General features: G+C 42.8%; 1 protein-coding gene and 3 long non-coding RNA genes across 50 annotated transcripts; 2 read left to right on the forward strand and 2 right to left on the reverse strand.

Annotated features, from left to right (window-relative positions):
* Positions 1 to 5842: 5842 nt before the first annotated feature.
* Positions 5843 to 42865, reverse strand: LOC118378303 (E3 ubiquitin-protein ligase TRIM39). 44 transcript variants are annotated; one of them, XM_052497883.1, is made up of 17 exons: positions 42648 to 42865; positions 37255 to 37379; positions 36985 to 37138; positions 36687 to 36805; positions 33012 to 33188; positions 32617 to 32705; positions 30302 to 30397; positions 24680 to 24913; positions 23309 to 23456; positions 17372 to 17413; positions 13569 to 13595; positions 12409 to 12473; positions 12165 to 12275; positions 7240 to 7455; positions 6430 to 6479; positions 6280 to 6329; positions 6053 to 6129 (listed from the first exon to the last, which is right to left on the reverse strand). In XM_052497883.1, exons 2-16 carry the CDS (start codon positions 37310 to 37312, stop codon positions 6305 to 6307), a joined length of 1611 nt encoding a protein of 536 aa, XP_052353843.1. In that variant the 5' UTR covers positions 37313 to 37379; positions 42648 to 42865; the 3' UTR covers positions 6053 to 6129; positions 6280 to 6304. The 44 variants fall into 44 exon arrangements, with proteins under 44 accessions (XP_052353805.1, XP_052353843.1, XP_052353819.1 ...); XM_052497859.1 differs by lacking the exons at positions 6280 to 6329; positions 6430 to 6479 and adding exons at positions 6330 to 6379; positions 6530 to 6579 and having other exon boundaries at positions 6102 to 6229; XM_052497877.1 differs by lacking the exons at positions 6280 to 6329; positions 6430 to 6479 and adding exons at positions 6330 to 6379; positions 6930 to 6979 and having other exon boundaries at positions 6102 to 6229.
* LOC127916287 (uncharacterized) lies at positions 12485 to 13243 on the forward strand. Of its 2 annotated transcripts, none has more exons than XR_008094249.1 (3): positions 12485 to 12844; positions 12897 to 13004; positions 13115 to 13243. It is a non-coding gene; the product is annotated as an uncharacterized LOC127916287 (long non-coding RNA). The 2 variants fall into 2 exon arrangements; XR_008094248.1 differs by having other exon boundaries at positions 12485 to 12717; positions 12807 to 13004.
* Positions 13604 to 16979, forward strand: LOC127916285 (uncharacterized). 3 transcript variants are annotated; one of them, XR_008094245.1, is made up of 6 exons: positions 13604 to 13742; positions 14813 to 15040; positions 15345 to 15800; positions 16143 to 16218; positions 16257 to 16560; positions 16945 to 16979. It is a non-coding gene; the product is annotated as an uncharacterized LOC127916285 (long non-coding RNA). The 3 variants fall into 3 exon arrangements; XR_008094246.1 differs by lacking the exons at positions 13604 to 13742; positions 14813 to 15040 and adding exons at positions 15049 to 15116; positions 15155 to 15192 and having other exon boundaries at positions 15573 to 15800; positions 16143 to 16560; XR_008094244.1 differs by lacking the exons at positions 13604 to 13742; positions 14813 to 15040 and adding an exon at positions 15100 to 15192 and having other exon boundaries at positions 15573 to 15800; positions 16143 to 16560.
* On the reverse strand, positions 30405 to 32540 carry LOC127916288 (uncharacterized). The gene is made up of 3 exons (XR_008094250.1): positions 32384 to 32540; positions 31533 to 32297; positions 30405 to 31251 (listed from the first exon to the last, which is right to left on the reverse strand). It is a non-coding gene; the product is annotated as an uncharacterized LOC127916288 (long non-coding RNA).
* Positions 42866 to 70000: the final 27135 nt, after the last annotated feature.

Below are 70000 nucleotides of genomic sequence, written 5' to 3' on the forward strand. Positions count from 1 at the left end.
GGCCAAAAAAAAAATCTATCTGAGTTTGAATTTGTTGACAATCCTCACTATTCTTCCAGCAACATTAAGGCAGTTATATTATATTATTGTTTACGATCCTCACTATTCTTCCAGCAACATTAAGGCAGTTATATTATATTATTGTTTACGATCCTCACTATTCTTCCAGCAACATTAAGGCAGTTATATTATATTATTGTTAACGATCCTCACTATTCTTCCTGGGGTCCAGCAACATTAAGGCAGTTATATTATATTATTATTAACGATCCTCACTATTCTTCCAGCAACATTAAGGCAGTTATATTATATTATTGTTTACGATCCTCACTATTCTTCCAGCAACATTAAGGCAGTTATATTATATTATTGTTTACGATCCTCACTATTCTTCCAGCAACATTAAGGCAGTTATATTATATTATTGTTTACGATCCTCACTATTCTTCCAGCAACATTAAGGCAGTTATATTATATTATTGTTTACGATCCTCACTATTCTTCCAACAACATTAAGGCAGTTATATTATATTATTGTTTACGATCCTCACTATTCTTCCAACAACATTAAGGCAGTTATATTATATTATTGTTAACGATCCTCACTATTCTTCCAGCAACATTAAGGCAGTTATATTATATTATTGTTGACGATCCTCACTATTCTTCCAGCAACATTAAGGCAGTTATATTATATTATTGTTTACGATCCTCACTATTCTTCCTGCAACATTAAGGCAGTTATATTATATTATTGTTGACGATCCTCACTATTCTTCCTGCAACATTAAGCAGTTATATTATATTATTGTTTACGATCCTCACTATTCTTCCAACAACATTAAGGCAGTTATATTATATTATTGTTGACGATCCTCACTATTCTTCCTGCAACATTAAGGCAGTTATATTATATTATTGTTTACGATCCTCACTATTCTTCCAGCAACATTAAGGCAGTTATATTATATTATTGTTTACGATCCTCACTATTCTTCCAACAACATTAAGGCAGTTATATTATATTATTGTTTACGATCCTCACTATTCTTCCAACAACATTAAGGCAGTTATATTATATTATTATTTACGATCCTCACTATTCTTCCAGCAACATTAAGGCAGTTATATTATATTATTATTGACGATCCTCACTATTCTTCCAGCAACATTAAGGCAGTTATATTATATTATTGTTTACGATCCTCACTATTCTTCCAACAACATTAAGGCAGTTATATTATATTATTGTTTACGATCCTCACTATTCTTCCAACAACATTAAGGCAGTTATATTATATTATTGTTTACGATCCTCACTATTCTTCCAACAACATTAAGGCAGTTATATTATATTATTGTTTACGATCCTCACTATTCTTCCAACAACATTAAGGCAGTTATATTATATTATTGTTTACGATCCTCACTATTCTTCCAACAACATTAAGGCAGTTATATTATATTATTATTTACGATCCTCACTATTCTTCCAGCAACATTAAGGCAGTTATATTATATTATTGTTTACGATCCTCACTATTCTTCCAGCAACATTAAGGCAGTTATATTATATTATTGTTTACGATCCTCACTATTCTTCCAACAACATTAAGGCAGTTATATTATATTATTGTTTACGATCCTCACTATTCTTCCAACAACATTAAGGCAGTTATATTATATTATTATTGACGATCCTCACTATTCTTCCAGCAACATTAAGGCAGTTATATTATATTATTGTTAACGATCCTCACTATTCTTCCAGCAACATTAAGGCAGTTATATTATATTATTGTTTACGATCCTCACTATTCTTCCAACAACATTAAGGCAGTTATATTATATTATTGTTTACGATCCTCACTATTCTTCCAACAACATTAAGGCAGTTATATTATATTATTGTTAACGATCCTCACTATTCTTCCAGCAACATTAAGGCAGTTATATTATATTATTGTTTACGATCCTCACTATTCTTCCAGCAACATTAAGGCAGTTATATTATATTATTGTTTACGATCCTCACTATTCTTCCAACAACATTAAGGCAGTTATATTATATTATTATTAACGATCCTCACTATTCTTCCTGGGGTCCAGCAACATTAAGGCAGTTATATCAAATACAAAATATTACATGACATTACATTTCATTCAACAATTTTCACAACACATTAAGTGTGTTCCCTCAGGCCACTATTCTACTACCACATATCTACACAACAACATCCATGGGTACATGTGTGTAGAGTGGGTGTCCTGTCATGTGTACATGTGTGTAGAGTGAGTGTCTTGTCATGTGTACATGTGTGTAGAGTGAGTGTCCTGTCATGTGTACATGTGTGTAGAGTGGGTGTCTTATCACGTGTACATGTGTGTAGAGTGGGTGTCTTGTCATGTGTACATGTGTGTAGAGTGGGTGTCCTGTCATGTGTACATGTGTGTAGAGTGGGTGTCCTGTCATGTGTACATGTGTGTAGAGTGAGTGTCTTGTCATGTGTACATGTGTGTAGAGTGGGTGTCCTGTCATGTGTACATGTGTGTAGAGTGGGTGTCCTGTCATGTGTACATGTGTGTAGAGTGAGTGTCTTGTCATGTGTACATGTGTGTAGAGTGGGTGTCCTGTCATGTGTACATGTGTGTAGAGTGGGTGTCCTGTCATGTGTACATGTGTGTAGAGTGAGTGTCTTGTCATGTGTACATGTGTGTAGAGTGGGTGTCTTGTCATGTGTACATTGGTGTAAAGTGCTTTGAGAGACTAGTCAAGGACCATATCACCTCCACCCTACCTGACACCCTAGACCCACTCCAATTTGCTTACCGCCCAAATAGGTCCACAGACGATGCAATCTCAACCACACTGCACACTGCCCTAACCCACCTGGACAAGAGGAATACCTATGTGAGAATGCTGTTCATCGACTACAGCTCGGCATTCAACACCATAGTACCCTCCAAGCTCGTCATCAAGCTCGAGACCCTGGGTTCCGACCCGCCCTGTGCAACTGGGTACTGGACTTCCTGACGGGCCGCCCCCAGGTGGTGAGGGTAGGCAACAACATCTCCACCCCGCTGATCCTCAGTACTGGGACCCCACAAGGGTGCGTTCTCAGCCCTCTCCTGTACTCCCTGTTCACCCACGACTGTGTGGCCATGCACGCCTCCAACTCAATCATCAAGTTTGCAGACGACACTACAATGGTAGACTTGATTACCAACAACGACGAGACGGCCTACAGGGAGGAGGTGAGGGCCCTCGGAGTGTGGTGTCAGGAAATTAACCTCACACTCAACGTCAACAAAACTAAGGAGATGATTGTGGACTTCAGGAAACAGCAGAGGGAGCACCCCCCTATCCACATCGACGGGACAGTAGTGGAGAGGGTAGTAAGTTTTAAGTTCCTCGGCTTACACATCACAGACAAACTGAATTGGTCCACCCACACAGACAGAGTGGTGAAGAAGGTGCAGCAGCTCCTCTTCAACCTCAGGAGGCTGAAGAAATTTGGCTTGTCACCAAAAGCACTCACAAACTTTTACAGATGCACAATCGAGAGCACCCTGTCGGGCTGTATCACCGCGCTTCTATCTCAAGGCCATCAGACTGTTAAACAGCCACCACTAACATTGAGTGGCTGCTGCCAACATACTGACTCAACTCCAGCCACTTTAATGGAAAAAATTGATTTAAAAATGTATCACTAGCCACTTTAAACAATGCTACATAATATAATGTTTACATACCCTACATTACTCATCTCATATGTATATACTGTACTCGATTCCATCTACTGTATGTCGTTCTGTACCATAACTCATTCATATATAGGTGAATGCACCAATTTGTAAGTCGCTCTGGATAAGAGCGTCTGCTAAATGACTTAAATGTAAATGTAAATGTAAATATATCTTTATGTACATATTCTTCATCCTTTACACTTGTGTGTTTAATAAGGTAGTTGTTGTGAAATTGTTAGGTTAAATTACTTGTTGGTTATCACTCCATTGTCGGGAACTAGAAGCACAAGCATTTCACTACGCTCGCATTAACATCTGCTAACCATGTGTATGTGACAAATAACATTTGATTTGATTTGATTTGAAGGTAGAGCAACACAATATTATGGGCAGACTTCTCCCCATCTTTGCTACTGTTGTATCAACGTGTTTTGACCATGTCAGTTTACAATCCAGGGTTACTCCAAGCAGTTTAGTCACCTCAACTTGCTCAATTTCCACATTATTTATTACAAGATTTAGTCGAGGTTTAGTGAATGATTTGTCCCAAATAAAATGCTTTTATTTTTAGAAATATTTAGAACTAACTTATTCCTTGCCACCCATTTTTAAACTAACCGCAACTCTTTGTTAAGTGTTGCAGTGATTTTACTCGCTGTAGTAGCTGATGTGTATTGTGTTGAGTCATCCACATACATAGACAGACTAGTTTTACTCAAAGCCAGTGGCATGTCGTTAGTAAAGATTGAAAAAAGTAAGGGGCCTAAACAGCTGCCCTGGGGAATTCCTGATTATACCTGGATTACGTTTGAGAGGCTTCCATTAAAGAACACCCTCTGGGTTCTGTTAGATGAATAACTCTTTATCCACATTATAGCAGGGGGTGTAAAGCCATAACACATACGTTTTTCCAGCAGCAGGACTATGATCGATAATGTCAAAAGCTGCACTGAAGCCTAACAAAAAAATCTCCCACAATCCGAGTCATCTGATTCAATGAATGATGTAGCTGAGTTTTTCCTTTTTGCCCAAAATGTCAATCAATACGTTTTATTCAATAAGAGAAAAAGCTGCGAAATGAGAATAATGAGAATTGAAAATAAAGAGAAGGGAGGCCCAGAAAAGTAATGTTTGGTAAAGATTTATTGAAGTAGTAAAACAGAATGATAGCAGTGTTATGTGTGATGATTGTGAGGAACTATACAAATTCAACAGTCACAAAAAGGGGACTTCAAATAGGCCTGTTTGCACTTCAAGGGAAATGTAGCCTACTGTTCAGATGAGTTAAATGGAAACTGAAATCTGGACATTGACTGTAGGTCCATAACCTCTCACATAGCCTTAATAAAAACTATTGCAGAATTAAGCATTTCTTGCAGTAAGATGATACACCAAATGTAGGCTAAATGTTGACTCGGGAACAGGAGTGGAGAAATAAGATAGATTTATTTCTGCATCTTGAGAGTTTAGTTAGATACATTCTATAGAGATACTTTAGCCTAGTGGTTAGAGCGTTGGACTAGTAACCGGAAGGTTGCAAGTTCAAATCACTGAGCTGACAAGGTACAAATCTGTCGTTCTGCCCCTGAACAGGCAGTTAACCCACTGTTCCCAGGCCGTCATTGAAAATAAGAATTTGTTCTTAACTGACTTGCCTCGTTAAATAAAGGGTTAAAAAAAATATATAATAATAATTAGCGCCATAAAAAGGGGATAGTATTTCAACCGCATAAAATATGAATCCCGAGACAAACTGAAATCTTAATCCTTCATTCTATCGATTTATGACATTATTCTGGTGAGCAAACGATCTGATTTAGTTTCTACGGGGAAACATAACAACAGAAGATAAGCTGCATGTATCTAATGTCGGAAAACATCTCTAAATCAGGAAACAACAACAACAAAAAGACAGTCAAAAACAATCTGTTCCCCCAATTTGTTCCCCCAATTTGTTCCCCCAATTTGTTCCCCCAATCTGTTCCCCCAATTTGTTCCCCCAATTTGTTCCCCCAATTTGTTCCCCCAATTTGTTCCCCCAATCTGTTCCCCCAATCTGTTCCCCCAATTTGTTCCCCCAATCTGTTCCCCCAATTTGTTCCCCCAATTTGTTCCCCCAATCTGTTCCCCCAATCTGTTCCCCCAATCTGTAGCCCAGAGCACATTTTTCTACATGAGTCAGGGGCCTCAGATGTTCAATTCATCACAATCACTGGGTTGTAGTGGATGGCTGTCCATGAGCAGTACTGGAGTGATGACGAGGGCTCCGTCGTTCTTGCCTGACTTGTTGGTGCAGGGACTGAAGAACGGGAACACGGACTCACAGAAGGAGGCCAGGAAGGTGTAGATGTGGAGCTTAGCGTCCACGTTGTAGAACGATACCTGAACAGGGGAGGAGAAGGGGAAGTTAGTACCACGCTGTAGAACGATACCTGAACAGGGGAGAGGAAGGGGAAGTTAGTACCACGTTGTAGAACGATACCTGAACAGGGGAGAGGAAGGGGAAGTTAGTACCACGTTGTAGAACGATACCTGAACAGGGGAGGAGAAGGGGAAGTTAGTACCACGTTGTAGAACGATACCTGAACAGGGGAGGAGAAGGGGAAGTTAGTACCACGTTGTAGAACGATACCTGAACAGGGGAGAGGAAGGGGAAGTTAGTACCACGTTGTAGAACGATACCTGAACAGGGGAGAGGAAGGGGAAGTTAGTACCACGTTGTAGAACGATACCTGAACAGGGGAGAGGAAGGGGAAGTTAGTACCACGTTGTAGAACGATACCTGAACAGGGGAGGAGAAGGGGAAGTTAGTACCACGTTGTAGAACGATACCTGAACAGGGGAGGAGAAGGGGAAGTTAGTACCACGTTGTAGAACGATACCTGAACAGGGGAGAGGAAGGGGAAGTTAGTACCACGTTGTAGAACGATACCTGAACAGGGGAGGAGAAGGGAAAGTTAGTACCACGTTGTAGAACGATATCTGAACAGGGGAGAGGAAGGGGAAGTTAGTACCACGTTGTAGAACGATACCTGAACAGGGGAGAGGAAGGGGAAGTTAGTACCACGTTGTAGAACGATACCTGAACAGGGGAGAGGAAGGGGAAGTTAGTACCACGTTGTAGAACGATACCTGAACAGGGGAGAGGAAGGGGAAGTTAGTACCACGTTGTAGAACGATACCTGAACAGGGGAGGAGAAGGGGAAGTTAGTACCACGTTGTAGAACGATACCTGAACAGGGGAGGAGAAGGGAAAGTTAGTCATTGTAAGATAGACAGGGAGAGAAGAAAGAGGTGTGTGTGTGTGTGTGTGTCTGTGTGTGTCTGTGAGTGTCTGTGTCTGTGTCTGTGTGTGTGTGTGTATATTCTGGATTTCCTCCTCATTCCCTCTTGATTCCGGGAGTCTTCAACTGGGATTTCTGTAAAACCCTGGAATTGTTGCACACACACACACAACAAAAAACTGACGAGTACGAATGTGTGACATCCTACCTGCCCTTTCTCATAATCCACATACACCCCGATCTTCTGTGGTCTGAGGTTGAGAAGCAGCTCAGTGGAGGGATCTGTCCGGAACACATAGTTGTGTTTATCTCTGAGGCTGAGGAACCAGTAGCCGTTGCTAGGGGATACCGTTATCTTCCCCTTCCTGTTGATGGAGCGGCTGGCCACGCCCAGATCCCAGTCAGTCTTCCCGCCCACCTCCACCTGTGAAAAGGTGTGCTCACTTTTGAGGATACAAGTTCAGTTCGTAGTACAAATCTGATGAAAATATGGAATATTATATAACGATGTAGGTCCTATTCAACAAAAGTGGATGAACAGGGCTTGAAAGAATTTATATGCTTTCTAAATATAGTAACAATCAAATTATAAAATGACTAACCATAAGATTTTACCTTCCTTATAACTGTAAAACACAGACTTGTATGTTTAGTGCTAGAGAAAATGGATCTATTTTCTAAAGCTCTCTCTCTTGATTAAAACTTCTGCCCTCACCCTTCTGATCATCAGACAGGGCTCTAGCCCAGCTTCCTGAACTAGTACAGGACAGGGCTCTAGCCCAGATTCCTGAACTAGTACAGGACAGGGCTCTAGCCCAGCTTCCTGAACTAGTACAGGACAGGGCTCTAGCCCGGCTTCCTGAACTAGTACAGGACAGGGCTCTAGCCCAGCTTCCTGAACTAGTACAGGACAGGGCTCTAGCCCAGCTTCCTGAACTCGTACAGGACAGGGCTCTAGCCCGGCTTCCTGAACTCGTACAGGACAGGGCTCTAGCCCGGCTTCCTGAACTCGTACAGGACAGGGCTCTAGCCCGGCTTCCTGAACTCGTACAGGACAGGGCTCTAGCCCGGCTTCCTGAACTCGTACAGGACAGGGCTCTAGCCTGGCTTCCTGAACTCGTACAGGACAGGGCTCTAGCCTGGCTTCCTGAACTCGTACAGGACAGGGCTCTAGCCTGGCTTCCTGAACTCGTACAGGACAGGGCTCTAGCCTGGCTTCCTGAACTCGTACAGGACAGGGCTCTAGCCTGGCTTCCTGAACTCGTACAGGACAGGGCTCTAGCCTGGCTTCCTGAACTCGTACAGGACAGGGCTCTAGCCCGTCTTCCTGAACTCGTACAGGACAGGGCTCTAGCCTGGCTTCCTGAACTCGTACAGGACAGGGCTCTCGTCCGGCTTCCTGAACTCGTACAGCACAGGGCTCCAACCCGGCTTCCTGAACTCGTACAGGACAGGGCTATAGCCCGGCTTCCTGAACTCGTACAGGACAGGGCTATAGCCTGGCTTCCTGAACTCGTACAGGACAGGGCTACAGCCTGGCTTCCTGAACTCGTACAGGGCAGGGCTACAGCCTGGCTTCCTGAACTCGTACAGGACAGGGCTACAGCCTGGCTTCCTGAACTCGTACTGCTTGTGAGACCGTGACGTGTCCTTCCGTCTGACCAGAGAATGAAAGTGTAGGGCCAATGGTTGTTTCTATGTAACTCAATACTGCAGAGTCTTCCGAGAGCTGGCAAGCAGGGCTGTCAGACAAAACTGTTGTGAATTGAATTGGCTTAACAGAAGGTGATTTATAAGCAAATTACCTTGATTAAACAAATTATAATGAAACTCTCCAGAATTGGCCAATTGACATTTAAGATAATTATTTATAAAAGCTTTACAAATAGAATCCTACCCTATTATATTCTATCCTAAATAGAACAATAAATAGACATAAATGGACAAACTAAAAGGTCAAATAGAAAGATTTAAGATCCAGGATCCACAAGGCTAAATGAGGATCCAGGATCGACACAGCTAAATGAGGATCCAGGATCGACACTGCTAAATGAGGATCCAGGATCGACACTGCTAAATGAGGGTCCAGGATCGACAGCTAAATGAGGATCCAGGATGAACACAGCTAAATGAGGATCCAGGATCGACACGGCTAAATGATGATCCAGGATCGACAGCTAAATGAGGATCCAGGATCGACACTGCTAAATGAGGGTCCAGGATCGACAGCTAAATGAGGATCCAGGATCGACAGCTAAATGATGATCCAGGATCGACAGCTAAATGAGGATCCAGGATCGACACTGCTAAATGAGGGTCCAGGATCGACAGCTAAATGAGGATCCAGGATCGACAGCTAAATGATGATCCAGGATCAACAGCTAAATGATGATCCAGGATCAACAGCTAAATGAGGATCCAGGATCAACACAGCTAAATGAGGATCCAGGATCAACAGCTAAATGAGGATCCAGGATCAACAGCTAAATTAGGATCCAGGATCAACAGCTAAATGTGGATCTAGGATCAACAGCTAAATGAGGATCCAGGATCAACAGCTAAATGAGGATCCAGGATCGACAGCTAAATGAGGATCCAGGATGAACACAGCTAAATGAGGATCCAGGATCAACAGCTAAATGAGGATCCAGGATCAACAGCTAAATGAGGATCCAGGATCAACACAGCTAAATGAGGATCCAGGATCAACACAGCTAAATGAGGATCCAGGATCAACAGCTAAATGATGATCCAGGATCAACACAGCTAAATGAGGATCCAGGATCAACAGCTAAATGAGGATCCAGGATCAACAGCTAAATGAGGATCCAGGATCAACACAGCTAAATGAGGATCCAGGATCAACAGCTAAATGAGGATCCAGGATCAACACAGCTAAATGAGGATCCAGGATCAACAGCTAAATGAGGATCCAGGATCAACACAGCTAAATGATGATTCAGGATCAACACAGCTAAATGATGATCCAGGATCAACAGCTAAATGGGGATCCAGGATCAACAGCTAAATTAGGATCCAGGATCAACACAGCTAAATGATGATCCAGGATCAACACAGCTAAATGAGAATCCAGGACAGACACAGCTAAATGAGGATCCAGGATCAACAGCTAAATGAGGATCCAGGATCAACAGCTAAATGAGGATCCAGGATCAACAGCTAAATGAGGATCCAGGATCAACACAGCTAAATGAGGATCCAGGATCAACACAGCTAAATGAGGATCCAGGATCAACACAGCTAAATGAGGATCCAGGATCAACACAGCTAAATGAGGATCCAGGATCGACAGCTAAATGAGGATCCAGGATCAACAGCTAAATGAGGATCCAGGATCGACAGCTAAATGAGGATCCAGGATCGACAGCTAAATGAGGATCCAGGATCAACAGCTAAATGAGGATCCAGGATCAACAGCTAAATGAGGATCCAGGATCAACACAGCTAAATGAGGATCCAGGATCAACAGCTAAATGAGGATCCAGGATCAACAGCTAAATGAGGATCCAGGATCAACAGCTAAATGAGGATCCAGGATCAACAGCTAAATGAGGATCCAGGATCAACAGCTAAATGAGGATCCAGGATCAACAGCTAAATGAGGATCCAGGATCAACACAGCTAAATGAGGATCCAGGATCAACACAGCTAAATGAGGATCCAGGATCAACAGCTAAATGAGGATCCAGGATCAACACAGCTAAATGAGGATCCAGGATCAACAGCTAAATGAGGATCCAGGATCAACAGCTAAATGAGGATCCAGGATCGACACAGCTAAATGAGGATCCAGGATCAACACAGCTAAATGAGGATCCAGGATCAACAGCTAAATGATGATCCAGGATCAACACAGCTAAATGAGGATCCAGGATCAACAGCTAAATGAGGATCCAGGATCAACAGCTAAATGAGGATCCAGGATGAACACAGCTAAATGAGGGTCCAGGATCGACAGCTAAATGAGGATCCAGGTTCGACACAGCTAAATGAGGATCCAGGATCAACACAGCTAAATGAGGATCCAGGATCCACAAAGCTAAATGAGGATCCAGGTTCGACACAGCTAAATGAGGATCCAGGATCGACACAGCTAAATGAGGATCCAGGATCAACACAGCTAAATGAGGATCCAGGATCAACACAGCTAAATGATGATCCAGGATCAACACAGCTAAATGAGGATCCAGGATCGACACAGCTAAATGAGGATCCAGGATCAACACAGCTAAATGAGGATCCAGGATCAACAGCTAAATGATGATCCAGGATCAACACAGCTAAATGAGGATCCAGGACAGACACAGCTAAATGAGGATCCAGGATCAACAGCTAAATGAGGATCCAGGATCAACAGCTAAATGAGGATCCAGGATCAACAGCTAAATGAGGATCCAGGATCAACACAGCTAAATGAGGATCCAGGATCAACACAGCTAAATGAGGATCCAGGATCGACACAGCTAAATGAGGATCCAGGATGAACACAGCTAAATGAGGATCCAGGATCGACAGCTAAATGAGGATCCAGGATCGACAGCTAAATGAGGATCCAGGATCGACAGCTAAATGAGGATCCAGGATCAACACAGCTAAATGAGGATCCAGGATCAACACAGCTAAATGAGGATCCAGGATCAACACAGCTAAATGAGGATCCAGGATCAACACAGCTAAATGAGGATCCAGGATCAACAGCTAAATGAGGATCCAGGATCAACAGCTAAATGAGGATCCAGGATCAACACAGCTAAATGAGGATCCAGGATCAACACAGCTAAATGAGGATCCAGGATCAACAGCTAAATGAGGATCCAGGATCGACACAGCTAAATGAGGATCCAGGATCAACACAGCTAAATGAGGATCCAGGATCAACACAGCTAAATGAGGATCCAGGATCAACACAGCTAAATGAGGATCCAGGATCAACAGCTAAATGAGGATCCAGGATCAACAGCTAAATGAGGATCCAGGATCGACAGCTAAATGAGGATCCAGGATCAACAGCTAAATGAGGATCCAGGATCAACAGCTAAATGAGGATCCAGGATCGACAGCTAAATGAGGATCCAGGATCGACACAGTGTTTAAGAAAATGTTTAACCCTACCTCCCAATAGTGTTGACCTGAGGAGAACCCTTCTCGACCCAGAACACACACGACACGGTCAAACCTCTCAGAGTTATGAGGTACCGGCTGGTGACGGTCCCCACATTTTACCTATAGACAGAGAGCAGGTCAGTGCTTTTCACATTATTTGAGGGGGTCACTATAATTATCACGAGGTTAATCCTACACCTTGATCGTTAGGGCAGTTTGATCAATGTGTAGGAATACCCCCCATATAACTAACCATTTTCCCGTCTCCTGATAGGATGAGCCTGGGGTGGGCAGTGCTTGAGTCCATAGTCACATCCACTAAAGGAGGAAGGGGAAGTGGGGAATAGAAATGGAGGAAAGAGAGGAAAAGCGGTGGAGGGGTGGAGAGGGGGGTGGAGAGAGGAGAAGAGGTGGAGGTATTGAGAGAGGGGTGGAGAGAGGAGAAGAGGTGGAGGGATTGAGAGAGGGGTGGAGAGAGGAGAAGAGGTGGAGGGATTGAGAGAGGGGTGGAGAGAGGAGAAGAGGTGGAGGGATTGAGAGAGGGGTGGAGAGAGGAGAAGAGGTGGAGGGGTGGAGAGAGGGGTGGAGAGAGGGAGGACAGAGAGGAGAAGAGGTGGAGGGGTGGAGAGAGGGGTGGAGAGAGGAGAAGAGGTGGAGGGATTGAGAGAGGGGTGGAGAGAGGAGAAGAGGTGGAGGGGTGGAGAGAGGAGAAGAGGTGGAGGGGTGGAGAGAGGAGAAGAGGTGGAGGGGTGGAGAGAGGGGTGGAGAGAGGGAGGACAGAGAGGAGAAGAGGTGGGGGGGGGGAGAGAGGGGTGGAGAGAGGGAGGACAGAGAGGAGAAGAGGTGGGGGTGGAAAGAGGGGGGGAGAGAGGGAGGACAGAGAGGAGAAGAGGTGGAGGGGTGGAGAGAGGGGTGGAGAGAGGGAGGACAGAGGAGAAGAGGTGGAGGGGTGGAAAGAGGGGTGGAGAGAGGGAGGACAGAGAGGAGAAGAGGTGGGGGGGTGGAGAGAGGGGTGGAGAGAGGGAGGACAGAGAGGAGAAGAGGTGGAGGGGTGGAGAGAGGGGTGGAGAGAGGGAGGACAGAGAGGAGAATAGGTGGGGGGTGGAGAGAGGGAGGATAGAGAGGGGAAGAGATTTTTAATTAATTTTTTATTTCACCTTTATTTAACCAGGTAGGCCAGTTGAGAACAAGTTCTCATTTACAACTGATACCTGGCCAAGATAAAGCAAAGCAGTGCAACACAAACAACAACACAGAGTTACACATGGAATAAACAAACATACAGTCAATAACACAATAGGGGGGAAAAAAAGTCTATAGAGATTGAGAGAGGGGAGGAGAGATAAAAGGAAATGCATTAGTGAGTAACTTTTTAAAGTATAACACAGTGATGACCTATGTATCTCTACATACCTGCATACTCCTGTACCCGCATCACCACTTCAATAGAGGAACAGAAGAAACCAAGTTGAAAAAAACATCAATATTATAATTACATTATTCAATTGTAATGTTTGTCTCATTTACTTATAATCTATGTAATTGTTATTTACTGCTGCTCTTTGATGATTTGTTATTCACGGTAAGGTCTACTACACCTGTTGTATTCAGCATTTCACTATAAGGTCTACTACACCTGTTGTATTCAGCATTTCACTATAAGGTCTACCTACACCTGTTGTATTCAGCATTTCACTGTAAGGTCTACTACACCTGTTGTATTCAGCATTTCACTGTAAGGTCTACTACACCTGTTGTATTCAGCATTTCACTATAAGGTCTACTACACCTGTTGTATTCAGCATTTCACTGTAAGGTCTACTACACCTGTTGTATTCAGCATTTCACTGCAAGGTCTACTACACCTGTTGTATTCAGCATTTCACTGTAAGGTCTACTACACCTGTTGTATTCAGCATTTCACTGTAAGGTCTACTACACCTGTTGTATTCAGCATTTCACTGTGAGGTCTACCTACACCTGTTGTATTCAGCATTTCACTGTGAGGTCTACTACACCTGTTGTATTCAGCATTTCACTGTAAGGTCTACCTACACCTGTTGTATTCAGCATTTCACTGTAAGGTCTACTACACCTGTTGTATTCAGCATTTCACTGTGAGGTCTACTACACCTGTTGTATTCAGCATTTCACTGTGAGGTCTACTACACCTGTTGTATTCAGCATTTCACTGTAAGGTCTACTACACCTGTTGTATTCAGCATTTCACTGTAAGGTCTACCTACACCTGTTGTTTTCAGCAATTCACTGTGAGGTCTACCTACACCTGTTGTATTCAGCATTTCACTGTAAGGTCTACCTACACCTGTTGTATTCAGCATTTCACTGTAAGGTCTACTACACCTGTTGTATTCAGCATTTCACTGTGAGGTCTACTACACCTGTTGTATTCAGTATTTCACTGTATGGTCTACTACACCTGTTGTATTCAGCATTTCACTATAAGGTCTACTACACCTGTTGTATTCAGCATTTCACTATAAGGTCTACTACACCTGTTGTATTCAGCATTTCACTGTAAGGTCTACTACACCTGTTGTATTCAGCATTTCACTGTAAGGTCTACTACACCTGTTGTATTCAGCATTTCACTGTACGGTCTACTACACCTGTTGTATTCAGCATTTCACTGTGAGGTCTACTACACCTGTTGTATTCAGCATTTCACTGTGAGGTCTACTACACCTGTTGTATTCAGCATTTCACTGTGAGGTCTACTACACCTGTTGTATTCAGCATTTCACTGTGAGGTCTACTACACCTGTTGTATTCAGCATTTCACTGTAAGGTCTACTACACCTGTTGTATTCAGCATTTCACTGTAAGGTCTACTACACCTGTTGTATTCAGCATTTCACTGTAAGGTCTACTACACCTGTTGTATTCAGCATTTCACTGTGAGGTCTACTACACCTGTTGTATTCAGTATTTCACTGTGAGGTCTACTACACCTGTTGTATTCAGCATTTCACTGTGAGGTCTACTACACCTGTTGTATTCAGTATTTCACTGTGAGGTCTACTACACCTGTTGTATTCAGCATTTCACTGTAAGGTCTACTACACCTGTTGTATTCAGCATTTCACTGTAAGGTCTACTACACCTGTTGTATTCAGCATTTCACTGTATGGTCTACTACACCTGTTGTATTCAGCATTTCACTGCAAGGTCTACTACACCTGTTGTATTCAGCATTTCACTGTAAGGTCTGCTACACCTGTTGTATTCAGCATTTCACTGTGAGGTCTACTACACCTGTTGTATTCAGCATTTCACTGTGAGGTCTACTACACCTGTTGTATTCAGCATTTCCCTGTAAGGTCTACTACACCTGTTGTATTCAGCATTTCACTGTAAGGTCTATTACACCTGTTGTATTCAGCATTTCACGGTAAGGTCTACCTCACCTGTTGTATTCAGCATTTCACTGTGAGGTCTACCTCACCTGTTGTATTCAGCATTTCACTGTGAGGTCTACCTCACCTGTTGTATTCAGCATTTCACTGTGAGGTCTACTACACCTGTTGTATTCAGTATTTCACTGTGAGGTCTACCTCACCTGTTGTATTCAGCATTTCACTGTGAGGTCTACTACACCTGTTGTATTCAGCATTTCACTGTAAGGTCTACCTCACCTGTTGTATTCAGCATTTCACTGTGAGGTCTACTACACCTGTTGTATTCAGTATTTCACTGTGAGGTCTACTACACCTGTTGTATTCAGCATTTCACTGTGAGGTCTACTACACCTGTTGTATTCAGCATTTCACTGTGAGGTCTACTACACCTGTTGTATTCAGTATTTCACTGTGAGGTCTACCTCACCTGTTGTATTCAGCATTTCACTGTAAGGTCTACTACACCTGTTGTATTCAGCATTTCACTGTAAGGTCTACTACACCTGTAGTATTCAGCATATCACTGTATGGTCTACTACACCTGTTGTATTCAACATTTCACTGTAAGGTCTACTACACCTGTTGTATTCAGTATTTCACTGTGAGGTCTACCTCACCTGTTGTATTCAGCATTTCACTGTGAGGTCTACTACACCTGTTGTATTCAGTATTTCACTGTGAGGTCTACCTCACCTGTTGTATTCAGCATTTCACTGTGAGGTCTACTACACCTGTTGTATTCAGCATTTCACTGTAAGGTCTACCTCACCTGTTGTATTCAGCATTTCACTGTGAGGTCTACTACACCTGTTGTATTCAGTATTTCACTGTGAGGTCTACTACACCTGTTGTATTCAGTATTTCACTGTGAGGTCTACTACACCTGTTGTATTCAGCATTTCACTGTGAGGTCTACTACACCTGTTGTATTCAGTATTTCACTGTGAGGTCTACTACACCTGTTGTATTCAGCATTTCACTGTAAGGTCTACTACACCTGTTCTATTCAGCATTTCACTGTAAGGTCTACTACACCTGTAGTATTCAGCATATCACTGTATGGTCTACTACACCTGTTGTATTCAACATTTCACTGTAAGGTCTACTACACCTGTTGTATTCAGCATTTCACTGTAAGGTCTACTACACCTGTTGTATTCAGCATTTCACTGTAAGGTCTACTACACCTGTTGTATTCAGCATTTCACTGTGAGGTCTACCTACACCTGTTGTATTCAGCATTTCACGGTAAGGTCTACCTACACCTGTTGTATTCAGCATTTCACGGTAAGGTCTACCTACACCTGTTGTATTCAGCATTTCACGGTAAGGTCTACCTACACCTGTTGTATTCAGCATTTCACGGTAAGGTCTACCTACACCTGTTGTATTCAGCATTTCACTGTAAGGTCTACTACACCTGTTGTATTCAGCATTTCACGGTAAGGTCTACTACACCTGTTGTATTCAGCATTTCACTGTGAGGTCTACTACACCTGTTGTATTCAGCATTTCACGGTAAGGTCTACCTACACCTGTTGTATTCAGCATTTCACGGTAAGGTCTACCTACACCTGTTGTATTCAGCATTTCACGGTAAGGTCTACCTACACCTGTTGTATTCAGCATTTCACGGTAAGGTCTACCTACACCTGTTGTATTCAGCATTTCACGGTAAGGTCTACTACACCTGTTGTATTCAGCATTTCACGGTAAGGTCTACTACACTGTAAGGTCTATTCACACCTGTTGTATTCGGTGCATGTGACAAATAGGATCTGATGTGTAGATACTCACTGGGCTGTGGTATTGGAGAGGATTCTACTGGAACTTGTACGCCTGTAAAGATAACAAAGGTAAACAGCTCAAACAGGTGAGTAATATCTCTACAGGTATCAGGTCTGTGTGAATGGTTCTCTGTAGGTATCAGGTCTGTGTGAATGGTTCTCTACAGGTATCAGGTCTGTGTGAATGGTTCTCTGCAGGTATCAGGTCTGTGTGAATGGTTCTCTACAGGTATCAGGTCTGGGTGAATGGTTCTCTACAGGTATCAGGTCTTTGTGAATGGTTCTCTGCTTCTCTACAGGTATCAGGTCAGTGTGAATGGTTCTCTGCTTCTCTACAGGTATCAGGTCTGTGTGAATGGTTCTCTGTAGGTATCAGGTCTGTGTGAATGGTTCTCTGTAGGTATCAGGTCTGTGTGAATGGTTCTCTACAGGTATCAGGTCTGGGTGAATGGTTCTCTGTAGGTATCAGGTCTGTGTGAATGGTTCTCTGTAGGTATCAGGTCTGTGTGAATGGTTCTCTACAGGTATCAGGTCTGTGTGAATGGTTCTCTGCAGGTATCAGGTCTGTGTGAATGGTTCTCTACAGGTATCAGGTCAGTGTGAATGGTTCTCTGCAGGTATCAGGTCTGTGTGAATGGTTCTCTACAGGTATCAGGTCTGGGTGAATGGTTCTCTACAGGTATCAGGTCTTTGTGAATGGTTCTCTGCTTCTCTACAGGTATCAGGTCAGTGTGAATGGTTCTCTGCTTCTCTACAGGTATCAGGTCTGTGTGAATGGTTCTCTGTAGGTATCAGGTCTGTGTGAATGGTTCTCTGTAGGTATCAGGTCTGTGTGAATGGTTCTCTGCAGGTATCAGGTCTGTGTGAATGGTTCTCTGTAGGTATCAGGTCTGTGTGAATGGTTCTCTGTAGGTATCAGGTCTGTGTGAATGGTTCTCTACAGGTATCAGGTCTGTGTGAATGGTTCTCTGTAGGTATCAGGTCTGTGTGAATGGTTCTCTACAGGTATCAGGTCTGTGTGAATGGTTCTCTACAGGTATCAGGTCAGTGTGAATGGTTCTCTACAGGTATCAGGTCTGTGTGAATGGTTCTCTACAGGTATCAGGTCTGTGTGAATGGTTCTCTACAGGTATCAGGTCAGTGTGAATGGTTCTCTACAGGTATCAGGTCTGTGTGAATGGTTCTCTACAGGTATCAGGTCAGTGTGAATGGTTCTCTACAGGTATCAGGTCAGTGTGAATGGTTCTCTGCTTCTCTACAGGTATCAGGTCTGTGTGAATGGTTCTCTACAGGTATCAGGTCAGTGTGAATGGTTCTCTACAGGTATCAGGTCTGTGTGAATGGTTCTCTACAGGTATCAGGTCTGTGTGAATGGTTCTCTGCTTCTCTACAGGTATCAGGTCTGTGTGAATGGTTCTCTACAGGTATCAGGTCTGTGTGAATGGTTCTCTACAGGTATCAGGTCAGTGTGAATGGTTCTCTACAGGTATCAGGTCTGTGTGAATGGTTCTCTGCTTCTCTACAGGTATCAGGTCTGTGTGAATGGTTCTCTACAGGTATCAGGTCAGTGTGAATGGTTCTCTGCTTCTCTACAGGTATCAGGTCTGGGTGAATGGTTCTCTACAGGTATCAGGTCAGTGTGAATGGTTCTCTGCTTCTCTACAGGTATCAGGTCTGGGTGAATGGTTCTCTACAGGTATCAGGTCTGTGTGAATGGTTCTCTACAGGTATCAGGTCTGTGTGAATGGTTCTCGACAGGTATCATGTCAGTGTGAATGGTTCTCTACAGGTATCAGGTCTGGGTGAATGGTTCTCTACAGGTATCAGGTCTGTGTGAATGGTTCTCGACAGGTATCATGTCTGGGTGAATGGTTCTCTACAGGTATCAGGTCAGTGTGAATGGTTCTCTGCTTCTCTACAGGTATCAGGTCTGGGTGAATGGTTCTCTACAGGTATCAGGTCAGTGTGAATGGTTCTCTGCTTCTCTACAGGTATCAGGTCTGGGTGAATGGTTCTCTGTAGGTATCAGGTCTGTGTGAATGGTTCTCTACAGGTATCAGGTCTGTGTGAATGGTTCTCTGCTTCTCTACAGGTATCAGGTCTGGGTGAATGGTTCTCTACAGGTATCAGGTCAGTGTGAATGGTTCTCTGCAGGTATCAGGTCTGCGTGAATGGTGCTCTGCTTCTCTACAGGTATCAGGTCTGTGTGAATGGTTCTCTGCAGGTATCAGGTCTGTGTGAATGGTTATCTGCTTCTCTGCAGGTATCAGGTCAGTGTGAATGGTTCTCTACAGGTATCAGGTCAGTGTGAATGGTTCTCTACAGGTATCAGGTCTGTGTGAATGGTTTTCTGCAGGTATCAGGTCTGGGTGAATGGTTCTCTGCTTCTCTACAGGTATCAGGTCTGTGTGAATGGTTCTCTACAGGTATCAGGTCTGTGTGAATGGTTCTCTGCAGGTATCAGGTCAGTGTGAATGGTTCTCTACAGGTATCAGGTCTGTGTGAATGGTTCTCTACAGGTATCAGGTCAGTGTGAATGGTTCTCTGCTTCTCTACAGGTATCAGGTCTGGGTGAATGGTTCTCTACAGGTATCAGGTCAGTGTGAATGGTTCTCTGCTTCTCTACAGGTATCAGGTCTGGGTGAATGGTTCTCTGCAGGTATCAGGTCTGTGTGAATGGTTCTCTACAGGTATCAGGTCTGTGTGAATGGTTCTCTACAGGTATCATGTCAGTGTGAATGGTTCTCTGCAGGTATCAGGTCTGTGTGAATGGTTCTCTACAGGTATCAGGTCTGTGTGAATGGTTCTCTACAGGTATCAGGTCTGTGTGAATGGTTCTCTACAGGTATCAGGTCTGTGTGAATGGTTCTCTACAGGTATCAGGTCTGTGTGAATGGTTCTCTGCAGGTATCAGGTCTGTGTGAATGGTTCTCTACAGGTATCAGGTCTGTGTGAATGGTTCTCTGTAGGTATCAGGTCTGTGTGAATGGTTCTCTACAGGTATCAGGTCTGTGTGAATGGTTCTCTACAGGTATCAGGTCTGTGTGAATGGTTCTCTACAGGTATCAGGTCAGTGTGAATGGTTCTCTACAGGTATCAGGTCAGTGTGAATGGTTCTCTGTAGGTATCAGGTCTGTGTGAATGGTTCTCTGCTTCTCTACAGGTCTGTGTGAATGGTTCTCTACAGGTCTGTGTGAATGGTTCTCTGTAGGTATCAGGTCTGTGTGAATGGTTCTCTGCTTCTCTACATGTATCAGGTCTGTGTGAATGGTTCTCTACAGGTATCAGGTCAGTGTGAATGGTTCTCTGCAGGTATCAGGTCTGTGTGAATGGTTCTCTACAGGTATCAGGTCTGTGTGAATGGTTCTCTGCTTCTCTACAGGTATCAGGTCTGGGTGAATGGTTCTCTACAGGTATCAGGTCAGTGTGAATGGTTCTCTGCAGGTATCAGGTCTGCGTGAATGGTTCTCTACAGGTATCAGGTCAGTGTGAATGGTTCTCTGCAGGTATCAGGTCAGTGTGAATGGTTCTCTACAGGTATCAGGTCTGTGTGAATGGTTCTCTGCTTCTCTACAGGTATCAGGTCTGTGTGAATGGTTCTCTGTAGGTATCAGGTCTGTGTGAATGGTTCTCTGCAGGTATCAGGTCTGTGTGAATGGTTCTCTACAGGTATCAGGTCAGTGTGAATGGTTCTCTACAGGTATCATGTCAGTGTGAATGGTTCTCTGCAGGTATCAGGTCTGTGTGAATGGTTCTCTACAGGTATCAGGTCTGTGTGAATGGTTCTCTGTAGGTATCAGGTCAGTGTGAATGGTTCTCTGTAGGTATCAGGTCTGTGTGAATGGTTCTCTACAGGTATCAGGTCAGTGTGAATGGTTCTCTGCTTCTCTGCAGGTAAAGTATTTAAATACCTCCATTGTTTAACACCTCCCTAATTTGAAATTCAAGGAGAGAAAGAAAGAGGAGAAAGAGGAGAGAAAGAGAGGATGGAAAGAGGAGAGAAAGAGAAAGAGAGGATAGAAGGAGGAGAAAAAGAGAAAGAGAGGAGAGAAAGAGAAGGACAGGAGAGAAAGAGGAGGAGAGGAGAGAAATAGGAGGAGAGGAGAGAAAGAGAGGAGAGAAAGAGGAGAGGAAAAGAGGATAGAAAGAGGAGAGAAAGAGAAGGACAGGAGAGAAAGAGAAGGACAGGAGAGAAAGAGGAGGAGAGGAGAGAAAGAGGAGGAGAGGAGAGAAAGAGAAGGAGATGAGAGAAAGAGAAGGAGAGGAGAGAAAGAGAGAAGAAAGAGAGGAGAGAAAGAGAGAAGAGTTGAATTCCTAACCATTGGCTACACTGGTGGAAATGGTTCAACTGTGAGACTTTCGATAGCGACAGAATAAGAGCGAATCTTCGATACTAATTACTGGTCTGCAGCAGGAAACATCTATTCTATAAGAACATTTCTGAATGGGACTCTGAAGTATCCAATCTAACCACGAAAGACTCCAGGGACACAAAGAGAAGTTCAGATGAACTTTCCAACAGAAAGACGGACGATTCCAACAGAGATCATCACGACACACTGGGCATAAATATATATATTGATTGCAATTATTCCCGAATGAGTGAGCGTTCATGTGCAAAGGATTAGCATTTCAATCAATATAATTATCAACTGTGTAGTGACTCTTGTCTTTCCCGGCCTTCTCAGTCCACACCCACTTCCTTTATCATTTCCTTGTAACCATATATATTGTTGTTTTGTTTATTACATTTCTGTGATTATTTAGTTAGTTCGTAAATAAATGAGTAAGTCATCTGATGTATAGATGATTCATGGCAAAGACTCGGGTTCGTGCAGATAAGCAACACCTTTCGACGTTTGGAATGAGACTACCGCGAGGTAAAGAATTGTTCATTAATTAGAAGACTAATTGGTCAGATATTAAAATATCTGAAAAGTTATATTAGGAAAATTATAACTTTGTATTCTGAAGATTTTTCTTGGTGCCCCGACATCCTGGTTAATTACATTTACATGATTAGTTTAATCACGTAATAATAATTACAGAGAATTGATTTGATAAAATAACAGTCTTCACTTTAATGATGCCAAAGACACGAGGAGAGAAAGAGAGGAGAGAAAGAAAGAAGAGATAAGAGGAGGAGAGATATGAGAGAGGAGAGAAAGAGAGAGGAGAGAAAGAAAGAAGAGATAAGAGGAGGAGAGAAAGAGAGAGGAGAGAAAGAAAGAAGATATAGACAGAGGAGAGAAAGAGAGAGGAGAGAAAGAAAGAAGAGATAAGAGGAGGAGAGATGAGAGAGGAGAGAAAGAGGGAGAGAGATGAGAGAAAGAGGGAGAGAAAGAGGAGAGAAACAGACTAGAGAAAGAAAGAAGAGATAAGAGGAGAGAAAGAGGGAGAGAGATGAGAGAAGAGAAAGAAAGAAGAGATAAGAGGAGGAGAGAAAGAGAGAGAGAGGGGAGAGAGATGAGAGATGAGAGAGGAGAGAAAGAGGGAGAGAGGAGAGAAAGAGAGAGAGATGAGGGATGAGAGAAAGAGGGAGAGAGATGAGAGAAAGAGAGGGGAGAGAGGAGAGAAAGAGAGAGAGAGATGAGGGAGGAGAGAAAGAGACAGAGATGAGGGAGGAGAGAAAGAGAGAGAGATGAGGGGGAGAGAAAGAGGGAGAGAAATGAGAGAAAGAGAGAGATGAAAGAGAGAGAGATGAGGGAGGAGAGAAAGAGAGACAGATGAGGGAGGAGAGAAAGAGAGATGAGATGAGAGAGGAGAGAAAGAGAGAGAGATGAGGGAGGAGAGAAATGAGAGAAAGAGGGAGATGGAGATATGAGAGAGGAGGGAGAGAGATGAGAGAAATGAAAGAAAGAGAGAGATGAGATGAGAGAAATGAGAGAAAGAGAGAGAAATGAGAGAAAGAGAGAGAGAGAGGAGATGAGAGAGGAGCAGTACTCACCAAATTGAACCATCCTGCTGATCTCTTCCTGGAAACGTTGGACCAGGACAGACAGCGATGTATAGATGGGCCCCGTTCCCAGGTCACAGTTTACCGACACCCCAGACCAGTCTCTGATTGGTGGAGGAGTGCAGAGTGCAGGGTAGCTCTGAGGGTGGGGGCGGGAGCAAAGAGTGTAAGTTTTTCATTGAGTGGAAATAGCTGTTCCAGGCTGACTACATTGCAGATTCATGCCAGGTGTTAAACATATAATCAAACCACATCATATGATACTGCAGTAGATGACGTGGTGATTATATGATACTGCAGTAGATGACATGGTGATTATATGATACTGCAGTAGATGGCATGGTGATTATATGATACTGCAGTAGATGACGTGGTGATTATATGATACTGCAGTAGATGACATGGTGATTATATGATACTGCAGTAGATGACGTGGTGATTATATGATACTGCAGTAGATGACATGGTGATTATATGATACTGCAGTAGGTGTTATATGATACTGCAGTAGATGACATGGTGATTATATGATACTGCAGTAGATGACATGGTGATTATATGATACTGCAGTAGATGACATGGTGATTATATGATACTGCAGTAGATGACGTGGTGATTATATGATACTGCAGTAGATGACATGGTGATTATATGATACTGCAGTAGATGACGTGGTGATTATATGATACTGCAGTAGATGACGTGGTGATTATATGATACTGCAGTCGATGACATGGTGATTATATGATACTGCAGTAGGTGTTATATGATACTGCAGTAGATGACATGGTGATTATATGATACTGCAGTAGGTGTTATATGATACTGCAGTAGATGACATGGTGATTATATGATACTGCAGTCGATGACATAGTGAGTATATGATACTGCAGTAGGTGTTATATGATACTGCAGTAGGTGTTATATGATACTGCAGTAGGTGTTATATGATACTGCAGTCGATGACATAGTGATTATATGATACTGCAGTAGATGTTATATGATACTGCAGTAGGTGTTATATGATACTGCAGTAGGTGTTATATGATACTGCAGTCGATGACATAGTGAGTATATGATACTGCAGTAGGTGTTATATGATACTGCAGTAGGTGTTATATGATACTGCAGTAGGTGTTATATGATACTGCAGTAGATGACATAGTGATTATATGATACTGCAGTAGATGACATAGTGATTATATGATACTGCAGTAGGTGACATAGTGATTATATGATACTGCAGTAGGTGACATAGTGAGCATCTGTTGATTGATGTAATACAACATCTACAATGTAGTCTGGAAAACGACCATCTTGTTCTTTAAACGTGTATTCGTTTCCCTCCCCCCATCCTCTCACCTTTTTACAATGAACGTAGTCGTCTGATTGGGCCAGCTGGGAGAGGGCGTGGCTTCTCTTCCTGAGCTCATTCACTTCCTGTTCTAGCTGACGAATCACATCGTCCGCCTGGTGCTCTGCCAACTGCCTACTAATCTCAATCACCTCCATGAGCTCAGCCTGCGACCTCTCAACCGCGCACACCAACGCACTGAACACACACATGACGCCTGCTGTCTCACGTTCCACTGAGAGCTGGGGAAGGGAGTGAGAGCGTGTGTTAGTTTTAGGGCTCTATATAGGGTGTCTAGGACTACTGTAAACTGCATTATGGCCGTCTCACGTTCCACTGAGAGCTGGGGAAGGGAGTGAGAGCGTGTGTTAGTTTTAGGGCTCTATATAGGGTGTCTAGGACTACTGTAAACTGCATTATGGCTGTCTCACGTTCCACTGAGAGCTGGGGAAGGGAGTGAGAGCGTGTGTTAGTTTTAGGGCTCTATATAGGGTGTCTAGGACTACTGTAAACTGCATTATGGCCGTCTCACGTTCCACTGAGAGCTGGGGAAGGGAGTGAGAGCGTGTGTTAGTTTTAGGGCTCTATATAGGGTGTCTAGGACTACTGTAAACTGCATTATGGCTGTCTCACGTTCCACTGAGAGCTGGGGAAGGGAGTGAGAGCGTGTGTTAGTTTTAGGGCTCTATATAGGGTGTCCAGGACTACTGTAAACTGCATTATGGCTGTCTCACGTTCCACTGAGAGCTGGGGAAGGGAGTGAGAGCGTGTGTTAGTTTTAGGGCTCTATATAGGGTGTCTAGGACTACTGTAAACTGCATTATGGCTGTCTCACGTTCCACTGAGAGCTGGGGAAGGGAGTGAGAGCTTGTGTTAGTTTTAGGGCTCTCTATAGGGTGTCTAGGACTACTGTAAACTGCATTATGGCTGTCTCACGTTCCACTGAGAGCTGGGGAAGGGAGTGAGAGCGTGTGTTAGTTTTAGGGCTCTATATAGGGTGTCTAGGACTACTGTAAACTGCATTATGGCTGTCTCACGTTCCACTGAGAGCTGGGGAAGGGAGTGAGAGCGTGTGTTAGTTTTAGGGCTCTATATAGGGTGTCTAGGACTACTGTAAACTGCATTATGGCTGTCTCACGTTCCACTGAGAGCTGGGGAAGGGAGTGAGAGCGTGTGTTAGTTTTAGGGCTCTATATAGGGTGTCTAGGACTACTGTAAACTGTATTATGGCTGTCTCACGTTCCACTGAGAGCTGGGGAAGGGAGTGAGAGCGTGTGTTAGTTTTAGGGCTCTATATAGGGTGTCTAGGACTACTGTAAACTGTATTATGGCTGTCTCACGTTCCACTGAGAGCTGGGGAAGGGAGTGAGAGCGTGTGTTAGTTTTAGGGCTCTATATAGGGTGTCTAGGACTACTGTAAACTGCATTATGGCTGTCTCACGTTCCACTGAGAGCTGGGGAAGGGAGTGAGAGCGTGTGTTAGTTTTAGGGCTCTATATAGGGTGTCTAGGACTACTGTAAACTGCATTATGGCCGTCTCACGTTCCACTGAGAGCTGGGGAAGGGAGTGAGAGCGTGTGTTAGTTTTAGGGCTCTATATAGGGTGTCTAGGACTACTGTAAACTGCATTATGGCTGTCTCACGTTCCACTGAGAGCTGGGGAAGGGAGTGAGAGCGTGTGTTAGTTTTAGGGCTCTATATAGGGTGTCTAGGACTACTGTAAACTGCATTATGGCTGTCTCACGTTCCACTGAGAGCTGGGGAAGGGAGTGAGAGCGTGTGTTAGTTTTAGGGCTCTATATAGGGTGTCTAGGACTACTGTAAACTGCATTATGGCTGTCTCACGTTCCACTGAGAGCTGGGGAAGGGAGTGAGAGCGTGTGTTAGTTTTAGGGCTCTATATAGGGTGTCTAGGACTACTGTAAACTGCATTATGGCTGTCTCACGTTCCACTGAGAGCTGGGGAAGGGAGTGAGAGCGTGTGTTAGTTTTAGGGCTCTCTATAGGGTGTCTAGGACTACTGTAAACTGCATTATGGCTGTCTCACGTTCCACTGAGAGCTGGGGAAGGGAGTGAGAGCGTGTGTTAGTTTTAGGGCTCTATATAGGGTGTCTAGGACTACTGTAAACTGTATTATGGCTGTCTCACGTTCCACTGAGAGCTGGGGAAGGGAGTGAGAGCGTGTGTTAGTTTTAGGGCTCTATATAGGGTGTCTAGGACTACTGTAAACTGCATTATGGCTGTCTCACGTTCCACTGAGAGCTGGGGAAGGGAGTGAGAGCGTGTGTTAGTTTTAGGGCTCTATATAGGGTGTCTAGGACTACTGTAAACTGCATTATGGCTGTCTCACGTTCCACTGAGAGCTGGGGAAGGGAGTGAGAGCGTGTGTTAGTTTTAGGGCTCTATATAGGGTGTCTAGGACTACTGTAAACTGCATTATGGCTGTCTCACGTTCCACTGAGAGCTGGGGAAGGGAGTGAGAGCGTGTGTTAGTTTTAGGGCTCTATATAGGGTGTCTAGGACTACTGTAAACTGCATTATGGCTGTCTCACGTTCCACTGAGAGCTGGGGAAGGGAGTGAGAGCGTGTGTTAGTTTTAGGGCTCTATTTTTAACAAACCTAGCGCATTGGTCAACCTGTTTGCAGTCTACATTGTTCTCAGTTATTGTATTGCTTCCGTGATGAAATATAAACATAGCTATCTCACTGATATAAGGGCTAGGACTACTGTAAATATAAACATAGCTGTCTCACTGATATAGGGACTAGGACTACTGTAAACTGCATTATGGCTGTCTCACTGATATAGGGACTAGGACTACTGTAAACTGCATTATGGCTGTCTCACTGATATTGGGGCTAGGACTACTGTAAACTGCATTATGGCTGTCTCACTGATATAGGGACTAGGACTACTGTAAACTGCATTATGGCTGTCTCACTGATATAGGGGCTAGGACTACTGTAAACTGCATTATGGCTGTCTCACTGATATAGGGACTAGGACTATTGTCCCGAGTTCCTCTGTGGAGATGGGAGAACCTTCCAGAAGGACAACCAACTCTGCAGCACTCCACCAACCAGGTCTTTATGGTAGAGTGGCCAGACGGAAGCCACTCCTCAGTAAAAGGCACATGACAACCCGCTTGGAGTTTGCCAGAAAGACATCTAAAGGACTCTCAGACCATGAGAAACAAGGTTCTCTGTTCTGATGAAACTACGATTGAACTCTTTGGCCTGAATGCCAAGCGTCACATCTGGAGGAAACCTGGCACCATCCCTACGGTGAAGCATGGTGGTGGCAGCATCATGCTGTGGGGAGGTTTTCTGCGGCAGGGACTGGGAGACTAGTCAGGATCAAGGGAAAGATGAACAGAGAGATCCTTGATGAAAACCTGCTCCAGAGCACTGGGGTGAAGGTTCACCTTGCAACAGGTCAACGACCCTAAGCACACATCCAGGACAACGCAGGCGTGGCTTCGTGACAAGTCTCTGAATGCCCTTGAGATGCCCAGCCAGAGCCCGGACTTGAACCCGATTGAACATCTCTGGAGAGACCTGAAAATAGCTGTGCAGTAAACGCTCCCTGTTCAACCTGACAGAGCTGACAGAGTGGATCTGCAGAGAAGAATGGGAGAAACTCTCCAAATATAGGTGTGCCAAGCTTGTAGCATCATACCCAAGAAGACTCTAGGCTGTAATCACTGCCAAAGGTGCTTCAACAAAGTACTGACTGAGTAAAGGGTCTAAATACTTATGTAAATGTGTTATTTCAGTTTAAAAAACGGTGATGTAGCCTAGTGGTGGCAGGTAGCCTACCGGTTAAAGCGTAGGACTAGTAACCAAAGGGTTGCAAGATCAAATCCTGAGCTGACAAGGTAAAAATCTGTCGTTCTGCACCTGAACAAGGCAGTTAACCCACTGTTCTTAGGCCTTCATTGAAAAATAATATATTTTTCTTAACTGACTTGCCTAGTTAAATAAAAATAAAAATAATGGGGTATTGTGATATCATTATGGGGTATTGTGATGTCATTATGGGATATTGTGATGTCATTATGGGATATTGTGATGTCATTATGGGGTATTGTGATGTCATTATGGGGTATTGTGATGTCATTATGGGATATTGTGATGTCATTATGGGATATTGTGATGTCATTATGGGATATTGTGATGTCATTATGGGGTATTGTGATATCATTATAGGGTATTGTGATATCATTATGGGGTATTGTGATGTCATTATGGGATATTGTAATATCATTATGGGGTATTGTGATGTCATTATGGGGTATTGTGATGTCATTATGGGATATTGTGATGTCATTATGGGGTATTGTGATGTCATTATGGGATATTGTGATGTCATTATGGGATATTGTGATGTCATTATGGGATATTGTGATGTCATTATGGGATATTGTGATGTCATTATGGGATATTGTGATATCATTATAGGGTATTGTGATGTCATTATGGGGTATTGTGATGTCATTATGGGATATTGTGATGTCATTATGGGGTATTGTGATGTCATTATGGGGTATTGTGATGTCATTATGGGATATTGTGATGTCATTATGGGGTATTGTGATGTCATTATGCGATATTGTGATGTCATTATGGGGTATTGTGATGTCATTATGGGGTATTGTGATGTCATTATGGGGTATTGTGATGTCATTATGGGATATTGTGATGTCATTATGTGGTATTGTGATGTCATTATGGGGACATTGTGTGTAGATTGATGAAGGGAAAACAACTATTTAACCCAGTTTAGAATAAGGCTGTAATGTAACAAAATGTGTCAAAAGTCAAGGGGTCTGAATACTTTCCCGAATGCACTGGTTTTATTCACGTCCAAAGCACGGCTACAATAATGTAGGTCTGTCTACAATAAATAGATTAAATAGATCACTGTTTTGCCCCTCTCAAACTCTCTATTTTAATGAAGCTTTGGTGAATAAGATTGCTTTCCAAGCGGTCTCACGAGTCAAACACTTGATCAACGGTCTTGATTACATTGAAAAACAGCCTTCTGTTAAGAGGCTTGTTGTTGAGGTCAAATAAAACCAGACGGGGGAAAAAAACATCACTGTTTCATGTTTCTCAAGTATACATGCGACAAAATCACATTACTGTTGTTCCATTTGGGCAGTGTCAAACCATGACCATAACCAACTGTGTTACCGCTAAAAAACAGCTTCTGGTTGATCTTAAATACCAGCCTGAAATTATCACTTTGGATAAACATTCTAATTAGGACGCGTATCCCATGTGAGCGCAGGGCTGATGTTAGAATGGTGCGTTGGGCTGGAAAACGTTTGTTTTTACCGGACAAAATGGAAAACTAAAGTGCGTTTGACAAAAGAGCGCCACCTTAACGCCGAAAAGAGAGCCCTTAGAGAGAGTTGAGGGTAAACGTTCAGGGTTAAGTTACATCGTTTAAGGTATGTGCTGTAGTAACCCATCCCCAGGGTTAAGGGTTAGGGGCTAAAGGTCAACGTCCATCCCCAGGGTTAAGGGTTAGGGGCTAAAGGTCAACGTCCATCCCCAGGGTTAAGGGTTAGGGGCTAACGGTCAACGTCCATCCCCAGGGTTTAGGGTCAGGGGTTAAAGGTCACCTGTAGTTGAGCCAGTGATGACATTATCTCCTCCATCTTCCTCTGTCTCTGTAGAATCAGCTGATGGATCTCTGCCTCAGACATATGTAGCTGGGTCTGGTACACACACACACACACACACACACACACACACACACACACACACACACACACACACACACACACACACACACACACACACACACACACACACACACACACACACACACACACACACACACACACACACACACACACACACACACACACACACACACACACACACACACACACACACACACATAGAGGCGAGAGGAGGAGAAACAATAGTTGAATGCATGCTACAAACACAGAATAACCCAATACTTGCCAAAACGTATCCTGCAGTCCCCTCACCACTTGATGCTGTACTGGGTCTTTGAGGCAGACACCTGGATACCTGGTACCATCTATAACACCTTACCTCTGATTAGACAGACACCTGGATACCTGGTACCATCTATAACACCTTACCTCTGATTAGACAGACACCTGGATACCTGGTACCATCTATAACACCTTCCCTCTGATTAGACAGACACCTGGATACCTGGTACCATCTATAACACCTTACCTCTGATTAGACAGACACCTGGATACCTGGTACCATCTATAACACCTTCCCTCTGATTAGACAGACACCAGAACATGGATCAGGTAAAACCTCACCTCTTTGAAGCATCTCTCTCTCCCTCTCTACCTCTATATCTATCTATCTCTCCCTATCTACCTCTATATCGATCTCTCTCTCCATATCTACCTCTATATCTATCTCTCTCTCCCTATCTACCTCTATATCTATCTCTCTCTCCCTATCTACCTCTATATCTATCTCTCTCTCCCTATCTACCTCTATATCTCTCTCTCTACCTCTATATCTATCTCTCCCTATCTACCTCTATATCTATCTCTCTTTCTCTCTCCATATCTACCTCTATATCTCTCTCTCTCCCTATCTACCTCTATATCTATCTATCTCTCCCTATCTACCTCTATATATATATGTCTCTCTCCCTATCTACCTCTATATCTATGTCTCTCTCCCTATCTACCTCTATCTCTCTCTCTCTATCTACCTCTATATCTATGTCTCTCTCTCTCTCTCTCTCTCTCTCTCTCTCTCTCTCCCCTATCTAAATCTATATCTCTCTCTCTACCTCCATATCTCTCTCTTTAACTCTATATCTATCTCTCTTTCTCTCTCCCTATCTACCTCTATATCTATCTCTCTCTCCCAATCTACCTCTATATCTATCTCTCTCTCTCCCTATCTACCTCTATATCAATTCAATTCAATTCAATTCAATTCAAGGGCTTTATTGGCATGGGAAACATGTGTTAACATTGCCAAAGCAACTGAGGTAGATATAAAGTGAAATAAACAATAACAATTAACAGTAAACATTACACATACAGAAGTTTCAAAACAATAAAGACATTACAAATGTCATGTTATATATATACAGTGTTTTAACTACCTCTATATATCTCTCTCTTTCCCTCTCTACCTCTCTCTCTCTCTCTCTCTCTACCTCTATATCTATCTATCTCTCTCTCTCCCTCTCTACCTCTATATATATATCTCTACCTCTCTACCTCTATATATATCTCTCTCTCTTTCCCTATCTACCTCTCTCTCTCTCTCCCTCTCTACCTCTATATCTATCTCTCTCTCTCCCTCTCTACCTCTATATATATCTCTCTCTCCCTCTCTCCCTCTATATATATCTCTCTCCCTCTCTACCTCTATATCTATCTCTCCCTCTCCCTCTCTACCTCTCTCTCTCTCTCCCTCTCTACCTATATATCTATCTCTCTCTCTCCCTCTCTACCTCTATATCTATCTCTCTCTCTCCCTCTCTACCTCTCTCTCTCTCTCCCTCTCTACCTCTATATCTATCTCTCTCTCTCCCTCTCTACCTCTATATATATCTCTCTCTCCCTCTCTCCCTCTATATATATCTCTCTCCCTCTCTACCTCTATATCTATCTCTCCCTCTCCCTCTCTACCTCTATCTCTCTCTCTCCCTCTCTCCCTCTATATATATCTCTCTCCCTCTCTACCTCTATATCTATCTCTCCCTCTCCCTCTCTACCTCTCTCTCTCTCTCCCTCTCTACCTATATATCTATCTCTCTCTCTCTCTACCTATATATATATCTCTCTCCCTCTCTACCTCTATATATATCTCTCTCCCTCTCTACCTCTATATATATCTCTCTCCCTCTCCACCTCTATACCTCTATATCCCTCCCTCCCTCCCTCCCTCCCTCCCTCCCTCCCTCCCTACAACCCACCTTAGTGTCCATCCACTCCCTCTCTATGGTGCTGGGATCCTGATGGTCTCTGTCCTCTCCCCCTCCTCTTCCTCGTCCTCCTCCTCCTCCTAGATTAATAGAAACATACAGTAAATAAATACAATAACGTACAGTATTATCAAGAACAGCACACCTGCATGCCGGGGGCTGGTCTAATGGTAGTGCCTGTAGTCCATATGTCTCTGGAGGAAGCTGTTCCATACCCTATTCCCCCATTCACTTTCTATGGAATATCTGTCTGTCTGTCTGTCTGTCTGTCTGTCTGTCTGTCTGTCTGTCTGTCTGTCTGTCTGTCTGTCTGTCTGTCTACCGTAAAATAATCTGTCTTTAAAACTAGAACATTCCCTAAAATATATATTTTTAAGATACCTCACCTCCAGCCCCAAGGACACCTCTCCACGTCCCGCTGCCCAACCGAGACACCCCGGACATGGATTTGAACTGCTCTGTGATCTCCCTGAGGGTCCGGTTAATCTGAAGGTCCGGACGCTTCTTAAAGGTCTCTTTGCAGAGAGGACACTGGCAGAGCTTAGCATCGTCCCAGTGCCGACCTGGATCAGAGGACAGAATAGAACAGATCGTTTATTCACCCGTCTGAACATACATATCACCACCATGACAACATACCACATGTTGAGACCACTGAGGTCACGTAGGGCTCATAGGTACCTGGGCAGGTTCAGTAACTTCCCCTGCTTGCTCTAAGGCACACTGGTGTGTGTGTGGCAGGAAGCCTAGCGGTTGCTGGTTCGAATCCCCAAGCTGACTACATGACAAATCTGTCGATGTGCCCTTGAGCAAGGCGCTTAGCCCTAATTGCTCCCCTAATGATAATGTCGCCGAAGGAGATGGTTGCCTATTTACGGGCTCCTAACCTATTGTGTGTGTTTTGTTGTTGTTGCGTTATTTGTAACTTATTTTATACACAATGTTTCTGCCACTGTCTCTGATGACCAAAAAGAGCTTCTAGTTATCAGAGAAGCGATCGCTCCCCTCGTACTGAACAAAGATTTCTTTAACGAGTCAGATGCGAAGGATTTACTTCAGACACCAGACAAGGCCCAAATCCCTGTCATTCGCATGAAGAAGATACAGAGATACGGCTGGCTGGGTTTGTGGGTAACCCACCTCTACCTTCTGTACTATTAGCCAATCACATGAAGAAGAGACAGAGACACAGCCGGCTGGGTTTGTGGGTAACCCACCTCTACCTTCTGTACTATTAGCCAATCACATGAAGAAGAGACAGAGATACAGCCGGCTGGGTTTGTGGGTAACCCACCTCTACCTTCTGTACTATTAGCCAATCACATGAAGAAGAGATAGAGATACAGCCGGCTGGGTTTGTGGGTAACCCACCTCTACCTTCTGTACTATCAGCCAATCACATGAAGAAGAGACAGAGATACAGCCGGCTGGGTTTGTGGGTAACCCACCTCTACCTTCTGTACTATTAGCCAATCACATGAAGAAGAGACAGAGATACAGCCGGCTGGGTTTGTGGGTAACCCACCTCTACCTTCTGTACTATTAGCCAATCACATGAAGAAGAGACAGAGATACAGCCGGCTGGGTTTGTGGGTAACCCACCTCTACCTTCTGTACTATTAGCCAATCACATGAAGAAGAGATAGAGATACAGCCGGCTGGGTTTGTGGGTAACCCACCTCTACCTTCTGTACTATTAGCCAATCACATGAAGAAGAGATAGAGATACAGCCGGCTGGGTTTGTGGGTAACCCACCTCTACCTTCTGTACTATCAGCCAATCACATGAAGAAGAGACAGAGATACAGCCGGCTGGGTTTGTGGGTAACCCACCTCTACCTTCTGTACTATTAGCCAATCACATGAAGAAGAGACAGAGATACAGCCGGCTGGGTTTGTGGGTAACCCACCTCTACCTTCTGTTACTATTAGCCAATCACATGAAGAAGAGACAGAGATATAGGGGGCGTAGGTCAATCACTGTATAATGAACTGGATGAGCTCTGACCAAGACTATCCTACCAACGGGACATTAGAAACTGTAATCTCTTATGTTTCACGGAGTCGTGGCTGAAAGACGGCATGAATAACATACAGCTGCCTCCGGTAAGACACGGGGTAGTGGTCTGTGTCTATTTGTCAATAACAGCTGGTGCATGAAATCTAATATTGAGGAAGTCTCAAGGTTTTGCTCGCCTGAGGTAGAATATCTCATGATAAGCTGTAGACCACACTATTTACCAAGAGTTCTCATCTATATTTTTAATAGCTGTCTATTTATCACCACAAACCATTGCTGGCACTAAGACCCCACTCAATGAGCTGTATAAGGCCATACGCAAACAGGAAAACGCTCATCCATAGGTGGCGCTCCTAGTGGCCGGAAACTTTAATGCAGGGAAACTTAAATCCGTTTTACCTCATTTCTACCAGCATGTTAAATGTGCAACCAGAGAAAAATAAAACTCTAGACCACCTTTATTCCACACACAGCGACACGTCAAAGCTCTCCCTCACCCTTCATTTGACTAATCTGACCATAACTCTAACCTCCTGATTCCTACTAACAAGCAAAAACTAAAGAAGGAAATAACCGTGACTGGCTCAATGCGGAGTATTAGTGGTCAGATGATGCAGATGCTAAGCTACAGGATTGTTTTGCTAACACAGACTGGAATACGTTTTACGGATTCTTCCGATGGCATTGAAGATTACACCACATCAGTCACTGGCTTCATCAGTAAGTGCATTGATGACGTCTTCCCCGCAGTGACCGTACGTACATACCCCAACCAGAAGCCATGGATTACAACTGGAACTGGATCCTGGACTTCCTGACGGGCCGCCCCCTCGGTGGTAAGGGTAGGTAACAACACATCTGCCACACTGATCCTCAACACTGGGGATCCTCAGGAGTGCGTGCTCAGTCCCCTCCTGTACTTCCTGTTCACTCATGACTGCATGGCCAGTCATGACTCCAACCCCATCATTAAGTTTGCTGATGACACAACAGTGGTAGGCCTGATCACCGACAACGATGAGACAGCCTATAGGGAGGAGGTCAGAGACCTGGCCGTGTGGAGACAGCATAACAACCTCTCCCTCAACGTGATCAAGACAAAGGAGATGATTGTGGACTCAGGGAAAAGGAGGTCTGAGCACGCCCCCATTCTCATCGAAGGGCTGTAGTGGAGCAGGTTGAGAACTTCTAGTTTCTTGGTGTCCACATCACCAACAAACTAACATGGTCGAAACACACCAAGACAGTCGCGAAGAGGGTATGACAAAACCTATTCCACCGCAGGAGCCTTAAAATATTTGGCATGGGTCCTGAGATCCTCAAAAGGTTCTACAGCTGCACCATCGAAAGCATGGTTGCATCACCGCCTGGTATGGCAACTGCTCGGCCTCCGACCACAAGGCACTACAGAGGGTAGCGCATATGGCCCAGTACATCACCGGGGCCAAGCTTCCTGCCATCCAGCACCTCTATACCAGGCGGTGTCAGAGCTCTAAAAATGGTCAAAGACTCCAGCTACCCTAGTCATAGACTGTTCTCTCTGTTACTGCACGTCAAGCTGTACCGGAGCTCCAAGTCTAGGTCCAAAAGGATTCTTAACAGCTTCTACCCCCAATCAATAAGACTCCTGAACAGCTAAACAAAATGGCTGCCCAGACTATTTGCATTGACCCCTTCCCCTATTTTTACGCTGCTTCTATCTGTTTATTATCTGTGCATAGTCACGTTACCTCCACCTACATGTACATATTACCTCAATTACCTTGACTAACCGGTGTCCTCAAACATTTACTCTGTTTCCTCAAATACCGTCGTTATATATCTCAGCTACTGTTATTTAATTGTTGCTCTTTAATTATTTATTTTTGTATTTTCTCATAATTTTTTTATTTATTGTTTATTTAGTAAATAATTTCTTAACACTTTTTTTTTCTCTTCTTAAACCTGCATTGTTGTTTAAAGGCTACAAGTCAGCATTTCACTGTAAGTTGTATTTGGTGCATGTGACAAATAACATTTGATTTGAAGTACAACTACCTACCAATGCAGGCCATGCAGAAGGAGTGTCCACATGGAGTGGAGGCGGGGTTTATGAAGATATCCAGACAGATGGAACACTGGAACTGGTCTTCAGACAGGAAGCTACGAGACAATGGCATTCTGGGATTGGGGGGGGGTAGTGTTAGGAAGAGAGAGAGGGAGAGGGAGGGAAAGAAGGGAGGATGGCGGAGGGTGAAGAGAGAGAGGAAGGGGGAGAGAGAGAGAGTGTGTGTGAGTGAAGTGTGTTAGTGTTTGTGTGTAAAGGGCTCAGGGATCAGGCAAAACCCAGTTTAACACACCTGCAGTAGACCGGCAGTCCTTGGTTCTGGCTGTCAGCTGCCCCACTCAGGGTGAACCTTCGCCGGGCTAGCGCTGCAGCAAGGCTTGGGGTGGGAAGCGAAGAGGCTACAGAGGAAGTTTGGGGTCGTTCAGCAGACATCGGGATAGGCACTCCTTGAATTAAATGTATTTGTGTAAAAAAAACAATTATACAACAAGATTGGATCTCAGAAGACAACTCTTAAAACATGAATTAAAACACATATTTGGTCAAATAAATCATATCTAACCCTGGGGTTCGGAGGTTTTTGGGGTCTTTACCCCCGACTTCGAGAACCGTCTTCGCATCTCAGTGAAGAGGTCGCCAGGTGGGCTTACAGGTCGTCCTGTTTGTCAAACGCTCCTCCTCTTCCTCCTGGATAAATAGATACATACCCCAATATAATACCATACTGTAAAATCAAAGAGATCACACCTACATGGCGTTTTACAGCATGCACAGAGAATGCACACACACACACACACACACACACACACACACACACACACACACACACACACACACACACACACACACACACACACACACACACACACACACACACACACACACACACACACACACACACACACACCTTTCTCACACACACTAACCTCCTGCTTACTTATCTTCTCTACCATCTCTCTATTTTTCACCTTCCCTATAGTCAGATGAACTTGTTATCCTTACTGACAGATTTGTACTCTACTTCCGTATAGTCAGATGAACTTGTTAACCTGACTGACAGATTCTCACCCTACTTCCCTATAGTCAGATGAACTTGTTAACCTGACTGACACATTCTTATTTTACTTCTATATAGTCAAGAGGAACTCGTTGAAAACATTTGCATGCTTCTGCGTGCAGTATGAAGGAAGTTAGAGGTACTACCGTGAGACAATACTAACTAGCATTACTAACTAACTAGCATTACTAACTGACTAGCATAACTAACTGACTAGCATTACTAACTGACTAGCATTACTAACTGACAAGCATTACTAACTATCTAGCATTACTAACTGACTAGCATTACTAACGAACTAGCATTACTAACGAATTAGCATTACTGACTAAGTAGAATTACTAACTAAGTAGCATTACTAACGAACTAGCATTGCTAACGAACTAGCATTACTAATGAAGTAGCATTACTAACTAACCTAGCATTACTAACTAAGTAGCATTACTAACTAACTAGCATTACTAAGTAGAATTACTAACAAACTAGCATTACTAAGTAGGATTACTAACTAACTAGCATTACTAAATAACTAGCATTACTAAATAGCATTACTAACTAACTAGCATTACCAACTAGCATTAATAGCTGACTAGCATTACTAACTGACTAGCATAACTAACTGACTAGCATTACTAACAAAGTAGCATTACTAACTAACTAGCATTACTAAGTAGCATTACTAACTAACTAGCATTACTAACTAAGTAGCATTACTAACTGACTAGTATTACTAGCTGACTAGCATTACTAACTAGCATTACTAAGTGACTAGCATTACTAATTAACTTGCATTACTAACTAACTAGAATTACTAACTGACTAGCATTACTAACTGACTAGTACAACTAACTGACTCACATTAATAACTAGCATTACTAAGTGAGTAGCATTACTAACTAACTAGCATTAATAGCTGACTAGCATTACTAACTGACAAGCATTAGCACAACGACTGAAAGTCTACGTTAAAAATCAATAATCATATTTGACCATAATCAATATTTTGAAAAATAGCTTTACCTGTGCTATACTCAATCATAAGCAATCATGTTTTTATCTTATGTAATAGGAAATAACATCTCTCTCTCTCTCTCTCTCTCTCAAATTCTATTTCATTTCAATGTAAGGGCTTTATTGACATGGAAACATATGTTAACATTGCCAAAGCAAGTGAAGTAGATAATAAACAAAAGTGAATTAACAGTAAATATTACACTCACAGAAGTTCCAAATTAATAAAGACATTACAAATGTCATATTATGTATAGTGTTGTTTACAGTGTTGTAACGATGTGCAAATAGTTCAAATACAAAAGGGAAAATAAATAAACATAAATATGGGTTGTATTTACAATGGTGTTTGTTCTTCACTGGTTGCCCTTTTCTTGTGGCAACAGGTCACACATCTTGCTGCTGTGATGTCACACTGTGGTATTTCACCCAGTAGATATGGGAGTTTATCAAAATTGGGTTTGTTTTCAAATTCTTTGTGGATCTGTGTAATCTGAGGGAAATATGTCTCTCTAATATGGTCATACATTGGGCAGGAGGTTAGGAAGTGCAGCTCAGTTTCCACCTCATTTTGTGGGCAGTGAGCACATAGCCTGTCTTCTCTTGAGAGCCATGTCTGCCTACGGCGGCCTTTCTCAACAGCAAGGCAATGCTCACTGAGTCTGTACATAGTCAAAGTTTTCCTTAATTTTGGGTCAGTCACAGTGGTCAGGTATTCTGCCACTGTGTACTCTCTGTTTAGGGCCAAATAGCATTATAGTTTGCTCTGCTTTTTTGTTACTTCTTTCCAATGTGTTAAGTAATTATCTTTTTGTTGTCTCATGATTTGGTTGGGTCTAATTGGGTTGCTGCCCTGGAGCTCTGTGGGGTCTGTTTGTGTTTGTGAACAGAGCCCCTGGACCAGCTTGCTTAGGGGACTCTTCTCCAGGTTCATCTGTGATCATTAGTGGGTATCGGCCTAATTCTGCAGTCTCAATTTGGTGTTTGTCCCATTTTGTGAATTCTTGGTTGGTGAGCGGACCCCAGACCTCACAACCATAAAGGGCAATGGGTTCTATGACTGATTCAAGTATTTTTAGCCAGATCCTAATTGGTATGTCAAATGTTATGTTCCTTTTGATGGCATAGAAGGCCCTTCTTGCCTTGTCTCTCAGATCGTTCACAGCTTTGTGGAAGTTACCTGTGGCGCTGATGTTTAGGCTGAGGTATGTATGGTTTTTTGTGTGCTCTAAGGCAATGGTGTCTAGATGGAATTTGTTTTTGTGATCCTGGCGACTGGACCTTTTCTGGAACACCATTATTTTTGTCTTGCTGAGATTTACTGTCAGGGCCCAGGTCTGACAGAATCTGTTCAGAAGATCTAGGTGCTGCTGTAGGCCCTCCTTGGTTGGTGACAGAAGCACCAGATCATCAGCAAACAGTAGACATTTGACTTCAGATTCTAGTAGGGTGAGGCCGGGTGCTGCAGACTTTTCTAGTGACCTCACCAATTCGTTGATATATATGTTGAAGAGGGTGGGGCTTAAGCTGCATCCCTGTCTCACCCCACGGCCCCGTGGAAAGAAATTTGTATTTTGCCTATTTTAACTGCACAGTTGTTGTTTGTGTAGATGGATTTTATAATGTTGTACGTTTTTCCCCCAACACCACTTTCCATCAGTTTGTATAGCAGACCCTCATGCCAAATTGAGTCAACAGAGCATGAGAAGACTTTGCCTTTGTTTTGGTTTGTTTGTTTGTTAATTAGGGTGTGCAGGATGAATACGTGGTCTGTTGTACGGTAATTTGGAGAAAAAAAAAGCCAATTTGCTCAGTGCATTGTTTACATATTTTATCATTTCATTGAGGATACCATCAACGCCAAAGGCTTTTTTGGGGTTGGAGGGTTTGTATTTTGTCCTGCAGTTGAAAATTTGATTTATATTTGATCATGTATATGTTTTTGCTGTTTGTTATTTGTTAATAGAGCCAAAAAGATTAGAGAAGTGGTTTATCCATACATCTCCGTTTTGGATAGATAACTCTGATAGGGGTGTCACTTACCTCAACCCAGAGTCTCTCAGAGCATTCAAAGTGGTATGCTCTCTCTCTCCCCCCTCTCTCTCCTCATCTCTCTCTCTCTCTCTCTCTCTCTCTCTCTCTCTCTCTCTCTCTCTCTCTCTCTCTCTCTCTCTCTCTCTCTCTCTCTCTCTTGCTCTCTCTCTCTCTCCTCATCTCTCTCTCTCTCTCTCCTCACCTCTTTCCTCTCTTGCTCTCTCTCTCTCTCCTCATCTCTCTCTCTCTCTCCTCACCTCTTTCCTCTCTTGCTCTCTCTCCCCCCCTCTCTCTCTCTCTCTCCTCATCTCTCTCTCTCTCTCCTCACCTCTTTCCTCTCTTGCTCTCTCTCTTGCTCTCTCTTCACCTCTCTCTCCACCTCTCTCTTGCGCTCACTACCTCTCTCTCTCTCTCTCTCTCTCTCTCTCTCTCTCTCTCTCTCTCTCTCTCTCTCTCTCTCTCTCTCTCTCTATGTCTGTCTCTCTCTCTCGCTCTCTCTCAATTCAATTTAAGGGTTTTATTGGTATGGGAAATATATGTTTACATTGCCAAATCAAGTGAAATAGATAGATCTGTCTCTCTCTCTCTCTACTCATTTGAAGATCTGGTGCAGGTAATGTAAGTTCTGAAAACTCCAGTCCAATCACCCCCAGGATAGTCTTTGGAGAGGTAGAACATTGTACACATTGTAACTGTGTTATCTAACGTATACCATTACCCATCTGTATAATAACCTACATTATGATATATTTATGCTGCAGTAGTTTATGTGTCGGGGGGCTAGGGTCAGTCTGTTATATCTGGAGTGTTTCTCCAGTCTTATCCGGTGTCCTGTGTGAATTTAAGTATGCTCTCTCTAATTCTCTCTCCCTCTCCCTCCCGGAGGACTTGAGCTGTGGGACCATGCCTCAGGGTTACCTGGCATGATGACTCCTTGCTGTCCCCAGTCCACCTGGCCGTGCTGCTGCTCCAGTTTCAACTGTTCTGCCTCCGGCTATGGAACACTGACCTGTTCACCGGACGTGATACTTGTCCCAGACCTGCTGTTTTCAACTCTCTAGAGACAGCAGGAGTGGTAGAGATACTCTTAATGATTGCTACCTTGTCCCAGACCTGCTGTTTTCAACTCTCTAGAGACAGCAGGAGTGGTAGAGATACTCTTAATGATTGCTACCTTGTCCCAGACCTGCTGTTTTCAACTCTCTAGAGACAGCAGGAGCGGTAGAGATACTCTTAATGATTGCTACCTTGTCCCAGGCCTGCTGTTTTCAACTCTCTAGAGACAGCAGGAGAGGTAGAGATACTCTTAATGATTGCTACCTTGTCCCAGGCCTGCTGTTTTCAACTCTCTAGAGACAGCAGGAGCGGTAGAGATACTCTTAATGATTGCTACCTTGTCCCGGACCGGCTGTTTTGTGTCTCTCTCTCTCTACCGCACCTGCTGTCTCTAACTCTGAATACTTGGCTATGAAAAGCCAACTGACATTTACTCCTGAGGTGCTGACCTGTTGCACCCTCTACAACCACTGTGATTATTATTATTTGACCATGCTGGTCATCTATGAACATTTGAACATCTTGGCCATGTTCTGTTATAATCTCCACTCGGCACAGCCAGCAGAGGACTGGCCAGCCCTCATAGCCTGGTTCCTCTCTAGGTTTCTTCCTCGGTTCCTGCCTTTCCAGGGAGTTTTTGCTAGCCACCGTGCTTCTACATCTGCATTGCTTGCGGTTTGGGGTTTTAGGCTGGGTACAGCGCTTTGTAACATTGGCTGATGTAAAAAGGTCTTTAAAAAATAATTTTGATTGATCATTTTTTTAATTCTGTAACTCAAATTGTGGAATTAGATTACCTGCAAGTTAAGTTGTTCAGCTGTTGGTTGTTCTGTTGTTGGTAAGATGGTTGTTCTGTTGTTGGTAAGATGGTTGTTCTGTTGTTGGTACGATGGTTTTTCTGTTGTTGGTAAGATGGTTGTTCTGTTGTTGGTACGATGGTTTTTCAGCTGTTGGTAAGTTGGTCTCCCTCTCTCTGTCTCTTCTTCTCTGTCTTTCTCTCACCTCTCTGTTCAGGTTTATGGACGTCTGAGTGTGTGTGCTGCATACTGTTCTTCTTTACCTCCCCGCCCACTTACCAGCCCCGCCCCCTTACCAGCCCCGCCCCCTTAAATGTGGCCTAACCTGTTTGACCAGGGCTGAAGTTCACATGTGTATGTGTGTATGTGTGTGTGTGTTTGTGTGCGTGTGTGTGCGTGTGTGTGTGCGTGTGTCCTCTGGGGTTTACCTTTGACCTAAAGGAAATTAATGGAATTAAATTGAAGGAACCATATAACAATTATGGCTAATATGAATATCTTATAGACATGAAATAAACTAAATATTTTTTATTATATGACAAGTATAAATCCCATATCAACAAGTGGTGGGTCAATAACTTGGTTCCCAGAGAAGCTCCTCTCTGTCTGGGTACACACTACCTTTACGTAACAGATGGTAAACTTATCTCTCTCTCTGAAACTGCTGGATCATTAGTAGGGAGGTATGTCAAAGTTAACACACACACAGCCAGAGAGAGACAGAGAGAGACAGAGAGAGACAGAGAGAGACAGAGAGGGACAGAGACAGAGACAGAGACAGAGACAGAGACAGAGACAGAGACAGAGAGAGAGAGAGAGAGAGAGACGGACCCACTGGTTGCCCTCTAGGTTACAGAGAGCTGGTAGTCCCATCCACCAAACTACCAGGTGTTAAACAGGGAAGAGACTCAGGGGGTATGCTAATTTGGTATAGAGCAGACCTAACTCACTCCATTAAATGAATCAAAACAGGAACATTTTACATTTGGCTAGAAATTAATAAGGAAATGATCTCAACAGAGATAAATGTCCTCCTGTGTGCTACCTATATCCCCCCACTAGAATCCCCATACTTTAATGAAGACAGCTTCTCCATCCTGGAGGGGAAATCAATCATTTCCAGGCCCAGGGACACGTACTAGTCTGTGGCAACCTAAATGCCGGAACCGGACAAGAACCTGACACCCTCAGCACACAGGGGGACAAACACCTGCCTGGAGGTGACAGCATTCCCTCCCACATATGCCCCCTAGGCACAACTATGACAACATAACCAACAAAATGGGTCACAACTCCTGAAGCTCTGTCACACGCTGGGTATGTACATAGTCAATGGTATGCTTGACTATGTACATACCCACTGACACCCCTATCAGACCACAGCAAAACCACAGTCACCCTGAACAGAGAAATACTCAATCATTAGGCATCAAAGCCAATAAATTCTATAGATGGAATGAATGTAGTTAGGAAACCTACCAAAATACAATTAGGCAACAACAAATTCAATCCCTTTTAGACAACTTCCTGGACAAAATGTTCCACTGTAACAGTGAAGGTGTAAACTTAACAGTATATTTGACCTCTCAGCTTCCCTATCAAATCTTTAAAAAAAACACAAATAGAAAACTGAAGAAAATGCACAACAATGACAAATGGTTTGATGAACAAGGCAAAAATCTAAGAAAGAAATTGAGAAACCTGTTCAACCATAAACATAGAGACCCGGAAAACCTGAGTCTACGCCTTCACTATGGTGAATCACTAAAACAATACAGAAATACACTACGGAAAACCTGAGTCTACGCCTTCACTATGGTGAATCACTAAAACAATACAGAAATACACTACGGAAAACCTGAGTCTACGCCTTCACTATGGTGAATCACTAAAACAATACAGAAATACACTACGGAAAACCTGAGTCTACGCCTTCACTATGGTGAATCACTAAAACAATACAGAAATACACTACGGAAAACCTGAGTCTACGCCTTCACTATGGTGAATCACTAAAACAATACAGAAATACACTACGGAAAACCTGAGTCTACGCCTTCACTATGGTGAATCACTAAAACAATACAGAAATACACTACGGAAAACCTGAGTCTACGCCTTCACTATGGTGAATCACTAAAACAATACAGAAACACACTACGGAAAACCTGAGTCTACGCCTTCACTATGGTGAATCACTAAAACAATACAGAAATACACTACGGAAAACCTGAGTCTACGCCTTCACTATGGTGAATCACTAAAACAATACAGAAATACACTACGGAAAACCTGAGTCTACGCCTTCACTATGGTGAATCACTAAAACAATACAGAAATACACTACGGAAAACCTGAGTCTACGCCTTCACTATGGTGAATCACTAAAACAATACAGAAATACACTACGGAAAACCTGAGTCTACGCCTTCACTATGGTGAATCCCTAAAACAATACAGAAATACACTACGGAAAACCTGAGTCTACGCCTTCACTATGGCGAATCACTAAAACAATACAGAAATACACTACGGAAAACCTGAGTCTACGCCTTCACTATGGCGAATCACTAAAACAATACAGAAATACACTACGGAAAACCTGAGTCTACGCCTTCACTATGGCGAATCACTAAAACAATACAGAAATACACTACGGAAAACCTGAGTCTACGCCTTCACTATGGCGAATCACTAAAACAATACAGAAATACACTACGGAAAACCTGAGTCTACGCCTTCACTATGGCGAATCACTAAAACAATACAGAAATACACTACGGAAAACCTGAGTCTACGCCTTCACTATGGCGAATCACTAAAACAATACAGAAATACACTACGGAAAACCTGAGTCTACGCCTTCACTATGGTGAATCACTAAAACGATACAGAAATACACTACGGAAAACCTGAGTCTACGCCTTCACTATGGTGAATCACTAAAACGATACAGAAATACACTACGGAAAACCTGAGTCTACGCCTTCACTATGGTGAATCACTAAAACGATACAGAAATACACTACGGAAAACCTGAGTCTACGCCTTCACTATGGTGAATCACTAAAACAATACAGAAATACACTACGGAAAACCTGAGTCTACGCCTTCACTATGGTGAATCACTAAAACAATACAGAAATACACTACGGAAAACCTGAGTCTACGCCTTCACTATGGTGAATCACTAAAACAATACAGAAATACACTACGGAAAACCTGAGTCTACGCCTTCACTATGGCGAATCACTAAAACAATACAGAAATACACTACGGAAAACCTGAGTCTACGCCTTCACTATGGTGAATCACTAAAACAATACAGAAATACACTACGGAAAACCTGAGTCTACGCCTTCACTATGGTGAATCACTAAAACAATACAGAAATACACTACGGAAAACCTGAGTCTACGCCTTCACTATGGTGAATCACTAAAACGATACAGAAATACACTACGGAAAACCTGAGTCTACGCCTTCACTATGGTGAATCACTAAAACAATACAGAAATACACTACGGAAAAAGAAGGAACAGCACTTCAGAAATCAGCTCAATGTAATTGAACAATCCATAGACTCTAACCACTTCTGGGATAATCGGAAAACACTAAACAAACAACAACACGAAGAATTATCTATCCAAAATGGAGATGTATGGGTAAACCACTTCTCCAATCTTTTTGGCTCTAAAACAAAGAACAAAGAGCAAAAACATATACATGATCAAATACATATCTTAGAATCAACTATTAAAAACTACCAAAACCCACTGGATTCTCCAATTACCTTGAATGAACTACAGGACAAAATAAAAACCCTCCAACTCAAAAAGGCCTGTGGTGTTGATTGTATCTTCAATGAAATTATAAAATATACAGACAACAAATTCCAATTGGCTATACTTAAACTCTTTAACATCATACTTAGCTCTGGCATCTTCCCCAATATTTGTAACCAAGGACTGATCACCCCAATCCACAAATGTGGAGACAAATTTGACCCCAATAACTACCGTGGGATATGCGTCAACAGCAACCTTGGGTAAATCCTCTGCATTATCATTAACAGCAGACTCGTACATTTCCTCACTGAAAACAATGTACTGAGCAAATGTCAAATAGTCTTTTTACCAAATTATTGTACGATAGACCACGTATTCACCCTGCACACCCTAATTGACAACCAAACAAACCAAAACAAAGGCAAAGTCTTCTCATGCTTTGTTGACAAAAATAAATAAAAACGTAGACTCAATTTGGCATGAGGGTCTGCTATACAAATTGATGGAAAGTGGTGTTGGGGGTAAAACATACGACATTATAAAATCAATGTAAACAAACAACAAGTGAGTGGTTTAAATTGGCAAAAAACACACTCGTTTCTTTCCAAAGGGCCGTGGGGTGAGACAGGGATGCAGCTTGAGCCCCACCCTCTTCTACATATATGTCAATGAATTGGCGCGGGCACTAGAACAGTCTGCAGCACCCGGCCTCACTCTACTAGAATTTTAAGTCAAATGTCTACTGTTTGCTGATGATCTGGTGCTTCTGTCACCAACCAAGGAGGGCCTACAGCAGCACCTAGATCTTCTGTACAGATTCTGTCAGTCACAGGCCCTGACAGTAAATCTCAGTAAGACAAAAATAATGGTGTTTCAAAAATGGTCCAGTCGCCAGGACCACAAATATAAATTCCATCAAGACACCGTTGCTCTAAAGCACACAAAAAACTATAAACCAAATCAAATCAAATTGGTTTATATAGCCCTCCGTACATCAGCTGATATCTCAAAGTGCTGTACAGAAACTCAGCCTAAAACCCCAAACAGCAAGCAATGCAGGTGTAGAAGCAAGGTGGCTAGGAAAAACTCCCAAGAAAGGCCAAAACCTACGAAGAAACCTAGAGAGGAACCAGGCTATGTGGGGTGGCCAGTCCTCTTCTGGCTGTGCCGGGTGGAGATTATAACAGAACATGGCCAAGATGTTCAAATGTTCATAAATGACCAGCATGGTCCAATAATAATAAGGCAGAACAGTTGAAACTGGAGCAGCAGCACGGCCAGGTGGACTGGGGACAGCAAGGAGTCATCATGTCAGGTAGTCCTGAGGCATGGTCCTGGGGCTCAGGTCCTCCTCCGAGAGAAAGAAAGAGAGAAAGAGAGAATTAGAGAGAGCACACTTAAATTCACACAGGACACTGAATAGGACAGTAGAAGTACTCCAGATATAACAAACTGACCCAAGCCCCCCAACACATAAACTACTGCATCATAAATACTGGAGGCTGAGACAGGAGGGGTCAGGAGACACTGTGGCCCCATCCGAGGACACCCCCAGACAGGGCCAAACAGGAAGGATATAACCCCACCCACTTTGCCAAAGCACAGCCCCCACACCACTAGAGGGATATCTTCAACCACCAACTTACCATCCTGAGACAAGGCTGAGTATAGTCCACAAAGATCTCCGCCACGGCACAACCCAAGGGGGGTCAACCCAGACCCAGACAGGATGATCACATCAGTGACTCAACCCACTCAGGTGACGCACCCCTCCCAGGGACGGTATGAGAGAGCCCCAGTAAGACAGTGACTCAGCCCCTGTAATATGGTTAGAGGCAGAGAATCCCAGTGGAAAGAGGGGAACCGGCCAGGCAGAGACAGCAAGGGCGGTTCGTTGCTCCAGAGCCTTTCCGTTCACCTTCCCACTCCTGGGCCAGACTACACTCAATCATATGACCCACTGAAGAGATGAGTCTTCAGTAAAGACTGAAAGGTTGAGACCTAGTTTGCGTCTCTGACATGGGTAGGCAGACCGTTCCATAAAAATGGAGCTCTATAGGAGAAAGCCCTGCCTCCAGCTGTTTGCTTAGAAATTCTAGGGACAATTAGGAGGCCTGCGTCTTGTGACTGTAGCGTACGTGTAGGTATGTACGGCAGGACCAAATCAGAGAGATAGGTAGGAGCAAGCCCATGTAATGCTTTGTAGGTTAGCAGTAAAACCTTGAAATAAGCCCTTGCTTTGACAGGAAGCCAGTGTAGGGAGGCTAGCACTGGAGTAATATGATCACATTTTTTGGTTCTAGTCAGGATTCTAGCAGCCGTATTTAGCACTAACTGAAGTTTATTTAGTGCTTTATCCGGGTAGCCGGAAAGTAGAGCATTGCAGTAGTCTAACCTAGAAGTGACAAAAGCATGGATTAATTTTTCTGCATCATTTTTGGACAGAAAGTTTCTGATTTTTGCAATGTTACCTAGATGGAAAAAAGCTGTCCTTGAAATGGTCTTGATATGTTCTTCAAAAGAGAGATCGGGGTCCAGAGTAACGCAGAGGTCCTTCATAGTTTTATTTGAGACGACTGTACAACCATTAAGATTAATTGTCAGATTCAACAGAAGATCTCTTTGTTTCTTGGGACCTAGAACAAGCATCTCTGTTTTGTCCGAGTTTAAAAGTAGAAAGTTTGCAGCCATCCACTTCCTTATGTCTGAAACACATGCTTCTAGCGAGGGCAATTTTGGGGCTTCACCATGTTTCATTGAAATGTACAGCTGTGTGTCATCCGCATAGCAATGAAAGTTAACATTATGTTTTTTCGAATGACATCCCCAAGAGGTAAAATATATAGTGAAAACAATAGTGGTCCTAAAACGGAACCTTGAGGAACACCGAAATTTACAGTTGATTTGTCAGAGGACAAACCATTCACAGAGACAAACTGATATCTTTCCGACAGATAAGATCTAAACCAGGCCAGAACATGTCCGTGTAGACCAATTTGGGTTTCCAATCTCACCAAAAGAATGTGGTGATCGATGGTATCAAAAGCAGCACTAAGGTCTAGGAGCACGAGAACAGATGCAGAGCCTCGGTCTGATGCCATTAAAAGGTAATTTACCACCTTCACAAGTGCAGTCTCAGTGCTATGTTGGGGTCTGAAACCAGACTGAAGCATTTCGTATACATTGTTTGTCTTCAGGAATGCAGTGAGTTGCTGCGTAACAGCCTTTTCTAAAAATGTTGATAGGAACTATACATACCTTGGCCTAAACATTAGCGCCACAGGTAACTTCCACAAAGCTGTGAATGATCTGAGAGACAAGGCAAGAAGGGCCTTCTATGCCATCAAAAGGAACATAAAATTTGCCATACCAATTAGGATCTGGCTAAAAATATTTGAATCAGTTATCGAGCCCATTGCCCTTTAAGGTTGTGAAGTCTGGAATCCACTCACCAACCAAGAATTCACAAAAAGGGACAAACACAGAATTGAGACTCTGCATGCAGAATTCTGCAAAAATATCCTCTGTGTACAACGTAGATCACCAAATAATGCATGTAGAGCAGAATTAGGCCGATACCCTCTAATTGTCAAAATCCAGAAAAGAGCCACCTAAAAGGAAGCGATTCCCAAACCTTCCATAACAAGGCTATCACCTACAGAGAGATGAACCTGGAGAAGAGTCCCCTAAGCAAGCTGGTCCTGGGGCTCTGTTCACAAACACACCCCACAGAGCTCCAGGACAGCAACACAATTACACCCAACCAAATCACGAGAAAACAAAAAGATAATTACTTGACACATTGGAAAGAATGAACAAAAAACAGAGAGTACACAGTGGCAGAATACCTGACCCCTGTGACTGACCCAAACTTAAGGAAAGCTTTGACTACGTACAGACTCAGTGAGCATTGCCTTGCTATTGAGAAAGGCCGCCGTAGGCAGACATGGCTCTCAAGAGAAGACAGGCTATGTGGTCACTGCCCACAAAATGAGGTGGAAACTGAGCTGCAGTTCTTAACCTCCTGAACAAACACCATTGTAAATACAACCCATATTTATGTTTATTTATTTTCCCTTTTGTACATGAACTATTTGTACATCGTTTCAACACTGTATATAGACATAATATGACATGTCTTTATTATTTTGGAACTTCTGTGAGTGTAATGTTTACTGTTAATTTTTATTGTTTATTTCACTTTTGTTTATTATCTACTTCACTTGCTTTGGCAATGTTAACACATGTTTCCCATGACGATATAGCCCCTTGAATTGAATTGATTTGACATGATAAAGAGAGAGAGAGAGCGAGAGAGAGAGAGATAAAGAGAGAGCGAGAGTGTGTTTGTGCATCAGGGCTCTTCTGTCACGTACATAGAGTTCAAAGATGTGTTTACCAAAGCAGGTCAACCCTAGATTTTTTTCACATGATTTGTTCAAAGAAGATGATGGCATTGTGACACATGATTGATGGTGTCCTACTTCTCACGAATTCATATGACACATATAACCCACAGCAGGAGCTTCCATATATGGGCATTGCCTTCCATTTTGGAACTCCATATTTTGTATCTCTAAATATCTAACAGATCTAAGCCGTAACAATAGACTGAATGAACTCCATATTTTGTATCTCTAAATAACAGATCTTAGCTCACCACTGTGAGAGAGAGAGAGAGAGAGAGAGAGAGAGAGAGAGAGAGAGAGAGAGAGAGAGAGAGAGAGAGAGAGAGAGAGAGAGAAGGGAACAACATCAGGACTCGTCTGTCACGTAGTCAATGAAGCAGTTCTACCCAGAGTGGTACTATTTCTGTACAGACTGAGCTATTAATCAAGCTGTGACAGCAGTTCTACCCAGAGTAGTACTATTTCTGTACAGACGGAGCTATTAATCAAGCTGTGACAGCAGTTCAACCGCGTTTGATACGATAGATCATAACATTCTTGTCAACTGGCTAGAGAGGTGGATGGGAATATCTGGCGTCGCCCATTTGAATGGTTAAGGTCATATTTATGCGGCAGATGTTTCTCTGTGAGCACGGATGTTTCAGTATCATCTCCAGCACCTATTCACTATGGGGTCCCTCAGGGGTCAATTCTTGGCCCCATCCTTTTTTCCCAGAACATACTTCCCCTAGGTGACATCATCCGTAATCTTAACATTCAGTTTCACTGCTATGAGAATGACACACAGCTTTATTTACAGAGAGAAAAAGAGAGAGAGAGAGAGATAGAGAGAGGGAGGGAGGGAGAGAGAGGGAGGGGGAGGGAGGGAGGGAGGGGGGAGGAGAGAGAGAGAGAGAGAGAGAGAGAGAGAGAGAGAGGGTTTATGTGTGTGCATCAGGGCTCATCTGTTACGTACAGTACAGGTCAACACTAAATGTATTACTTTGTTTGTTCAAAGAAGATGATGTTCACAGGTTTGTTGGCTTCTGAAGATTGGGGTGGCAGGTAGCCTAGTGGTTAGAGGCAGGTAGCTTAGTGGTTAGAGGCAGGTAGCTTAGTAAGTAATGGAGGTTGGCTAGGTTGCTAATGGTTTACCCCACTGTAAGTAATGGAGGTTGGCTAGGTTGCTAATGGTTTACCCCATTGTAAGTCATGGAGGTTGGCTAGGTTGCTAATGGTTTACCCCACTGTAAGTAATTGAGGTTGGCTAGGTTGCTAATGGTTTACCCCACTGTAAGTAATGGAGGTTGGCTAGGTTGCTAATGGTTTACCCCATTGTAAGTCATGGAGGTTGGCTAGCTTGCTAATGGTTTACCCCATTGTAAGTCATGGAGGTTGGCTAGGTTGCTAATGGTTTACCCCACTGTAAGTAATGGAGGTTGGCTAGGTTGCTAATGGTTTACCCCACTGTAAGTAATGGAGGTTTGCTAGGTTGCTAATGGTTTACCCCATTGTAAGTCATGGAGGTTGGCTAGGTTGCTAATGGTTTACCCCACTGTAAGTAATTGAGGTTGGCTAGGTTGCTAATGGTTTACCCCACTGTAAGTAATGGAGGTTGGCTAGGTTGCTAATGGTTTACCCCATTGTAAGTCATGGAGGTTGGCTAGCTTGCTAATGGTTTACCCCATTGAAGTAATGGAGGTTGGCTAGGTTGCTAATGGTTTACCCCATTGTAAGTAATGGAGGTTGGCTAGGTTGCTAATGGTTTACCCCATTGAAGTAATGGAGGTTGGCTAGGTTGCTAATGGTTTACCCCACTGTAAGTAATGGAGGTTGGCTAGGTTGCTAATGGTTTACCCCATTGTTGTTTGTCTGTAATTTTTTGTAATGACTTGGTGCTGCCTATCTTGGCCAGGAAGCTCTTGAAAAGAGATTTTAATCTCAATGAGCCCTTCCTGGTTAAATAAAGGTTAAATAAAAAAAATAAATAATTAATCTGGTACATAGCTCCACATTTATCTGGTACTGATACTCCCTGTATATAGCTCCAAATGTATATGGTACTGGTACTTCCTTTATATAGCTCCAAATTGATCTGGCACTTCCTGTATACAGCTCCACATTGATCTGGTACTTCCTGTATACAGCTCCACATTGATCTGGCACTTCCTGTATACAGCTCCACATTGATCTGGCACTTCCTGTATACAGCTCCACATTGATCTGGCACTTCCTGTATACAGCTCCACATTGATCTGGCACTTCCTGTATACAGCTCCACATTGATCTGGCACTTTTACTGTTGTGGAAATTCAGAACTGAGAGAGACTTGGCCATTTATTTAAACAATCATCTTTATTTAATATTGATTAATTATTGCAATAATGAAACCAGTCAGCTCAACAGTCTTCTAATCCTCCAGGCTAAGTTTCCCAGAGGCTGAAATGTTTGTTGTATCCCTTCAGGCTGTCTCTATCTCGGGGACACACGCAATCTCATCTACAGAATGCAGGCCCAGTTAGACCAGAGACATATGTCTCACATGCACCACTAATGATAGACTGGAATGTGGCTGTTTTTTGTTTTTATCACGAGACGTCAATCAATTGTCAGCTTCAAGCTATCTCTTGTAAAACCCATGTCTACGACACCCAGACTAGCTGCAGGAAGCTAGAGTGGAAACCATAAAACTCAGCATTAGCAGGACAGAAATATCTTACTGTTTGTAAATCATTGTTAAATATCCAACAAATCAAGTAAGTATGGATGTTTTCTATCACAGTACTCCTTGCATATAGCTCCACATTAATTTGGTACTGCTACTCCCTGTATATACAGTTGAAGTCAGAAGTTTACATGCACTTAGGTTGGAGTCATTAAAACAAATTTCTCAACCACTCCACACATTTCTTGTTAACAAACTATAGATTTGGCAAATGGGTTAGGACATCTACTTTATGCATGACACAAGTAATTTATCCAACAATTGTTTACAGACAGATTATTTCACTTATAATTCACTGTATCACAATTCCTGTCGGTCAGAAGTTTACATACACTAAGTTGGCTGTGCCTTTAAACAGCTTGGAAAATTCCAGAAAATTATGTCACGGCTTTAGAAGCTTCTGATAGGATAATTGACATAATTTGAGTCAATTGGAGGTGTACCTGTGGATGTATTTCAAGGCCTACCTTCAAATTCAGTGCCTATTTGCTTGACATCATGGGAAAATCAAAAGAAATCAGATCAAATTGTAGACTTCCACAGGTTTGGTTCATCCTTAGCAGCAATTTCCAAACATCTGAAGGTATCACGTTCATCTATACAAACAATACTAAGCAAGTATAAACACCATGGGACCATGCAGCCATCATACCACTCAGGAAGGAGACACGTTCTGTCTCCTAGAAATGAACGTACTTCGGTGCGAAAAGTGCAAATCAATCCCAGAACAACAGCAAAGGACCTTGTGAAGATGCTGGAGGAAACGGGTACAAAAGTATCTATATCCACAGTAAAACGAGTCCTATATCGACATAAACTGAAAGGCAACTCAGCAAGGAAGAAGCCACTGCTCCAAAACCGCCATAAAAAAGCCAGACTACGGTTTGCAGCTGCACAAGGGGACAAAGATCATACTTTTTGGAGAAATGTCCTCTGGTCTGATGAAACAAAAATAGAACTGTTTGGCCATAATGACCATGGTTATGTTTGGAGAAATGAGGTTGCTTGCAAGCCGAAGAACACCATCCAAACCCTGAAGCACGGGGTGGCAGCATCATGTTGTGGGGGTGCTTTGCTGCAGAAGGGACTGGTGCACTTCAAAAAATAGATGGCATCATGAGGATGGAGAATTATGTGGATATATTGAAGCAACATCTCAAGACATCAGTCAGGAAGTTAAAGCTTGGTCACAAATGGGTCTTCCAAATGGACAATAACCCCAAGCATACTTCTAAAGTTGTGGCAAAATGGTTTAAGGACAACAAAGTCAAAGTATTGGAATGGCCATCACAAAGCCCTGACCTCAATCCTATAGAACATTTGTGGGCAAAACTGAAAAAGCATGTGCGAGCAAGGAGGCCTACAAACCTGACTCAGTTACACCAGCTCTGTCAGGAGGAATAGGCCAAAATTCACCCAACTTATTGTGGGAAGCTTGTGGAAGGCTACCTGAAACGTTTGACCCAAGTTAAACAATTTAAAGGCAATGCTACCAAATACTAATTGAGTGTATGTAAACTTCTTGTCATGCATAGGTGTAATAGGTGGCAGGGAAGTCAGGCGCAGGAGAGTCAAATGGAGTGTAAATATGGAGTCTTTTAATAAAGTTCCAAGAGTATGCTCCATAACAATAAATGTACAAACAAACAACACATGGGTACGAGGACCCGACACGCAACTATACAAACAATCACACTACACTGACAACAAATCAATCTCTGACAAAGACATGAGGGGAAACAGAGGGTTAAATACACAACAGGTAATGAATGGGATTGAAAACAGGTGTGTGGGAAGACAAGATAAAACCAATGGAAAATGAAAAAAGGATCAATGATGGCTAGAAGACCGGTGACGTCGAACGGCGAGCACCGCCCGAACAAGGAGAGCCAACGACTTCGGTAGAAGTCGTGACACTTCTGACCCACTGGGCATATGATGAAAGAAATAAAAGTTGAAATAAATAATTCTCTCTACTCTACTATAATTCTGACGTTTCACATTCTTAAAATAAAGTTGTGATCCTAACTGACCTAAGACAGGGAATTTTTACTAGGATTAAATGTCAGGACTGGTGAAAAACTGAGTGTACATGTATTTGGCTAAGGTGTATGTAAACTTCCCACTTCAACTGTACACACAATGTTTTACAACACTCATTCAAGAGTTTTTCTTTATTTTTACTATTTTCTACATTGTAGAATAATAGTGAAGACATCAAAACTATGAAATAATCATGTAGTAACCAAAAAAACTAAATCTAAATATATTTTATATTTGAGATTCTTCAAATAGCCACCCTTTGCCTTGATGACAGCTTTGCACACTCTTAGCATTCTCTCAACCAGATTCACCTGGAATGCTTTTCCAACAGTCTTGATGGAGTTCCTCATATATGCTGAGCACTTGTTGGCTGCTTTTCCTTCACTCTGCGGTCCAACCATCTCAATTGGGTTGAGGTCGGATGATTGTGGAGGTCAGGTCATCTGATGCAGCACTCCATCACTCTAGTTCTTGGTCAAATAGCACTTACACAGCCTGGAGGTGTTTTGGGTCATTGTCCTGTGGAAAAACAAATGATAGTCCCACTAAGCCTAAACCAAATGGGATGGTATATCACTGCAGAATGCTGTGGGAGTCATGCTGGTTAAGTGTGCCTTGAATTCTGGAGAACAACATTTTTAAAGTAGTCAACATCATTTAAAATGGTCCAAAATACAACAAAATCAAACTGATCATGCAAATGATTTTGAATTGTGATATAAGCTTGGTTAACATTACAGAGGTAACTCATCCTTGCACAATGTCTAAACCAAAAAATACTCAACGTGGAACAGTGGGCCCGTAGCTGAACCCCGGCATTCTGCTTGCAGCTACATTATTTTATACATTTTTCTATTTTTAAATGTATTGTGGTACAATTTTTTTTTTAAACAAGCATTTCACATTAAAGTCCTTCAAGTCTACACAAGTTGTATTCGGCGCATGTGACAAATCAAATTTGATTGTGATTTGATTGATGTCAAGACAGCAGAGCATCTATTTATCGCGGAGAGACTTCTCCACATCTTAGCTACAGTTGCATCAATATGTTTTGACCATGTCAGTTTACAATCCAGTGTTACTCCAAGCAGTTTAGTCTCCTCAACAACATTTAGTTGAGGTGTATGGTTTGTCCCAAATACAATGCTTTTAGTTTTTCATATATTTTGGACTTGCTTTTTACTTTCCACCAATTCTAAAACTGACTGCAGCTTTTTGTTAAGTGGTGTAGTGATTTCAATTGCTGATGTGTATAATGTTGAGTCATCAGCATACATAGAAACACACTGTTTTACCTCTGTGCTAGTGGTAGGTCATTAGTAAAAATAGAAGAAAAGGGGCCGAGACAGCTGCCTTGAGGTATGCCAAACTCTACCTGGATTATGTTAGAGAGGCATCCATTAAATAACACCCTGTGTTTTCTGTTAGACAGGTAACTCTCCATCACAGCGTAGCAGAGGATTTAAAGCCAAAACACATACAGTAAGTGTTTTCAGCAGCAGACTATGATCAAAAATGTCAAAAGCTGCAATGTAGTCGTAACAAAACTTCCCCCACAATCTTCTGATTATCGATTTCTTTCCGCCAATCATCAGTCATTTAAGTTAGTGCCATACATGTTGAATGCCCTTCCCCATAAGCGTGCTGAAGGGTCTGTAGCTGATTGGTCGGCTGTTTGAACCAGTAAAGGGTGCTTTGCTATTCTTTGGTAGTGGAATTACTTTTGCTTCTCTCCAGGCTTGAGGGCACACACTTCCCTGTAGGCTTAGATTGAAGATATGGCAAATAGGAATGGCAATATAGTCCACTACCATGTTTGTTATTGGCCTGTCATGCCTAAGGCCTAGAATCTATCACTGGTTAAAGCTTGATCTGATTGAATCTAGGCCCTAGATTCAATCAGATCAAGCTTTAACCAGTGATAGCCGACACCTGCCTAGATTATTTTTTGGAGGTGTCGGAAGTGTAACTGTGGTGTCGGAGAGTGTAACTGTGGTACAATACTAGTTGAGTAAAAGTCTAAAAGTCTAAAAGCATTTGGATTTAAATATACTTAAGTATCAAAAGTAAATGTAAATGGCTAAAAAATAAAAGTACAAGTATAAATCATTTTCGAGTTCCAGACGGCCACAAGTGCTACTTTTTATTTTCTTTACAGATAACTCAGTGCTCAATCCAACCCTCAGACATCATTTACAAACTAACATTTGTGTTTAGTGAGTCCGCCAGATCAGAGGCAGTAGATGACTGGGGATGTTCTCTTGATAAGTGTGTTTAGTGAGTCCGCCAGATCAGAGGCAGTAGATGACTGGGGATGTTCTCTTGATAAGTGTGTTTAGTGAGTCCACCAGATCAGAGGCAGTAGAGATGACTGGGGATGTTCTCTTGATAAGTGTGTGAATTGGACCATTTTCCTGTCCTGCTAAGCATTAAAATCTTATGAGTACTTTTGGGTGTCAGGGAAAATGTATGGAGTAAAAAAAGTACATAATTTTCCTTAGGAATGTAGTAAAGTAAAAGTAAAAGTTGTCAAAAAAATATAAATAGTAAAGTAACAGATACCCCCCAAAAAACTTCTTAGGTAGTACTGGAAACTATTTTTACTTAAGTACTTTACATCACTGCTCTTGATCATTGCCACACCTCTACGACTCGCAATAGAAGTTCAGAACGAGAGTATAGAAATAATGCATTCACCAAAATAATGAGGATTTCTATCAGCCTAATCGAGTTGTAGATTACATCTCACATTCCAGTGTTAGAACTTGTAAACAAGGCAGCATGGGATATCGTGCAGACAATGGCCAGGTCCGCGTAATGCCAGGAGACGCTTGAGAATTTGACAGCTCTGACTCAGTTCCACCTCCGACACCGCCAAAACAACTGTTATGCGGATGTCATCTAAAGCGAATCTTATTGCTAATCTTTAAAATCATTAAAAGGATCAAACCCTTTAAAAAATAATAATAATAATGTCCTAAAATGTCCTAAAATATTCTAGATGCCATTTGAAAGGAAACACTTTGAAGGTTATGGAAATGTGAAATGAATGTAGAAGAATATAACACATTAGATCCGGTAATGTGGGGGCACCGATCCCGTAGAGGTTAAAGTAGTTCGTAATATCACAGGGTTTTGTCATAAGGTGAATGCACTGGGATTCGCTCTGGATAAGAGTGTCTGCTAAATGACTTAAATGTAAATGTTTTGTGATGAATGAGCCTTTTTACTTTCATCCTTTTATATCATTAATCTTTGTTTCATAGTACAATTTGTTCTTCTTTTTGTTTAGTTTTTTTAGTGATGTGATTTTTTTTTCAATTTACGGTATGTTTGCCAACCGTCTGTGCAGCCCAGACTTTTCAGCCATTCCTTTTTGCCTCGTCCCTCTCAAACAGATTCTTTTTTTAAATTCCTCATCAATCCACTGGGATTTAACAGATGTTAGTCATTTTCTTAATGGGTGCTCCTAACTACACACATCAGACCAACAAATATGTTTTATATCTTCAACTTAGATAGGAATCACTACAACACCTATTGTATGATACTATGTTAGGTCCAGTCTTTGGAACTTTGGTTTCCCATGCTTGTTCAATGAACCATAAACAATGAATGAACATGCACCTGTGGAACGGTCGTTAAGACACTTACAGCTTACAGACGGTAGGCAATTAAGGTCACAGTTATGAAAACGTAGGACACTAAAGAGGCCATTCTACTGACTCTGGAAAACACCAAAAGAAAGATGCCCAGGGTCCCTGCTTATCTGCGTGAACGTGCCTTAGGCATGCTGCAAGGAGGCATGAGGACTGCAGATGTGTCCAGGGCAATAAATTGCAAAGTCCGTACTGTGAGACGCCTAAGACAGCGCTACAGGAAGACAGGACAGACAGCTGATCGTCCTCGCAGTGGCAGACCACGTGTAACAACACCTGCACAGGATCGGTACATCCGAACATCACACCTGTGGGACAGGTACAGAATGGCAACAACAACAACTGCCCGAGTTACACCAGGAACCCACAACCCCTCCATCAGTGCTCAGACTGTCCGCAATAGGATGAGAGAGGCTGGACTGAGGGCTTGTAGGCTGTTGTAAGGCAGGTCCTCAATAGGCTGAGAGGGCACAAACCCACCGGCTGGACTGAGGGCTTATAGGTCTGTTGTAAGGAAGGTCCTCAATAGGATGAGAGAGGCTGGACTGAGGGCTTATAGGTCTGTTGTAAGGAAGGTCCTCATCATCGGATGAGCTTGGCTGGACTGAGGCTTATAGGTCTGTTGTTACAGGAAGGTCCTCAATCAGGCTGAGAGAGGCTGGACTGAGGGCTTGCATGACAGGCCATCTGTTGTAAGGCAGGTCCTCAATAGGCTGAGAGTTCGGCTGGACTGAGGGCTTGTAGGTCTGTTGTAAAGGCAGGTCCTCAATAAAGGCTGAGAAGGCTGGACTGAGGGCTTGTAGGTCTGTTATAAGGCAGGTCCTCAATAGGCTGAGAGAGGCTGGAAGGTAGAGGGGTTGGTTAGGTCTGTTGTAATGCAGATCCTCACCAGACATCACCGGCAACAACGTCTCCCAGGGGTGGGTTCACAAACCCACCATACGTAGAATGCTGGACCAGACAGAACTGGCAAAAAGTGCTCTTCACTGACAAGTTGCGGTTTTGTCTCACCAGGGGTGATGGTCGGTTCACGTTTATCATCGAAGGTAATGAGCCTTACACCGAGGCCTGTACTCTGGAGCGGGATCGATTTGGATGTGGAGGGTCCGTCATGGTCTGGGGGCGGTGTGTCACAGCATCATCGGACTGAGCTTGTTGTCATTTCAGGCAATCTCAACGCTGTAGGCAGCGTTACAGGGAAGACATCCTCCTCCCTCATGTGGTACCCTTCCTGCAGGCTCATCCTGACATGACCCTCCAGCATGACAACGCCACCAGCCATACTGCTCGTTCTGTGCGTGATTTCCTGCAAGACAGGAATGTCAGTGTTCGGCCATGGCCTGCGAAGAGCCAGGATCTCAGTCCCAAAGTGTGCAAAGCTGTCATCAAGGCAAAGGGTAGCTATTTGAAGAATCTCAAAGAATCTCCTGGGTGGACCCTGTATTTTTGTTATGGCACCAGGTGGTGCTAAGTTAGGTAAGTAGTGGGTATGCAGGTAAGGTAGGAGAGGGTAGGTTAGGTAAGTAGTGGGTAGGCAGGTAAGGTCCTTCTGTAGCACAGTTGGTAGAGCATGGCGCTTGTAACGCCAGGGTAGTGGGTTCGATTCCCGGGACCACCCATACGTAGAATGTATGCACACATGACTGTAAGTCGCTTTGGATAAAAGCGTCTGCTAAATGGCATATATTATTATATTATATATTATAAGGTAGGAGGAGAGAGTTAGGTAAGTAGTGTTAGGTAAGTAGTGGGTAGGCAGGTAAGATAGGAGAGGGTAGGTTAGGTTAGGGTAGACAGGTAAGATAAGAGAGGGTATATTAGGCAGGTAAGGTAGGAGAGAGGTAGGTTAGGTAAGTAGTGGGTAGGCAGGTAAGGTAGGAGAGGTTAGGTAAGCAGTGGGTAGGCAGGTAAGATAGGAGAGGGTAGGTTAGGTAAGTAGTGGGTAGGCAGGTAAGATAGGAGAGGGTAGGTTAGGTAAGTAGTGGGTAGGCAGGTAAGGTAGGAGAGGTTAGGTAAGTAGTGGGTAGGCAGGTAAGGTAGGAGAGGTTAGGTAAGTAGTGGGTAGGCAGGTAAGGTAGGAGAGGTTAGGTAAGTAGTGGGTAGGCAGGTAAGGTAGGTTAGGTAAGTAGTGGGTAGGCAGGTAAGGTAGGAGAGGTTAGGTAAGTAGTGGGTAGGCAGGTAAGGTAGGTTAGGTAAGTAGTGGGTAGGCAGGTAAGGGGTTAGGTAAGTAGGTTAGGTAAGTAGTGGGTAGGCAGGTAAGGTAGGAGAGGTTAGGTAAGTAGTGGGTAGGCAGGTAAGGTAGGTTAGGTAAGTAGTGGGTGGCAGATAGGAGAGGTTAGGTAAGTGGTAGGCAAAGGGGTTAGGTAAGTAGTGGGTAGGCAGGTAAGGTAGGAGAGGTTAGGTAAGTAGTGGGTAGGCAGGTAAGGTAGGTTAGGTAAGTAGTGGGTAGGCAGGTAAGGTAGGTTAGGTAAGTAGTGGGTAGGCAGGTAAGGTAGAAGAAGGGGGCTTTGAGATGTACTTTCTTTGCTTTAGTTCTGTCCAGCCCCTTTTCCCCATATGACGGAATAAATTCCTTGTAAGCGATAAATTCTGCCTTTTGTCATCCTTACTCGCACCTACAGTCCAGACCTCTTTCACTTCACGGGGAGTTGTAGCAGGGTGTTGCGTTCCCTCTTCACAGAGGGGTGCGTAACAGTAAGTAGATAAATGACCTAAATCTCTAAATCTTGCAGTATTCCTTTAAAACAAATAGAGAAACAGAAATGGAGAGAGAACCTCCTGCCAAATATATGACCATACTAGAGACACATATTTCCCTCAGATTACACGCATCCACAAAGAATTAGAAAACAAACCCAATTTTGATTGGATGAAATACCACAGTGTGACATCACAGCAGCAAGATGTGTGACCTGTTGCCACAAGAAAAGGGCAACCAGTGAAGAACAAACACCATTGTAAATACAACCCATATTTATGTTTATTTATTTTCCCTTTTGTACTTTAGCTATCTGCACATCATTACAACACTGTATATAGACATAATATGACATTTAAAATGTCTTTATTATTTTGGAACTTCTGTGAGTGTAATATTTACTGTTAATTTTGATTGTTTATTTCACTTTTGTTTATTATCTACTTCACTTGCTTTGGCAACGTTAACACATGTTTCCCATGTCAACAAAGCCCTTAAATTGAAATGTAATTGATGATGAGAAAGAGAGATAGAGAAAGAAAGGAACAACCTAGGCCATCAGTCACGCAATTCATTTAGAAATGTCGCTGAAGCAGTTCTACCCAGAGCTATTTCTGTACAGACGGAGCTATATATCAAGCTGTGACAGCAGTTTCATCACGTTTGATGCTATCGATCATAACATTCTTCTCAACCGGCAGGAACAGTGGGTGGGAATCTCAACATGGAGATGGGGAGAGAGAGAGAGAGAGAGAGAGAGAGAGAGAGAGAGAGAGAGAGAGAGAGAGAGAGAGAGAGAGAGAGGGAAGGAGAGAGAGAGAGAGAGAGGGGAGAAGGAGAGAGAGGGAAGGAGAGAGAGAGAGGAGAGAAGGAGAGAGACGGAAGGAGAGAGGGAGAGAGCGGAGAGAAGGAGAGAGAGAGAGAGGAGAGAGAGAGAGAGAGAGAGAGAGAGAGAGAGAGAGAGAGAGAGAGAGAGAGAGAGAGAGAGAGAGAGAGAGAGAGGGAAGGAGAGAGAGGAGAGGAGAGAGAGGGAAGGAGAGAGAGGAGAGGGAGGGAAGGAGAGAGAGAGAGAGAGAGAGAGAGAGAGAGAGAGAGAGAGAGAGAGAGAGAGAGAGAGAGAGAGAGAGAGAGAAGGAGAGAGAGAGAGAGAAGGAGAGAGAGGAGAGGAGAGGAGAGAGAGGGAAGGAGAGAGAGAGAGAGAGAGAGAGAGAGAGAGAGAGAGAGAGAGAGAGGGGGGAAAGAAGGAGAGAGAGGGAAGGAGAGAGAGAAAGGAGAGAAGGAGAGAGAGGGAAGGAGAGAGAGAGGAGAGAGAGAGAGAGAGAGAGAGAGAGAGAGAGAGAGAGAGAGAGGGAGAGAAGGAGAGAGAGAGGGAAGGAGAGAGAGGGAGAGGGGGGGGAAGGAGAGAAAGAGAGAGAGAGAGAGGGAGGAGAGAAGGAGAGAGAGAGGAGATAAGGAGAGAGAGAGGAGAGAAGGAGAGAGAGGGAAGGAGAGAGAGAGAGAGAGAGGAGAGAGAAGGAGAGAGATGGAAGGAGAGAGAGAGAGAGAGGAGAGAAGGAGAGAGAGGGGAGAGAGAGAGAGAGAGAGAGAGAGAGAGAGAGAGAGAGAGAGAGAGAGAGAGAGAAAGAGAGAGAGAGGAGTGAGAGAGAGAAAGGAGAGAGAGAAGGAGAGAGAGAGAGAGAGAGAGAGAGAGAGAGAGAGAGAGAGAGAGAGAGACAAACAACCTAGGCCATCTGTCACATAGTTCATTTAGAAATGTTGCTGAAGCAGTTAATCCCAGAGCTATTCATAACGTATTCACAGGCCTTTTACTCTTCTCATCATTTTGTCGTGTTACAGAATGGGGTTCAAATGGTCAACAGAGTGGAGGTTTCTTTTGTCAACAATCTACAGAAAATGCTCTGTTATGTGAAAGTGGAAGAAACAAAATGTATAATTTGTTTAAAAACGAATGAAAAATAAGACAGTCATTTGGGTAAGTCTCTAAGAACTTTGCACACCTGGATTGTACAATATTTGCCCATTTATTCTTTTAAAAATTCTTTAAGCTCTGTCGGCTGGAGAGGTGGGTGGGAATCTCCGGCGTTGCCCTCGGTTGGTTCTGGTCATATTTATGTGGCAGATGTATCTCGAGGAGCGGGTGGCTCAGTATCATCTGGTACTCACTACATCATTAACTACCACAACCTGTAATATATCAATTACATCTGAAAACCCTGACCTGCCCCTTCCTTATTTCTCTGTACATGCTTCCCCTCGGTGACATCATCCGCAGTCATAACATTCTGTTTCACTGTGGATGAACACACAGCTTGATTTACCAATCAGACTGGCTGAGCTACCTTACTTACCAATCAGACTGGCTTAGCTACCTTACTTACCAATCAGACTGGCTTAGCGACCTTATTTACCAATCAGACTAGCTTAGCTACCTTATTTACCAATCAGACTAGCTTAGCTGCCTTATTTACCAAGCAGACTAGCTTAGCTACCTTACTTACCAATCAGACTAGTTTAGCTACCTTATTTACCAATCAGACGAGCTTAGCTACCTTACTTACCAATCAGACTAGTTTAGCTACCTTATTTACCAATCAGACTAGCTTAGCTACCTTATTTACCAATCAGACGAGCTTAGCTACCTTATTTACCAATCAGACTGGCTTAGCTACCTTATTTACCAATCAGACTAGCTTAGCTACCTTACTTACCAATCAGAATGGCTTAGCTACCTTACTTACCAATCAGACTAGTTTAGCTACCTTATTTACCAATCAGACTAGCTTAGCTACCTTACTTACCAATCAGACTGGCTTAGCTACCTTATTTACCAATCAGACTAGCTTAGCTACCTTACTTACCAATCAGACTGGCTTAGCTACCTTATTTACCAATCAGACTAGCTTAGCTACCTTATTTACCAATCAAACTGGCTTAGCGACCTTATTTACCAATCAGACTAGCTTAGCTACCTTATTTACCAATCAGACTAGCTTAGCTACCTTATTGACCAATCAGACTAGCTTAGCTACCTTACTTACCAAGCAGACTAGCTTAGCTACCTTACTTACCAATCAGACGAGTTTAGCTGCCTTATTTACCAATCAGACTAGCTTAGCTACCTTATTTACCAATCAGACTAGCTTAGCTACCTTATTTACCAATCAGACTGGCTTAGCTACCTTACTTACCAATCAGACTAGTTTAGCTACCTTATTTACCAATCAGACTAGCTTAGCTACCTTATTGACCAATCAGACTAGCTTAGCTACCTTACTTACCAAGCAGACTAGCTTAGCTACCTTACTTACCAATCAGACGAGTTTAGCTGCCTTATTTACCAATCAGACTAGCTTAGCTACCTTATTTACCAATCAGACGAGCTTAGCTACCTTATTTACCAATCAGACGAGTTTAGCTGCCTTATTTACCAATCAGACTAGCTTAGCTACCTTATTTACCAATCAGACTAGCTTAGCTACCTTATTTACCAATCAGACTAGCTTAGCTACCTTATTTACCAAGCAGACTAGCTTAGCTACCTTACTTACCAATCAGACTAGCTTAGCTACCTTATTTACCAATCAGACTAGCTTAGCTACCTTATTTACCAATCAGACTAGCTTAGCTACCTTATTTACCAAGCAGACTAGCTTAGCTACCTTACTTACCAATCAGACGAGTTTAGCTGCCTTATTTACCAATCAGACTAGCTTAGCTACCTTATTTACCAATCAGACTAGCTTAGCTACCTTATTTACCAATCAGACTAGCTTAGCTACCTTATTTACCAATCAGACTAGCTTAGCTACCTTATTTACCAATCAGACTGGCTTAGCTACCTTACTTACCAATCAGACTAGTTTAGCTACCTTACTTACCAATCAGACTAGTTTAGCTACCTTATTTACCAATCAGACGAGTCTAGCTGCCTTATTTACCAATCAGACGAGCTTAGCTACCTTATTTACCAAGCAGACTAGTTTAGCTACCTTATTTACCAATCAGACTAGTTTAGCTACCTTATTTACCAATCAGACGAGTTTAGCTGCCTTACTTACCAATCAGACTAGTTTAGCTACCTTATTTACCAATCAGACTAGTTTAGCTACCTTACTTACCAATCAGACTAGTTTAGCTACCTTATTTACCAATCAGACGAGTTTAGCTGCCTTACTTACCAATCAGACTAGTTTAGCTACCTTATTTACCAATCAGACGAGCTTAGCTACCTTACTTACCAATCAGACTAGTTTAGCTACCTTATTTACCAATCAGATGAGCTTAGCTACCTTACTTACCAATCAGACTAGTTTAGCTACCTTACTTACCAATCAGACGAGCTTAGCTACCTTACTTACCAATCAGACTAGTTTAGCTACCTTATTTACCAATCAGACGAGCTTAGCTACCTTACTTACCAATCAGACTAGTTTAGCTACCTTACTTACCAATCAGACGAGCTTAGCTACCTTACTTACCAATCAGACTAGTTTAGCTACCTTACTTACCAATCAGACGAGTTTAGCTGCCTTATTTACCAATCAGACTAGCTTAGCTACCTTACTTACCAATCAGACGAGTTTAGCTGCCTTATTTACCAATCAGACTAGCTTAGCTACCTTATTTACCAATCAGACTAGCTTAGCTACCTTATTGACCAATCAGACTAGCTTAGCTACCTTACTTACCAAGCAGACTAGCTTAGCTACCTTATTTACCAATCAGACTAGCTTAGCTACCTTACTTACCAATCAGACGAGTTTAGCTGCCTTATTTACCAATCAGACTAGCTTAGCTGCCTTATTTACCAAGCAGACTAGCTTAGCTACCTTACTTACCAATCAGACGAGCTTAGCTACCTTACTTACCAATCAGACTAGTTTAGCTACCTTATTTACCAATCAGACTAGCTTAGCTACCTTACTTACCAATCAGACTAGTTTAGCTACCTTACTTACCAATCAGACGAGTTTAGCTGCCTTATTTACCAATCAGACTAGCTTAGCTACCTTACTTACCAATCAGACTAGCTTAGCTACCTTATTTACCAATCAGACTAGCTTAGCTACCTTATTTACCAATCAGACTAGTTTAGCTACCTTACTTACCAATCAGACTAGCTTAGCTACCTTATTTACCAATCAGACTAGCTTAGCTACCTTACTTACCAATCAGACTAGTTTAGCTACCTTACTTACCAATCAGACTAGTTTAGCTACCTTATTTACCAATCAGACTAGTTTAGCTACCTTACTTACCAATCAGACTAGCTTAGCTACCTTATTTACCAATCAGACTAGCTTAGCTACCTTATTTACCAATCAAACTGGCTTAGCTACCTTATTTACCAATCAGACTAGCTTAGCTACCTTATTTACCAATCAGACTAGCTTAGCTACCTTATTGACCAATCAGACTAGCTTAGCTACCTTATTACCAAGCAGACTAGCTTAGCTACCTTATTTACCAATCAGACGAGTTTAGCTGCCTTATTTACCAATCAGACTAGCTTAGCTACCTTATTTACCAATCAGACTAGTTTAGCTACCTTATTTACCAATCAGACTGGCTTAGCTACCTTACTTACCAATCAGACTAGTTTAGCTACCTTATTTACCAATCAGACTAGCTTAGCTACCTTATTTACCAATCAGACTAGCTTAGCTGCCTTACTTACCAAGCAGACTAGCTTAGCTACCTTACTTACCAATCAGACGAGTTTAGCTGCCTTAGCTTTATTTACCAATCAGACTAGCTTAGCTACCTTATTTACCAATCAGACGAGCTTAGCTACCTTATTACCAATCAGACGAGTTTAGCTGCCTTATTTACCAATCAGACTAGCTTAGCTACCTTATTTACCAATCAGACTAGCTTAGCTACCTTATTTACCAATCAGACTAGCTTAGCTACCTTATTTACCAAGCAGACTAGCTTAGCTACCTTACTTATCAATCAGACTAGCTTAGCTACCTTATTTACCAATCAGACTAGCTTAGCTACCTTATTTACCAATCAGACTAGCTTAGCTACCTTATTTACCAATCAGACTAGCTTAGCTACCTTACTTACCAATCAGACGAGTTTAGCTGCCTTATTTACCAATCAGACTAGCTTAGCTACCTTATTTACCAATCAGACTAGCTTAGCTACCTTATTTACCAATCAGACTAGCTTAGCTACCTTATTTACCAATCAGACTAGCTTAGCTACCTTATTTACCAATCAGACTGGCTTAGCTACCTTACTTACCAATCAGACTAGTTTAGCTACCTTACTTACCAATCAGACTAGTTTAGCTACCTTATTTACCAATCAGACGAGTTTAGCTGCCTTATTTACCAATCAGACGAGCTTAGCTACCTTATTTACCAAGCAGACTAGTTTAGCTACCTTATTTACCAATCAGACTAGTTTAGCTACCTTATTTACCAATCAGACGAGTTTAGCTGCCTTACTTACCAATCAGACTAGTTTAGCTACCTTATTTACCAATCAGACGAGCTTAGCTACCTTACTTACCAATCAGACTAGTTTAGCTACCTTATTTACCAATCAGATGAGCTTAGCTACCTTACTTACCAATCAGACTAGTTTAGCTACCTTATTTACCAATCAGACTAGCTTAGCTACCTTACTTACCAATCAGACTAGTTTAGCTACCTTATTTACCAATCAGACGAGCTTAGCTACCTTACTTACCAATCAGACTAGTTTAGCTACCTTACTTACCAATCAGACTAGTTTAGCTACCTTATTTACCAATCAGACGAGCTTAGCTACCTTACTTACCAATCAGACTAGTTTAGCTACCTTACTTACCAATCAGACAAGCTTAGCTACCTTACTTACCAATCAGACGAGTTTAGCTGCCTTATTTACCAATCAGACTAGCTTAGCTACCTTATTTACCAATCAGACTAGCTTAGCTACCTTATTGACCAATCAGACTAGCTTAGCTACCTTACTTACCAAGCAGACTAGCTTAGCTACCTTATTTACCAATCAGACTAGCTTAGCTACCTTACTTACCAATCAGACGAGTTTAGCTGCCTTATTTACCAATCAGACTAGCTTAGCTGCCTTATTTACCAAGCAGACTAGCTTAGCTACCTTACTTACCAATCAGACGAGCTTAGCTACCTTACTTACCAATCAGACTAGTTTAGCTACCTTATTTACCAATCAGACGAGCTTAGCTACCTTACTTACCAATCAGACTAGTTTAGCTACCTTACTTACCAATCAGACAAGCTTAGCTACCTTACTTACCAATTAGACTGGTTTAGCTACCTTACTTACCAATCAGACGAGTTTAGCTGCCTTATTTACCAATCAGACGAGCTTAGCTACCTTACTTACCAATCAGACTAGTTTAGCTACCTTACTTACCAATCAGACGAGTTTAGCTACCTTACTTACCAATCAGACGAGTTTAGCTACCTTACTTACCAATCAGACTAGCTTAGCTACCTTATTTACCAATCAGACTAGCTTAGCTACCTTATTTACCAATCAGACTAGTTTAGCTACCTTACTTACCAATCAGACTAGCTTAGCTACCTTACTTACCAATCAGACTAGCTTAGCTACCTTATTTACCAATCAGACTAGCTTAGCTACCTTACTTACCAATCAGACTAGTTTAGCTACCTTACTTACCAATCAGACGAGTTTAGCTGCCTTATTTACCAATCAGACTAGCTTAGCTACCTTACTTACCAATCAGACTAGCTTAGCTACCTTATTTACCAATCAGACTAGCTTAGCTACCTTATTTACCAATCAGACTAGTTTAGCCCTTATTTACCAATCAGACTAGTTTAGCTACCTTATTTACTGCAAATCAGACTAGCTTAGCTACCTTATTTACCAATCAGACTAGCTTAGCTACCTTATTACCAATCAGACTAGTTTAGCTACCTTATTACCAATCAGACTAGTTTAGCTACCTTACTTACCAATCAGACTAGCTTAGCTACCTTACTTACCAATCAGACTAGCTTAGCTACCTTATTTACCAATCAGACTAGCTTAGCTACCTTATTTACC

Source organism: Oncorhynchus keta, chromosome 35 (genome assembly GCF_023373465.1).
Source record: "Oncorhynchus keta strain PuntledgeMale-10-30-2019 chromosome 35, Oket_V2, whole genome shotgun sequence".
NCBI lineage: Eukaryota > Metazoa > Chordata > Actinopteri > Salmoniformes > Salmonidae > Oncorhynchus > Oncorhynchus keta.

Bases quoted from the DNA above. Each gene is read 5' to 3' on its own strand.
- LOC118378303 (XM_052497845.1), bottom strand. From the start codon at position 37,312: ATGCGAAGACGGTTCTCGAAGTCGGGGGTAAAGACCCCAAAAACCTCC. The intron at 17,414-23,308 runs GTGAGTACTGCT...TTATCTTTACAG, and splicing joins CAGCAGGATGGTTCAATTTG to GCGTACAAGTTCCAGTAGAA. The intron at 6,130-7,239 runs GTAGGATGTCAC...TCCCCTGTTCAG, and splicing joins TGGATTATGAGAAAGGGCAG to GTATCGTTCTACAACGTGGA.